Source organism: Euleptes europaea, chromosome 12 (assembly GCF_029931775.1).
Source record: "Euleptes europaea isolate rEulEur1 chromosome 12, rEulEur1.hap1, whole genome shotgun sequence".
NCBI classification, from domain to species: domain Eukaryota; kingdom Metazoa; phylum Chordata; class Lepidosauria; order Squamata; family Sphaerodactylidae; genus Euleptes; species Euleptes europaea.
Genome location: NC_079323.1, coordinates 1,395,037 through 1,465,225, shown reverse-complemented (window position 1 = coordinate 1,465,225; position 70,189 = coordinate 1,395,037). Strand labels below are relative to the sequence as shown.

The window sequence follows — 70,189 nt, the reverse complement described above, 5'->3', positions numbered from 1 at the left end:
CTCTGCACAGCAACCCTGGTATTCCTTGGTGGTCTCCCATCCAAATACTAACCAGGGCTGACCCTGCTCAGCTTCTGAGATCTGACGAGATCAGGCTAGCCTGGGCCATCCAGGTCAGGGCAGGAACATGTCTACCGCCCCATATATTTTGAAACAAGATCTCATATGAATTTGTGCTCTTGTTAAGGGAACCTGCCTCCTGCCTGCTTTTCATCCTGGTTCTGCCACGTGGCTGTATTGGGAAACATGTGGGGAAGTTTATGGGCTAATACAGTTTGTGAAAATTAAAGTAGGTTTGGGCATTTGACTAGTCAAAGTGGATATCATGAAGTCAAAAGAACAGAAAGATATTTCAACAGGTTTGGCGCCTGTGCTAATTACAACAGCAAATTAGTTGAGAAACAATGAAATGGGCCTTAAAAAAATAAAAGTAAAACGTTACTGTGATCTTTAACAATGTTAGGCACGGTTTTTATAGATGTTGAAAAACTGGACAGTTGCTCTCTTGTTTTTTACTTGGAACATCAGAGTCAACATACAGTGAATGCTTTTAATAATGAAATTAGGACTGAAACAAGGGCAAATTAACAGCAACTATTTAAAAAGCCATTTTAAAGGCTAACAATGGACATCAAAATTAAAATGTAAAGAGTAAGCGGTTGTCTGCATGGTGACTTTCCTGGCTTCGTGGAATATTATGTACTCCAGTGAAATAACAAGTGGTGTCATGACGGAGGTGCCAACATGGATTTAGGCTAGGGGTGGGGGGCAGGTTTCTGGTGAAGCCCGGAAGAGGGGAGACTGTTCATTAGAGAGGCTTCTCACGGTCTCTTCTTTGTATATGAGAATTGTATGCTCTTCATTTTGAAGCATTGTTCTCTGCCATGGAGATGTGAAGCCTTCGTTCCCCCTCCCCCAGGCACTTGTTTTCAATTTTTTCCAACAGAAAACCTGGAAAAATTGGGAGAACATGTGGGGAGGAACCCTTCCTAGAAGGCATTTTCTCTTTTTAGAATGAATGCAATGCTTCTTAAGATCAGGTCTTTCACATTTAAAATGCATAGCATGAGAAGGTATATACTAGCAATTGCGCTACAGAGAATTGGGAAATCTGGGGGAGCGCCGAAAATGGTGCCTATAAAACATCCTCTTTTTGAGTGAGAAAAACCTTGTCTTAAAAAGCAATTCACTTGTTTAAAAAGTATTAGTATCAAAAAATCTGAGAGCTTTTCTCAATGTTTCCAGTGGAAAAACTAGGAAAGGTGGAGGAGCCACTGAAAAAACTGCTATTATTCTGGAATATTGATTTAAATGAAATACAAGTTTTTTTACTCAAAATGTTTAGTATGAAAAGTTTATCGTAAGATGATCACCAGCATTTTGTAGTGAGGATTCCTATCTATACTGTAGACATATCCAACATTTTCAAGGTTTTTTTTGCTTAAACGTAAATAGTTTTGGCAGCAATTAATACGTTGTAATGTGTTTAATGATAATACATTATTGAAGAGTTGTGCTTTTTAGAGTTATAAAGTTTAACTTAATATCCACATAAACTAGGAGCCCTACCTGCGGTGATGGTCTGAATGTTTTTGTCCAAACAATACACTTTGGAATACTACAGAATTTGTTTTCTGTCTTCAACTTTTATTTTCCCTACCTCTCAGATGGCAAGAAGTAAAGATAAATGTAGCATAGGGCATAGCAGTTAGGTATCACAAGATGCAGCAGTTTCTCTCAGGTACTGGGCATACTTGCCATTTTTGTTACAGAAAACAGAGACATTTGTACTTTTAAATTCCACAGACGTGCCAAATAGTTCCATTTTCTGTGCTGAGTTATAGATGATTTTTGTGGTTAAAACAGTAAAAGACATTTGATAGTAAATTGTATATATTTCAGTGTCCCTCTGTATTCCGTGTTTTTTTTTCTGTAAAAAAAAAGGCTTTAGAATTTCTGGAAATTTTACATCACTGTTTTGCCTTTGTAAGTGGAAATGGCTGTTTCAAGTTGTTATTCTGCATGAGGTGGTTTGTGGGGCAGGTATGTGCAAGCCCCTCGTGCGGTTGGTCCCTTTCCAGGAACTTTGAGTTCCCTCTTATTATTTTGGAGTCAGTAACTAAGGATGAATTATCTGGTAGTTTTGCCCTTAGTCATTTTCCAGTCTTTTCACCTCCTAGGCTTATGCATGCAGGTGGTGGTTCTTACCTAAGTGCAGTTTCTCCATGCATGCATCCAAACGGAAAGAACTGCTCCTCCTTCTTCTACCTTTCTTTCACTTTGTTTTATTGTATTTACCTAGGGTTGCCAGCTCCTGGTTGGGAAATACCTGGAGGTTTTGTGGGTGGAGCTTGGAGAGGGCAGGGTTTGGGGAGGGGAGGGACCTCAGTTGGGTATAATGCCATAGAGTTCACTTTCCAAAGCGGCCATTTTCTCCAGGTGAAGTGATCACTGTTGCCTGGAGAGCAGTTGTAATAGCGGGAGATCTACAGCCACCACCTGGAGGCTGGCAACCCTATCTTTATCTCTTACTGATATTCTTGGGCTTCCCAGAAATCTCCCACAGGTCAGATCTAGGTTTGCTGAGGGTTATATTTTTTTATTTCTGTCCTTTGTGACTTCTCCCTTGCTGTCCATGACGCCTGGAACTCTCTCCTAGAAGTTTGGTGCGGGGGGTGGGGTCACCTTGTATTTCCTCCTTCGGATCCTCCCTTCTCTATGAAGTATTTGGCTTAATCCCTTGTTTTTGGCTAACAGCATCAAGACAAGGTGAAATATATCGGGAGCAGGGAACAAGAAAGAAATGGAAGGATCGCTTGAGGAAGATGGGGAGATGGCAGAGAAACTGAATGCTTTGATCTGTTTTCAGTGTAGAAAAGGAGGAGCACATACCCATGCCTAACATACAGGGTTGTTGTTGTGAGGATAAAATGAAAGGGGAAAACAATGTTGGAAACTGCTTTGTAATCCCATTGAGAAGAAAAATCCAATGTATGTATGCACGTATACTTTTTTTGTAGTACTAGTAGAATTTATTTGTATGTGGCCGTAGGCCTTCACAAAACATCATCCATATGCACGTATACACACACACACAGGCTTTTTAATATATATATAATATAAAAGCATGCAACAATTCCTTATCCTCTTAGAAGTGATCCTATTAAGGTCATCTTGAGTAATATGTGGTACTACTCCTACACAAATCTGCCTAGTTTGCATACTGGTAGCTAAATTAACTGTTGTGTCCCATTCAATGTGTGATGATAGTGAGTACACATTTTTTTTATTGTGCAGGGTAACAGTTATTCAGGAAGTGACCTGAATGGCTTACCAGGTGGATTGGTGGCTTGACAGCCCAGGGAATGGATGCAACAGCATCCAGTATGATAACAGGGAAATCTAGTTGGGCTGTGTGTGCCATGTGTAAAGGCCTTGGATGTCTGTGGCAAGCTGACCAGTGCTGAGACCTCTGAGTGTTGTCAGACAACTTGCGTAGTGCTTTGGAATTATCTTATACTTTTGTGCGTTCTAGATGTTGAACTAGAACTGTGGCTTAGAGAGTGTGAGGTATGCCTAAGTGGGGATTGGTGTAAGGCTGAAGAAGGATTGCTTAGGAATGCTGGAGAAGAGAAACAATGGTTTGTTTGTGCGTATAGGATAGATGGGGAAGCGAGTGGATGGCAGCCAGGGCTGTCTCTTGGGCCCAGGACAAATCAGCCTGCATTACCCTGCTTTAACATTTTGCATACATCGGTACTGGTGTTAACTCCACCACCACCACCACCACCCTGTTTCTTTGTGTCACCAGAATGAACATCAGAACCTAAGAAGAGCCCTGCTGGATCAGACCAGTGAGGGTCCATTTAGTCCAGCATCCTGTCTCGCACAGTGGCCAACCAGCTCATCTGGCGGGCCAGCAACAGGGCACAGAAGCTGCGTTGAGAGTACGTAGGATGAGGTGGGGCCGAGGGGGGGGGTTGCTCCTACGGTATGGAAAGATTCTTTCTGGTATCTCTGGTCGTGGGGTTTCATGATAAGCTTTGTCAGAGGATGCTGATGAAGCTGATCACGAAACACATTGGGATCTAAAAGGTAAAATAAAAGGCTCTCCCTCGCACCTTGCTCTGTTCTCTCCCATGCTCTTTCCAAAGCAGGGGTGGGTTGAGCCAGAAAACTGAGCCAGCAAATTGCTTCTTTGCCCTCTCTTCTGCTGGGGCTGCCTGACAATAAGGAAGGAGGTTCACAAAAGCCAGAGTGGCCTGTAATCATGAGGCTTCATTTCCTCCTCTGGGGCCTCATTCGAGGCTTAGCCCTGCCCTCCACCACGGAACAGACACGCTTCACTTCTCAGTTAACAATAATTGTCCTTTGGAATATGCTTACAGTCCATCAAAGCATTTCTTTTCTATCCCTTTTTAATTTATTTGTCAAGACTGTTGTGGTATTGGCTAGCTGGCGCCTCATGGCAAGTATTACTTGGTGATAAGGAGCCATTGAGCTCTCCCTATTCTGAGGCTGGACACAGATGAAAACTGTGCAGAGATACCCAGGAGTATGTGGCTCTGGGCTGTTAGTTGGGTCTCTGGTCCTGTCTTGTTCCTCTGCATCACTTGCTTTGATATTCTGCCGAAGGGTCTTTGCTTGTGTAATTAAAAAGTGACCAGTACATTCCAGGTCCTGACCTGGATGGCCCAGGCTAGTCCATTTTCATCAGATCTTGGATGCTATGCAGGGTTGGCCCTGGTTAGTGCTTGGATGGGAGACCATCCAGGAGGTCCAGGGTATCTCTGCAGAGTCCGGCAATGGCAAATCACCTCTGTTGGTCTCTTGTCTTGACCTAGATGGCCCAGGCTGGCCTGACCTCATCAGATCTCGGAAACTAAGCTGGGTCGGCCCTGGTTGGTACTTGGATGAGAGACCACCAAGGAAGTCCAGGATCGCTATGCAGAGGGAGGCAATGGCAAATCACCTCTGTTGGTTTCATGTCTTGAAAACCCTACGAGGGGTTGCCATAAGTCAATGGCAGCTTGACAGCACTTTCCACCACTAGTATGTGCCAAGTCATTTGTTCTCAGAATGTGTCCCCATCTTGGTCAAAGGAAAAATGAGCTTCCTTGAGGTAATGTGAACGATGCTTACTACTTAAGCACTGAAACAAAAAGCACGGTGCTGCACACTATAAAATAATGAAATTAAAAACAACACAGAATATGGTCACTTTGGAATTCTGCCTGTCAGAGACTCCTCAATGAGAAGTTCAATAATGGTGTACCAGGTATGCTGAAAGGAATAATTTTTACCTTTACTGGTATGTCCCTGCAATGAGCGATCGGGTTGGAACGTGTGGAATCTTTGTGAGACTTTGCTGGCATCCTGTTTGCATTGTGAGTTCATCTTAAGTAAGAACATGCTCCAGAACCTTTTCAGTGCAGGTGTCTTATAGCAGATGTTCTGGTGTTGCTTGGTGAAGAGATCAAGAGGGAAATTCTTCCCTAGAGGAAGAGTGATTGAAAGCCAAAGGTACAGTGGACGACATGTATTTTTTCTTTTTATGTTATTTATATATGTATTACTTAGACCTCTGAGGGAGACCTTTGTGCAGATCCCCAGTCAGCCATTGCCCCAGTCAGCCATTGCAGGTAGTTTCTTGGCAAGACAGGTCTTCCCTACCTTGCAGGGATGTTGTGATTTTAGCCTGCCTTATCAGATACCTGCCTGAGACAGCAAACTGGAAAAAAAATACAAACTTAAACAATAAAATTATTACAAATAATGCAGTAAAAAGGAATCTCCCTGGAGTAAAAACCATCTGTGTTAAAACCAGTAGTTAATAAAAACCCAACAGCATAAATCAGCCTTGAACATAAAAGCAGGCCATAAAAACATCAACATGCAGGGAAAACAGGCCAGCATAATTGAGAAAGGCTGAGATAAAATTTTAGACTAGATGGATATAAATGTTTTAGCCTGCTGGCTGAATGTTGATAAGAATAGATGCCAGGTGAGCCTTGAGGAGGAGGGCATTCCACAGATAGGGTGCCACCTCTGAGAAGGCAGGGTGCCACCTCTGAGAAGGCCATGTCTCTGCTACCTGCTTCACATCCACAGTCTTGAGCACAGAGCAGGGCTTGTGATAATGACCTTAACTGGTGAACAGAACAGCACAGGAAAAGGCAGTCCTTCAGGTGCCCTTGTTTAGGGCTTTAAAATGAGTACCATTCTCTTTGAACTGTACCTGGTAACAAACAGATAACCAGTTGGGTACCTAGTCCCCAACAGCAATCTGGCTACCAGAGTCTGGACTTCAGAGGCAACCCCGTGTAAAGTACAGTGCGATACAGAAATCTGTCCTGGATGTGATCCGTGTACATGAATCATCGTAGTGAAATTGTGCCTTTCAAGAAGGGGCCATAGCTGGTTGTCTGCCCAGCATTTTGAGGGCTTAAAGCATCATGTGCCACAGAAGAGACCCAAACCTCATTTTAAACGCATTAGCCGTGTTCTTGGCTGAGAACCAAGAACTTGTAGCGGTGTAGAATTTTTTTAAAGTAAGTGTCTGCTGCCAAGCCTTTTGTTGTCTGAAACATGAACAAATTATGACATATAACAATGCTAGATGCTGGAATTTTATGGCAATGTGACTGGATCCTGAGGGGTGGTGGTGCTGTGGCTCAGTGGTAGAGCATCTTCTTGGCATGCAGAAACATAGAACTGGAAGGGACCTCAAGGGTCGTTTACAAGTATAATTGTAAATATTTAATACTGCTTTCTCCCCACTTTCAAAACCTCCCGATTCAATTGTGGCATTCACTGCCAGCCGACAGAGAATCATAGAGTTGGAAGGGACCACCAAGGTCTTCTAGTCCAACACCCTGCACAATGCAGGATATTCACAACTGCCTCCCCTCCCCCCATACACTCCCAGTGACCCCTACTTCATGCCTAGAAGATGGAGGGAAAACTCTCCAGGATCCCTGGCCAATGTGGCCTGGAGGGAAATTGCTTCCTGACCCCGAAGTGGTGATCAGCACTACCCTGGGCATGTAAGAAAGGGCCACGAGAGCCAAGCACTGACTCTTCCTGCCCTCCTCCTTTTTAAAAAAAATTTTATTAGAAAAAAACCAATGACAATAACAACTAAAAAAAAGCAGAATTACTGACAGTCTTTGTAATTTAAAATACTATATATACACACACACACACACAATAAAATAAGATCAAGTCTCCCATGCTACAGCTGATTTCTGTGTCTTCATAGTCATCATTACGTCCTGACTGAGCGCAACACATTCCTCTTTCCCGCCCTTCTTCCTGCCCTCCTTCTTGTGATCTGCCTAAAATCAGGGAATCAGCCTTGCTATCAGATGGCCATCTAGCCTCTGCTTAAAAACTTCCAAAGAAGGAGAAGGTCCCAGATTCAGTCCCTGGCAACTCCAGTTAAAAGGGACCAGCAGTAGATGATGTGAAAGACCCTGGAGAGCCGCTGTCAGAGTAGACAATACTGACCTCGATGGACCAGGGGTATGATTCAGTATAAGGCAGCTTCATGTGTGCTTCCCCCTCCTTTTTCCTTTTAATGTGATGGAAGTAGATGCAGCGGGAAAGGTGGTCTGTAAACAGAATAAACAGATGAATCCTGAAATCAAGCTGCCGCTCTCTTGCAACTCCTCAGGAGGAGGTATGAGCTCCAACCCGCTGCCCACGGCCCTGAGCAAATATCTAGTTCTTGTGGCGAGTAGATCACAGGACCGGATGGCTGGCAAGCATGCTTTGCATGTCAAATTACTTAACTGCTTTTTACTGAATTGCTGTGGGGATGCCCGAGGGAGATTTGGCTGGCTGTTGAGGTAGTGGCCCTACAGCATGGAAATCTGGACACTTTGGCCATGTGGTATAACTATTGCTGATTTGTTGCCTTTCTCCCCAGTGGGATCCAAAGCGGTTTGCATCCTGCTCTTCTTTTCCCATTTATTCTCACAACAACCCTGTGAGGAAGGTTAGATTGAGAGCCTATGACTAGCCCAAGGTTACCCAGCCAGTTTCCATGGCAGCGTGGCGATTGGAACCTGGGTCTCCCAGAGCCTAAGTCGAAACCCCCACACACACACACTGGCTGTCTGTTAGGAGTATGGCTTTAACCCACAGCAGGCAGGGCTGGAACAGGGTTAGGGTTGCTAAGGGGATTGGCAGGATGTCTGGGGTCCTAATCGCTGATCCTGGTCATCAGGAGTTTCATTCACATTGCACGACATAACTTCAGAGCAGGACTTGCAAAGCCCTGGAAAGGGATCCTTCAGTTCTTCCCTAGCAGAAAAAGGGTTTGCTCTTCCAGTGCGTGTTTGCAGTCATGAGGCTTTGCACTTGAGCGTTTGTAACCCGACTCAGCGGCCCTTGTGGCTACCTCTGCAGGCCGACCCTGCCTCCAGCAGATTTGTTCTGTCTCGGAGGGCAGCAGGGAAATAGCAGCACGAAGCCCGGATTGGCTGCCAGTGTGGAGCAGGCGGTCCAGGCCCCTGGGGCCCGAGGCAGGAATTGGCCTCTGCTTCCAACAGCTGTTTCTAATGAGCTCTTGCAGAGTCTTATTGCCATTCAGCAGGAGGGAGAGGGTTAAAATATGTGCAGGCCCCTTAATGGGGCCGACTCCCACCGTTCATCCGGGTTTTTTTCCTGTAGATTTTTACAGCCAAACAGCAGAAAAGTAGTAAACCATGCTGTGTGCTGTGTATGTGACTCTCACTGGGAAAGATAGTCATGCTAGGAAGAGTTGAAAGGCAGCAGGAAAAGAGGGGGACCTAACCCGAGATGGATGGACTCAGTCAAGGAAGCCACGGCCCTCCATTTCTCCATTTGCAAGACCTGAGCAAGGCTGTTAAGGATAGGAGATAGCACATTTTGGAGGTCATTAATTCATCCAGTAGCCATAAACTGGAAGCGTACTGAAGGCACATAACACACGTGTGACTTGTTTATTCTGCATCTTTTGTGCTGTTTCTAATGGAGAGAAGAGTAAAGGTCCTAAAGCATCCTCTGTACATTTTCACTGCCAACACTGAAAGATGTAAGAAGGCAGTATTTCAGGTAGTGTTAGCATCATTCTCGAGGGTGGGGGGAAACACAGTTTGTGTATTAATGGGGGACAGTGGGCTTCTGTGGAGTCTGGAACTGCAAGTGAGACCAGAGGTTGTATCAAAAAGCATAGGCAGCCCCTAAAAATCCAGAGGCGAGAGAACCCTACTAGTAATAGAACCGTGCTTTTCAGATTGTGTTTTATACTCTTGAAAGGATTGGGATTTGTTCCTCCCTTCTCTTCCTTGATTCTGTATTGGTGCATTCTGCTCTTCCTTGATTCTGTATTGGTGCATTCAAACCTGGGATCTGAAGTGACAAGAATCTGGGTCTCCCTCACCGGCCACAATCCCATTGGCCCACATGCTAATTATTGGTCCTCCAATCTCCTCTCTCTCCCCCCCCCCCAACAATGTTTTGGTGCCTGTTGTTCCTGTTTTTGCAACTTCTTTAGCCTCCGTGGTCTTTAAGAGGGAGTTCCTCTCCCAGAGTGGGAGTCAAAAACCGAAGGTGAGGTCAAGAGTTGTTAGGAGACTCCTGTGTGTTTTTGCTGCAGTGGACTTAACAAGGCTGCTCCTCTGACCTTTCACAGTGGGTAGCCGTGTTAGTCTGTCTTCAGTAGTAGAAAAGAGCAAGAGTCCAGTAGCACCTTAAAGACTAACAAAAATATTTTCTGGTAGGGTATGAGCTTTTGTGAGCCACAGCTCACTTCTTCAGATAGTGAGCTGTGGCTCACGAAAGGTGCTACTGGACTCTTGCTCTTTTCTACCTCTGACGTTGTGCTCCTGGGTATGCCGACTTGCTCCCGGAGCCCTCCCTGGCCAGCCTTTCAGTCGATTCACCACATCCGTGGGCTGAAGCCTCTCCCTGCTTTCAAGAGCGGTGGGGCGAGTGTTCTTCCCCGCCTCCGAGGCTTTGGGCACCAAGCATTCCCAGAACAGGACGAGCCCTGCTTTGAGCACACCCGTTGGTAGGCTTGGGAGAAAGCCCTGGTCTCCTGCCCAGATCGCTGAGCTGGAAGCCACCCCTAACCCTAAAGTCAGTAGCCACAGAAAAGAGCCAGAGTCCAGTAGCGCCTTAAAGACCAACAGAATGTCTGGCAGGGTGTGAGCTTTCTGAAGCTACGGGAAGAAGTGAGCCGTGGCTCACGAAAGCTCCTACCCTGCCAGAGGTTTTGTTAGTCTTTTAAGGCGCTACTGGACTCTGGCTCTTTTCTGTGGCTAGTGACAGACGAACATGGCTACCCACTGTGACCTAAAGGCAGCGTCTCTGTTGCTCCCTGGCAGAAGAGGCAGGCCCGAAAAGGGCACCGAGGCAGGCTCTCTTGCCAGCTGCTGCTCGAAGCCACCAGCCGGTCCTGCAGCCTGGCCAAGCTCCCGGCCGGCCGGCCAGCCGCAGCAGCACCCTTGGGGGTCTTGCAGGGGTGCCTCTGCTGCAAGGGCTTTGCCCCGCCCCGTCCCGGCTGCCGAGGTCCCGGCTGGGGCGGCGGCAGGCCCCGCGCCGCCGGGCTGCTGGGGCGGGAGGCGCGCGCCCAGGGCTGGGCGCCTTTAACGCCGTGGGCCTGCGGGCGGTGACGTCCGCCTGGCTGCCGGCCCAGGGAGGGAGGGAGGGAAGGAAGGGGGGGTGTCTCCTGCCAGCCCGCTCGCGCGTGCGCGTGCACCGAGGAGGCGCGCAGCAACTTCGGGCTGGTGTGGCGCGGGCGGGGAGGGGGCGCGCGCGCGCTCCCGGCTCCCGCTTCCCTCCAAAAGGCCCGCCGCGACGGATTCAAAGGCCGGGCGCCCCGCCGCGGCTGCCCCGAGAGCGGTAAGGGCCGGACCGAGCCCCGGCGCGCCTCTTTTGTCCGCCGCGGTGCCAGGGGGCGGCGGGCCTGGGCCGGCGGGGGCGCGCGGCCTGCCGCGGGGCAGGGGCGCCCCCCTTCTCCCCTTCCTGCGCGCTCTCGGCGCCGGGGGGGGGGGCAGCGGAGGGAGGCCCCGGGCCGGGCGCGCGCATGGCCCGGGGCGGCGGGGCCTGTGGCGCGCGGGGCCGCCGCCGCCGCCATGGCGCTGGCCCGGAGTGGCGTGGTGCGCCGCCTGGTTGTGGCTGCGCGCAGGACGCGGCCTGGGCGGGGGCCGCCGCGGGGTGCTGGCCTGGCCGGGCCCGGACTGCTCCGGCGGCGCCTCCGCCCTGCAGCGAGGGGCCCCGGGCAGCGCCTCCGGGGCGGGAGCCTCCCCCGCCTAGCCCGGGCCAGGGCTGCGCGCCGGGGAGGGCTTCGCCATTGCTGCCTGGCACGATCGCGCGGGAGGGGAGGGGAGGGCGGCCCTGCGCGCTGGGAAGAGCCCCATGGCGCGCCTCCCCCGACTCCAGGCGCTGGGCGGCAGCATGGCCAACGCGCAAACAGGAGACAGGTCGCGATGGGCAGCCGCGTTAGGCTGTCGCGAGCCGGAGTCCAGGAGCCCCTTCAAAGACTTCCTGGCAGGGGGTGGGTGAGCTTTGGTGAGCCACAGCTCACTTCTCCAGCCTGCGATCCCATCATACTCTAGCTGTAGAAAAGAGCCAGAGCCCACCCCCTGCCAGGAATTGTGTTAGTCTTTCAGGTGCTCCTGGACTCTGGCTCTTTCCTCCTGCTGTTTTTTTGGATGTCCAGTTAAGGGATACTCAACCTGTACTTACAACTAAAGACCATAGATGAACTAAACATTAAGGTACGCACGTAGTGGATTGCCAGGAATGTTCTTTCTATGCAGTAAGAGACCCTGCAGTAGAAGAGCTCGAGTTCAGGAGCGCCATAGAGACCAGCAACAATTTGAGGGGTGTGGGTGTGAACTTTCGAGAGTCAGATACCCAGCTTGGCCTGTCGAAAGCTCCTGCCCTGAAAATCTTGTTGGCCTCCAAGGTGCTGCTGGACTTGAACCCAAGAGCTCCCTTGGACTCAGACACCGAGCTTTGACTCCTGAAAGCGTGGATCCCGAAAATCTTGTTGGTCTCCTGAGGTGCTGCCGGACTCAAACTGAGTTCTTCTCCCTCAGACCGACGCGGGCGACCCTCTGAATCGATCTTCATCAGGAACAGGCAGCATGGAAGAGTCTGTGCCACTGACTGCCAAGCAGAAGCTCCCAACCCAGACGGGGTGGTGGTGGCTGGCTAGCTCCCTTCCTAGCTCAGACACTCTAGAGTCGGGGCCGCCTGTCAGCGCCCTCTGATGCTGCCTCCGCGCCTCCTGGAAAGGCCCCTTGTGAGAATCAGGCTCCGGGAGGCGCTCACAGCTGTGCCAGATGTTTGAAAGCTGCCCGCGGCTATTGCATGAGGCTGGTGGGTGATCCAAGTGGTGAGCGCTTGGCTGCCTCCCTGTGGAAACGTCCACAAGCCCCCCCCCCTCCACTTCTCCAGCTCACCTATAAGATCGAAGGGGCTTTTTTAGATGTAGAAGTTTTTTGTGCAGCATTTCGCTGCTGTGATTGCAGGGTAACAAGATGTTGTCCAAAAAGAAAACAATCTGGAAGAGAACTTGGCAATACAACCCTGTTTTTAAAGCTGGAATGGCATGGCGGCACCGATCCTAGATGAAACCTCGTGTTGAAATAAATGTTAGTCTTGACAGCGCCACTGAACTTAAAAAAAAATTTTTTTGCTGGTCTTGTAGCAAGCCAGGTTGAGACTTCCCTGTTCCGGAGATCCTAGTAGTAAACAGATCAACCAGTAGGCAGTTCTCCACAATCTCAGGAAGTCTATGCGTCTGTTGCCTGTTCACAATATCACTAGCCGGCTGGTTGGCTTACCGTGTGTCAGTGCCTTATAAGAACGCCTGGCCCCAACCCTTTTCCAGTTTATTTGATTGTTTCAGTACGGCTGCCTGAAGGCGATTTTTGCCTCTGGCATCTCAGTGAGTGGAGGTTTACATGCAGGGTGGGCTGGAAAGAAAAAAAAAGGATGATTTAAATCAAAAGCTTCTATTATTATTTAGATACTTCCTAAAAAAATTTTAGAAAACTATTTACCTACTTGCTCAGAGGGCACACTAGAATTTTCTTCAATATTTAATATTTTTGGTGTTTAAGAAAGCTTTATTTAAAACTCAACAACATCTAGCATTTGTGTCTTTGTGGCTTGAACACATGAAGCTGCATTATACTGAATCAGATCCTCGGTCTGTCAAAGTCAGTATTGTCTACTCAGACCAGCAGCGGCTCTCCAGGTTCTCAGGTGGAGGTCTGTTCACATCACCTACTCGCCTAGTCCCTTTAACTGGAGATGCTGGGGACTGAACCTGGGACCTTCTGCATGCCAAGTAGATGCTCTAACACTGAGCCACAACCCCCTTTTGTCTCCATGACCAGCTCTTGTAGACAAGCGCTGGTTGGAATCACCCGCAGAAGGCCTTCTTTCCAGCTCCCCTTTCTCCCTGCTCCAATGGGTGCGGTCCCCCTCTCAAGGGGTTAAATAATTTCAACCAGAAGTAAGGACTGATAGTAGTAGTTACTGAGCAGATCAGGAGACGGAGGTCAACCACCTGAAGTGACTTGACCTGACTTGCTAGACCCTGGCCGCAGGATCAAGTCATAATGTGAGCTGGTTAACTTTTTTTTTTCTGTCTGGTGGCTGACAAAGATGTTTCCCTGTAGCTTGTTCTTCATAAAGAAAAGCAGCTTTTCATTAATTTATAATAGTCACGAGTTCTGAATTTAATGAACACACAAAACCTCTTAAAACATATTTTAATCCAGGTTATTCTTGAAGAGAAATATGTCCAAAATGTTTTAAAAAATCAAAATTAAATTAAAAAGTTGGGTAAAATTGATTTGTATCACCCTGTTTACAGTTTGGATTCAGAACACTTTCTTTCAAGAATACTGAAAGCAGACTTGCATCTCATTTATTTATTCATTTCATTGAACTTATAGCCTGCCCTCCCCACAGATGCCGGGCTCAGAGTGACTCACATCATGTATGTGGCAGGCCCTCAGCTGCTGCCATCTTCTGCCTGGCCAGAGGTGACACGATAGGATGCTACTGGATGGACCCTTGATCTGGGACTGTGCAGTCCCTACACAGAGTTACACCTGAAGTCCATTGAAGTCAGGGGTGTAGCTGTGCTTTGAAAGGTGTCGCTCTGTTGAGGATGGCATTGTGAAGAGTAGAATACCAGCCGGTACCCATTTCTTTGCCTTGCATCGTGGGAGGGAACCCAGTTTTCTTGCTTTTCATTGAAGGTGGTTCAAAAAAAATAAACTATACAAGTGGTGCCGTTCCATACATGGAAGAGTTTTAACTGCTGGAACGCCTGTGTGAATGAATCCTGTGTAACCTACATTTACCCCGGGCTACCTGCTTCAGAGACTGGACTTTTCTAGGTCGGCTGCTTTCTGGTGATATCTTGGCTCTTCTGCTTCTGTCTAGGAGGCTGCTTCGCAGCAAACTCTCCTGCCCTGCTTCTTCAGTATGAGCAATGGAGTAAAGTCCACCAGGGCATTGCTGAGTGCTGTGGTAGCGCTTGTTCCATTCATGGGTCAGGGCAACAGTGTTTGTAGGAGGCACATAAAGACAAGCTATGCAGGCCACTTTGTGTGTGTGTGTGTGTGTGTGCGTGCGTTCTGGGGTGGCAACTTTAAAAATGCCAAAAAGAGTTCTGGGGGACTCCGTTCATGCATGGTAGGGTTCCCCCAATCTCTCAACTGCTCGAATAATCGGGTGCTTGAGATTTCATTGAATGGGATGGGTTGTGCCCTTGGGATGGCTTTCAAGGAGACAGATTAGATGTGCAATTGTAAAGCCGTGGGGTGAAGTCTTATCTTTTCCAGGAAATGCGTGCAATATAAATTTGGTATGATAAAGAATTTGACTTCTGTGCTGCCAAGCTATACACGCTGAAAGATGTACCTAATTATGCTATGTACAAAGGTGCTTGTTTTTAGAAGTATATATTCTTCCATGTTTATTCAAACATTTTAAAGTTAAATAGTTCAGAAAGGGAACAACCCTCTGGCTACTGTTCCACATGCCCTGGGAACTTGTTAGCTGAAGTACTGTAACACACAACATGGGGCTTTCCTTGACCACTGTTCAGACATTCCATCTGACCCAAAATGTGTCAGGTAGACAGATTTCTGGCATTAGCTGCAGGAAGTAATCTCACGGTACTGGAGCTTGTCTTTAAAGTTTTGTAGTCTGGGTCTGGGATAATTTATCATTTACTTCATTTATAATCTGCCTTTCTCAGTCAGAGATTACACAGTGTAGGCCAAGATATCTAATAAGCAATATAATAGGACTAGGATCACAACAATCTGTGATACTTGTGAGAGCACAATCTCTGTGCATGTTTCCTTGCTGTTTAAGCTCTCCCTTGGATAACCTTCTGATAGTTGCATCTTCCGTTCTGTTGGTGACTCCTGCAGGAATGGTTTTCTCTCTGGTGGGCCACCAAATTGGCATACCAGATTTGGAGCCTTCGTCCTTCGGAAGTATGGCCTCTGCAAGTGCAGGCCCCAAAGAAGGGGGTCCTGAATTCTTTGGCAGCCAGTGTTTTGAATAGTGGCCAGGTGCAAATGGGCAAACCATGTAGGGCTTGTAGAACTTGTGAAGGAGAATCTTGACATTTAATGCCCGTCCCCATCGTTGCAGCTGCATTTTACGCCAGCTTCTGCATCCAAACGATGTTCAAAGGCAGCCCAACATATTGCAGTAGTCCTGCCTGAAAGGGATCAGAGCGCAAATACCTGTGGGCATATCACAATTAGAAGGTCACGTTCCTGCTTTCATGCAAAAAAATGCTGTTGAGAAATTCCCCCCATCTAGTAACCAGATTTTAATTTGAAATGCAAAGTCACTTGCTAAGCATGCTGGTTGCAGAGGGAGGATTTGGAAGGGCAGGTTTCATGAGGTGTGGCGTGAATTTGCACAGAAGCTGTAATTACAAGCAGCCAGTCACATTGACTGGAATGAGTTTTCTCCTGATACTTGCATGGGTGAACCATACTAGGAGTTATTTGCCTATCGCACCTTCCATTTTAGACTAGAGCTTTGGTATTGTTAGTCTTACGTAATAAGAAAAATCTGTATGAGTAGCTTGAACTTAGAAGAAGACCTCGTGTGTATGGAGTAAGTTCATGGGAAGAGAGGTTTTGGTATGTACCGTGTGGTACCACTGTGCCTAGCCTACAAGCATGCAAGTTTTTTTTACTAATCGAAGCATACTAAGTGACACACCAGTAGTAGTGTGAGAAAAGAGCTCATCCATTTATAGAACTGCCCCTACCTGCTCACCTGGAGTCTTACTCTCCGCATGCCTGGCGTTGACTATTGCGTCGGCCATGTGCCCAGATTGTAAAAATCTATTGAAAAGTGTGAAAGTGTTTGGGCCGTGTGATGAGATTCTCAGCAAGTGACAGAAATAGGAAAGGGAGGCTGGTAGGAAGTTATTTGGGAAGCGGGTTAGTAGGCTGTGCTCTTGCGTTGAGACGGCTGTCCCACCTGGCGTCTGGTTTGTGTCCCTGCCATTTACGCAGCCAGCTTGTTGGAGAGCTTTTGCAAGTGATGCTTCCTGTAAATGCTTGAAAGCACCCTCTTCCCCCTTTACAAGTGGAGGATGAGTGTTATGGAACTTGTCAATGCAGAATGTAGCGTAGGAAGATGTATTCTTGGATCCCTAGATTTGTGGATCTTTTATTGGAATGGTGCGGTGGATGTGTGTCTTCCTGAACACTGCCAGAACTCCAGCATTAAAAAGGAGACATCGTATTTGCATAAAATCTTATTGAATTCTTCAGCAGTAGTGGAGTGCCCAGAGGGATAGAATTCCTTGCTAAAGCAGGCAAATACCATATGTGGAACTGATCTTTTATACGTAATGTATTCTGATCAAAGCCCTGTTAGAAGTTGTAGCTCATGAAGAACTTGTGTGCCATGATAAATTTGTTGAAGGAGCCACCGAACTTTTTGTCATTAGGAGCGGATTAAGGGAAAGCCTGAAGCACAGCGGGCCAATCGGCGTAAAAGCACACAGAGAGCAGTTGCTGTGGAGGGAATTCCAATATGCCATCCCTGGAAGCTTTTGCTTTTTATTTCTGTGCCTTTAGCGGGTACTATCTGCATACTTGCAAGTTGGATCTGCAGGTATGAGGTCTAGAAAGTCCTTCCTTCCTTCTCCCTATATGATGCCCATGGTCACTGTGGTACCCACTGTGGTACTCACCAGTACTTACCCTGGTGCCTGCTAAACTTTTCGGAATGGAGGCACTGGGCACCAGTACTTGTGGGCACCATGTTGGGGAGCCCTGTTCTAGTTGTAGAGTCCAGGGAAAGTTTTTTTAAAAATGTCTACAGTTGTGAGCAGGAGGATTGTTTTGGGATTTGAGTCAAAACAGTTCTTGCTGACACAAGCGTTTGATAATGGTTTTTAAAAAAAACAAATTTAGAGACCCAGGATGGGTTTTTTTATATCTTTCTCCCTCCACTGCTCTTTCAACTAGTTTGACACGCTGCCGCTGCAGGCAGCTGGACTGTTTGCCACTTGGTCTGAAGTGTCTTGTGGGGGGTGGGGCATTTGCACGTCTTGTCACTCAAGAACCTTGAGTTGCAGCAGAACAACCCTTCAGTGGCACCCTGCAGTGTGGAGAATACCTCCCCCCCCCCTTTGTCACTGTGGGCGTAGCAAGAGGCTGCTGTGGGTCGTGATTTCTGAGAGCGGCCTGGGGCCAGTCGCCAGCCGCAGGTGTTGACACTGGCTGAACTCCCCGGCCTGCCCCGGAAGCTCGCTGGGTGACCTTGGACCAGTCATACGCTCTCCGCCCAACCAACTTCACTGGGCTGTTGAGAGGCTTAAATGAGGAAGGGAGAATGAAGGTATGCTTGCCCAAAGCTGATTGAAGGAAGGCGGAATACAAATGTATTAGCTTGATAAGTGGTTTGGCTGTTTGCACCTCGGTGCTCAGCCACAGTGAAGATCCCTTTTCCCAGTGCATGATATGGGACTTCAGTTAAGCCGCCCATTTTCCTCTGTGTTGTGCATGACTCCTGTGTAACTCGCTACAGATATTAAGACCCAGTGCACCATTTCCTTCCTCACGGCTGGAACAGCATCCCTGGCTCCGGGGGCCTTAATCACTTGTTCTGGCATCTGGGATTGTTATTTGGATAGTTGTGGCTGAGCTGTGCTTGGGGCCGGCCTCGTTCTCTCCCCTTATCCTTGCCCCCCAGTTTGGCAGTGCTAGAGGGCTGGAAATGCTTCCCCATCCCTGCGTGTGATGTGTTATCCAGTCACTGATTGGCATTGGTGGCTGTGCAGAATGACTGCAGACTCCTCTGTCATCTGCCACCAATTTGGGTCAAGTTTCTTCTAATTTTTGAGAGCCTGTGTGGTGTAGTGGTTAAAGTGTCAGACTTGGATCTGGGAGACCCAGGTTCGAATCCCCACTCTGCCAGGGAAGCTTGGTGGATACACTTGGGCCAGTCACGCACTCTCAGCCTAACCTGCATTACAGGGTTTTTGTGAGGATAAAAGAAGGACGTAAGCCACTATAGGTCCCCATTGGGGAGAAAGGCAGAGTAGAAATCAAGTAAATAAATACACATATTTTTTTAAAAACTGCATGATTCTCCTTAGTCTAAAGAAGTGGGTGGTGATAAGCAGGTGGTCGTCGGCTGGGGCTTCATCCATCCCCATAGCATCGTCCTTAACACCCTCCTGTGTTTCTCAGTTGCTTTCCCCCAAAAAAACGCTGAGTCTCACAGAGCACTTCATCCTCGGCTCGCTGGTGTTAACAGCTACGACGGCTTTGGCAACTGTTCCCTCCAGTAGGTAGAACAAGAGCAAGGAGCTATTTAGCGCCACACGCAGGGTGCTGCTCATGCAAACGGCAACGCAGATTGTCAGAGTATCAGCTGAGATTCGTAGGAAAGCTTGGTCGAAGCCTCTGATGCTCTGTGCATCGTGCAGAGTTAAAAGAGCTCCACGCTGGTGGGTGGAGCCAGGCCAGGGTGCTGCTCCGCCGGCATCGCTCAGTTCAGATTAGGGCCCAGCTAAAAATAGCTGCTGACCAGGGAAATGCACAGGGTGGGTGGGTGCTTGCGCGCCTCCCTTTCCAAGTGGCAGAGTTGTTTCTTGCACTGAGTTCAGCACTCTGGATTGGGGGGGGGCTTTTGGCATGAAAATGCTTCTCTACTCAAAGCGCGGGGTGTTATGAAGACCAATACCAAACACTTTCGAGAGTTTTGACTCTCGAAAGCTTATACCCTGAAAATCTGGTTGGTCTCCAAGGTGCTCCTGGGCTCCAATCTACTCTTCTACCTGGAGGTTACACCCAACTTCTGAACTGTCTGCACTGTCCCTTTCTAGCCAGGGGCAAGTGGGAGTAAACTATTAGCGGATCTTACATCAGTGTCAGGCGGCTGCGGCTGCTTTCGGGCAGTCCCTGCATGGGTGGGGTGCTGTTAGTGCGGCTTCACCCCTTTGTGTTAGATGCTGATATGGAAGAGCCTGCTGTGGGGTGGCTGGGGGCCTCTTGGTGGGCCCCACTGAGACATGGAGGCTGATGGAGTGTCAGAGGAAACAAATGTCCAGTGGAGCCTTAAAGACTAACAGCACTCGCTAATAGATCACTACGGGTAGCCATGTTAGTCTGTTTGTAGCAGTAGAAAAGAGTGAGAGTCCAGTAGCACCTTAAAGACTAACAAAACCTCTGGTAGGGTATGAGCTTTTGTGAGTCACAGCTCACTTCTTCAGATACAGCTAGCTTTATCTGAAGAAGTGAGCTGTGACTCACAAGAGCTCATACCCTACCAGAAATTTTGTTGGTCTGTAAGGTGCTACTGGACTGTCGTCTCTCTTTTCTAACACTTGCTAAAATATGAACTTCTGTGAGTGACAGCCCCCATTCGTTTTGGAGACTGGCCATTTTGCACACCTGAGGACGTCAGATCCTGCCACGTTCTTGACGGTGCCGTGGGATTAATTGCTGGTCTTGTGGCCAGAGTGTTGTTGAAATCTCTCTGGGCTTCTCTGGGGCTGATTTTAACTGGTGCTCTTGTCATACAAAACAGAAGTCCCGGGGCACTTTACAGACATTTATTCCAGTCCAGGCAATAAAACAGGATTACAGGATTTGAGAACAATGCAGTGGGACAGTATCTTACATACAATAAGCAATGTAATACACCCAGACTACAAAGTCAGAGAACAATGCAATAAGATAGTATGATAACCCCCTATTAAATGCTAGTGTCAGCAAGGGCTGGAATTGAAACTCCCCAGAAGGACAGAGCTCATGTAGTTTTCTCTCTCTCTTGCCAGCAGAGTGTATGGTCTTGAACGTGGACAGTAATCTGTTTATCGCCAGGCTTTTAACTTTCTTTTCTTTTGACCTTCGTAGGTCTGGGAGATAACCTGGTAAAGCGCAAAGATGTCTCTCCACGGCACGCGAGCCTCGACCCTCCTTGCCTGGGTAAAGTATCCCTCCCTTACTCTTGGAAACCACTTGAGCGGTCTTCTTCCTCCCTCTCCTTAATGTGCTCGGCAGTTTATGTCTTCCTTTGGTGGCTTATTTATGCCTCCTCACATCTGGCTTCATAACACCAGAACAGCTTTCCAGCCTTCCTTAGTCTTGGCCACCAAAAGCAGGGGGCTGTGTGCTCATGTACACCCACTGGATGATAGCTGCCACCAGCCTGACCCCCGAGATCACAGACAGAGCCGGCTGGCCGGCCAAAGCTTGGACTCCCTTTTCCCACCTTACATACACACCTGCTCACCCTCCTCTCAGCCTTGAGCAGTCAATTGTGCTGATCAATCAAAGGCATTCATGGCTTTGGGAAAATAAGGCTGGAGATGAGTGAGACCGAGAATGCAAAGGGGAAGGAAGCGTAGAGGATTGAAGAATAAAAGGGAGAGGGCGAGAGAGTGTGCAGACACACAAACAGTTCCAGAATAAACAAATCCTAAAACAGTACTAATTGCATGATCCCGAAACTCATGCTAGTTCAGATGAACTTAGAAATTCACTGGGTCAGATCTTCTCGCACCCATTCCCTGGTGGGCCCTCTTGCACAGCCTCCTGCTGCTGTACATGCTCCATAGAAATATGCACAGGATTTCCTGTTGGATAGGCTTTTAAACAGACTAGAGAAGGAAGGCAGCATGGTGAAGCCCAATCGCAACAGATCTCAGAAGCTAAGCAGGGTCAGTACTTGAAAGGGAGAACACCAAGGAAGGCTCTGCAGAGGAAGGCAATGGCAGACCACCTCTGCGTCTCACTTGCCTTGAAAAGCCCCTTGCTGGGGTTGCCATAAGTCAGCTGCAATGTAGATAAGATGCCACCTCTCACCTTGAGGTCAGAAGACTAGTTTGATTACAGGATCTTAACTCCACTCACCATCCACCTTCCTGTTGGGAAAATGGCCTGTGGGAAGAAATTTGGTTTGTAGAAGAATGTGGGAGTGGTTTCACATCTTCGTGCAAAGAACTCAGTCTCCATTAGCTAGGGCAGCGGTTCCCAACCTGTGGGTCGTGACCGCCAAGGAGGTCGCCAGAAAGTGTTTTCTGGGGGGTCGCCACATTATTTTCGCCTGCCTCTCCCTGCCCCCCCCCCCGTTTTGCGAGTTGTCTACGGGAAACGTCCTTCCCCCCCACCTACCGTGCATCCCCCCCTAGTCAGGCGCTCCGGCTGTCCCCAGCGCTGGAGCAAGCACAAGCCGCTGCTGACGCACCGCCCACCCGTGACCTCACTGCAGAGACAGAGGAGGAGGAGGCGGCGGCAGAGGAGGAGAGAAAAAACCACTGAGACGGCGGCGGCAGCAGCAATCGTGGCGGCGCGTGGGCACGAACTCGCCAGAAGCGCATGCCCGGCCGAGTCCTCCGCTCGACAGTCCCCGCCCACTGTCTGGGTAGGCAGCTGGCTGGCGCTGGCTGGGAATGTGTGTGTGGTGTATTTTTATACATGCAGGAGAAATGTATATACTGAGTGTACACACACGCTCAAGCGATAAATAAAAACTGCTGGAGGTTTTAAAGCAGATAGTAAGAAACAGACTAAATGTTGAGGATGACAAATGTGATGGGGGTCGCAGGTTACTTGGCAATTGTAAAAGGGTCACGACTCGAAAAAGGTTGGGAACCACTGAGCTAGGGGGAGCGATCCTTAGAAGAAGGCTGCTGGCAGAATGAACTCAGCATCTCTGGAGAGCCTCCTTGCAACAAGAAGTCATATCCCTCAGGGGGAGTGTGCAAACGGTGGGAGAAACTGCTGGGACCATGTTGGGACAGTCATGACATGTTCGGCAGAAAACAAATAATGTGACTGGTAATCGTAGCCGTGGTAGTATTTTTGTGCTATCATGGTAGCAAAGGGTTGATTTATCTTGTGGAATTCGGGAGATCTGGGGCAAAGGAGGTGGATATGAGAACTCTGGAACCTCCCCTCTGGTAGAGAAAGGGCGTAGCAGGAAGACTGGGACCTGTACATTTAAAGTTACTGCTTAGCTGTGAGACTTATCTCAGTTTAGAGCAAGAGTGGAGAACATGGGAAAGACTGAGGACATGACGAGTGATTAAAACATGGACTTCCCTGCCAGTGGGTGTATTTATTTATTATTTATTAAAAAAATTACACTCCACCTTTTTATCATCAAAGAACCTTGCAAAAACATCACAGTTGGGGGCTAGGTGATCATCATGAACAGGGTTGGACGTAAGTGTTGTTAAGTCACAAGCCACTTTAAGCAAGGTGGACCAGACTCAGCTGGTGCAATGGCAGCAGAGGAGGCAACTGCCTTTGGAGAGAACTGTGACCCAAGGTCACCCATCGGGCTTCATGTGGAGGAGAGGGGAATCAAACCCAGTTCTCCAAATTACAGTCCACTGCTCCTAACCACTACACCATGCTGGATCAATTAATCCAACAGGATCCATTAATCTCCAAGGGCAGACCGTTCAGATCAGTCCTCTGCCCCTGCAAGGAGGAGGCAGCAAGCTGAGCTGTTCCTTGAGCGGTTAGTGATCTGACCATGACAAGGGGGAGCCTCCAGCCCCCTAATTAGATCAACCGCAGATCACTTTAATGTCTACATGGAGTGTCAAGGTAATCACTAAAACCAGAGGAAGGGTTCTGCAGGATTTCCAGGGTCAGGGCTTCAGTGTCAATCAGAACTTGTTTCCCTTCACTGTAATGAACTAAAAGGGAATCAATTATCGGCGCTTGCTTCATTTATACAAGTCACCAGGTTGTGGCTTTTTTTGCCACAGAATTGTGACTGTATTTTTCAGAAAGACCTCAAGGGCAGCCTTAACTTGGATCCTTGATTGCGCTCTGGTGTTTTGAAAGCCTGCCAAGAAAGGGGATTCTCCAGTGTTCTTGGGTGGCCTTTTCCATTCGCAAATAAATACTGGGAGAGGAGAACAGCTCCGTGATTCTTCCAGCTTCATCCTTTGGAGAGTGTGTCTTGCTGACCTGTACTGTGTGGGGGGCTTTTGTTTTCGGTTGAGCCGTGATATAAAGGCCCGGACCTTTGGCCGGTCGATTATAGTTTGTGGTGTCTTGAAAACACCGTCTTGTGATTGGAGGTGGGACGCATTCACATGGTGCTGGAGGGAAGCGATGAGGCAGCCCCCTGCTTCTGATGGAAAGCAGATGCCTAGCAAGGGGACCCTCCTCTAGAGCGTCTAACTTTCAGGAGCGTTGTCAGGACAAAGGATCTAAATAGTACTGGTTGCCGAAAGAATATTTCTAAGCCGTCATCCTTCATTGTTCTTGTCCTTAGCATCTTTGTAAGCTTGCGGCCGTGAACGCGGTCCCATGCTGCGCCCTTTGATTTGGACTTTGCCAAAGTTTAGATATATTTAGAGTTTCCCTCGTAGTCTTGCATTATTGGAAATCTGGTAGTGTGCCAGTTGTTGAACAAAGCATTTTGGCAACTGAGAGAAGTGTGCAAAAACAAGAAGATCCTCTTTTTAAAACACCGGCCTCTCTCATCGAACCCTTGCATGAGTCTTGACTTGGCCTAGCTGTGCTGATGCTGACACTTGGGACAAAGAAGGGTCCCTTGCGGGCCCAGAGATGCCCACAGTGCCGGCCCCTCTGAACCCTTCACAGGCAACCCCTTTGGTCCTTTCCCAGCAACCAGGGCTGGTCCTTGTGCCCGGGGATTCAACTGGCCAGGAAACACCTGTGGAGACCTGCACCCTATTGGTTCCTCCAGCTGACCTGGAGCTGATGCAGGAGCCCAGACAGGATGCGGCACCCCCAGAGTTTTCCCCAGACTGCTAGCAGTGGAGACGGACCTGGGTGGAGACATGGACCTGGCAGAGGAACACACGATGGGTGGCCTGAGGCTTTAAGAGAGTTGACATGTTCATGGAGGAGAGGGCTATCCATGGCTACTAGTCAAAATGGATACTAGTCATGATGCATCCCTATTCTCTCTAGTCTCAGAGGAGCATGCCTGTTATATTAGGTGCTGTGGAACACAGGCAGGATGGTGCTGCTGCAGTCATCTGATTTGTGGGCTTCCTAGAGGCACCTGGTTGGCCACTGTGTGAACAGACTGCTTGACTCGGTGGAGCTTGGTCTGAGCCAGCAGGGCTTTTCTTTCGTTCTTATGTTCTTAAGGGCATATTTGTCTTTATGGAATGTTTGACCACAGCCCAATAATAGACTGTTGTACGGACCCTAGTTGGTGCTAAGACTTTCCCCCCCAATAGCCTTATGATATGAGGATTCTTCTGTTGTATGAGATTAGGAGTGTTGAAAGTGGTAGATTCCAGTGGGACGGGAGACTTCGTGGTTTTGCAAAGGGTCCCAGCATGCAACTCTGCATGCCTCTTTTGTCTGGACTTGGCTCATGTGTTTAGTCAAAGGGAGGTAATCTTTTTTTGATCTGCTTGACTTGGTTTCTGCCATTTTTTATTTTTTTGCCCAATGGTGCAAGAAGTCCCTTTGCTTTGCAGGCTCCCACACAATCAGTCAAGCTGGTTGTTGTGGTCAATTGCAATTTAGTTCCTCTTCCCGCCCCCCATTGCCCAACCACCCTAAAGTATCACTTTCCAGGGACCTCCAGAGCTCTTGACTGGTTAAAAAACCCCTGCTCTGCTGGCCAGCCAAGTATTTTTGAAGCACTAAAATGATTAGGGTAACCAGAAAGAAGCTTTAATCATCAAAAGATTGAATGCTTATGCTAATTACAAAAACACATGAGTAGTTGTTGGCAAACAATGAAATTAAACTTAAATAAACTCAAATAGGCGATTGAGCTCCTTATTCCATTTGTTCCTGAGACTTTGCATATCGTATTTATTAAACCAACATCAAATATTTATTAACAAATATTGTACGTTTCGTTTTTTGCATTAATTCAATTAGAGTTTCCAGGAGTGAAGGGGACTCAATGCTGCTGAGATGTGAACTTCCGCTAGGGTGCTGAACTGAGTGCCACGTCTCTTGAGGGCTCTCAAGAGAACCAAGATTCGTTCAAATTTGGGGTGTAATCCTGCACCCCTGCCTGATCCTAAATAGTGGATTGGGAAACAGGACTTCTCCTGCTGCCCACGAAGTACGGTTTGACCCCCAGTTTTGCCGAGAGAGCCATCGTGTGACTCTTGGAATCCTGGATGAGATCCCGTCTGGCTTGAGGAGGAACTATTGCCATGAACGATTTCCTTGGAATTTAGGCTCAGTTCTCCCCTATCTACTACCATCTAAGCAACAATATTTAAGCAAGAATACCTGCTCCTCTAAAATCTGAGTAAGTAACAAGAACTCTTTTGTTTTACCTGGAATTGGAAGCTTTGAAGAAAAAAAATATCTACAGAATCCGAATCCTCCCATCTGAGATTTGGTTGACTCTTTGACATTTAAAAATATTCGATAAGCCGACAGGATCTTAATCAAATTGATCGGTGGATAGACACATCAATCGGGACTATTTGAATGACGGTATAGCCACCAATCAGAAATACTGAAGTGCAAGGAGGAGGGACAAATAGATTCCCCCCTATTTCCGGGAGGAGGCTTTTCTGAGTAAACAAATTCCTTTGCCACGTCTTGCCCGGAAGTATCGGCTATTGTCTGCCATCGTGAGAACATTACGGGATTTGAGACCGGATGTGTGGCATTGTGTAACTGGCAAATACCTCCCCAGTTCCTAGGCAAAAGGAAGGAGGCAGACATGCAACTTTTTACTCTACCCCCCCGCAACATCATTTTACAACTCAATATATTCCTGTCTGGATTTTACAAATTAAACTTCAATTAATCATCTGAAGTGGCAACCATGGAAAGTGAGATTAAATATGTCGATTGTCTCTTCTCTCTGACAAACAACACCTATGAATTTGCTATTCAGAAAATGGATGAAATTCTGGGAGATCTTAAGGACATTAAAGTCCGGATTATGACAATGAGATCTGAAATGAGAGAAGGAAGCTCCCCAAATGATAAACCGTTAAATGAAGAATTAAATACTTCAAAGGAGATGGAGAGCTACGAAGGATTTCTGAAGGATATATATCTGCAAGAAGAAACCGAATCAACCCGACTGATAACCACGGAGATGAATGTTAGCGACTTGGATTTTTGGTTGTATGTACTACCTGTTGAACTTTTCAAAGTTAACTGGGAGAACCTAGAAGGGCAAATAGCTGGAAATACCGGGATCTTTCTTTTTGCCTTGGGGATGGAAGAAAATCTGTTGCAGATTCACTATCTTGCATCAATCTTCACAGAGGGAACTACATTAACAACTTCCATGGATGCCCTTCAATGTTCAAAGCTTTTGGGAAAGAGAGGAAGATGTTGGAAATTTAAGATAAAGAGACTGGGTCAAAGGGCTTAGTTTTCTTTGGGATTTAACTAAAAAGGTCTGATCAAACGGTTTTGCTTTGATAAAAATAGAATAATCAATGACATTAATACAATTGTCAGTTATTAGATATGTGGGAGAAACGGAGAAATTAGGATATTCATTTCAAAAGGAGGTTAAAAATGTTACATATTATCTAATCCATTTTTATTTTTATCTATATATATATCTGTTCTTTTTTCTTTTTTGTTTTCTTATTTTGTCTTTTCTTTTTATTTTAAAATAGGTAAATGAAATAGTAAATGTTTATAAATGTTTGTAATAATATCAGGATTAGAATCTTAAACAAAGGAGATAACAAACAAATGATAAGATTGAGGGAGGTGTAGGGGAAGCTCCTTTATTTTATTCTTTATTATCTATATATGGATGTATTTTCAACAATTATTAATTAGAATCTATATTTTGATGTTTACATATATTGACTGTTGAATTCTCTGTTTGATTATTATAGAAAAATAATAAAAAAATTATTTAAAAAAAATGCTGCTGAGATGTATTTAGATACCAACAGATAATTGCAATTGTGAATACTGCCATTCAACAGAAATTGACAAGTCATATCTAGACAACTGAGAAAATAACCCTTATCTCACTGGATCCTTGCTGTTTGTGGGAGTGGAAAAACGGGCAATGGTAAGGTAAAATAGATTGGGAGGGGAGAGAGTTTGCCCCAGTGCTACAGGTTTTTTGGGGGCAACAACATCTGTTGTTTACAAGTAAATAGTTCCACCTAATAAAGGCTTTTAAAAAGCCCTGGAGTCCAGATACAAAATTCTGCTAATTGCAGAAATAACCTATGCCAAGAGAGCCCAGTTTTCACACTGTGCTTGGAGCAGCTGCCAGAGGCTCCAGTTCAGGCTCTTTCTTCAAACTGAACACCCAGAGGTGGTAAAACCACCACAGTTGGGAGACGTGTAAATTGTGAGCTTTGGCATCAGTGTAGAACATTACAGCTGGATTTGAAGATTGTTAGCGGGAAGATCTCAGCCCTGGCAAGCATTTGAATAGAAGACCTCCAAGGAATACCAGGGGTGTGACATGGAGGCAGGCAATGGCAAACCGCCTCTGAACTTCTCTCGCCTTGAAAAAGAAGAAGAGTTGGTTTTTCTATGCTGACTTTCTCTCCCACTTAAGGGAGAATCAAACTGCTTACAATCACCTTCCCCTCCCCACACAGACACCCTGTGAGGCAGGTGGGGCTGAGAGAGCTGTGACTGGCCCAAGGTCACCCAGCTGGCTTCATGTGGAGGAGTGGAGAAACAAACCCGGTTCACTAAATTAGCCTCCGCCACTCCAAACCACTGCTCTTAACCACTACTCCACACTGGCTCTCAACAGGGTTGCCATAAGTCAGCTGTGACCTGACTGCAAAAAAGTGGGAAGATTCCTTATAGGAGGCACTGTGTGGCTAGAGCTGCCAGGTATTCTGTGACTAGCCGCAGAGGCACCTGTAGAGGTCAGGTGCAATCCCACGTCCGGCTCCGCAGCACATGCAGTTGTTCATGCGAGACCTATATTGAGGCTAAGCCCCTTCGCTGACTGTCTGTTTTGAGCAGGCGAAGAGATCTGTCCTGCTCCAGTCAAGAAGCAGCCTGGGCTTTGGCCACCAGAGTGAAGCCCGGGAAGTCCTGTGTGGGTAGGAAGGGCCTGCAGATGCACACTTAAAAGCGTGCTCCTCCGGCAGCCTGGTGCTTCGCCTTCTCATTCTGCCTGCTGCGAGAGAACCTGACACTTGTTATGTACACCCACTTGTGCTAGTGGCTTTTGTGAGCAAAGGTACAGCACCTAATGAAGTCCACATGCCATGTATGTTTATCAGTATCTGCAGATCGAGACCTCTGTGTTAAAAGAGTTGCCAGGGCAGGGGGCGTCACAGCCCAGTGCGCACCTTTCCAAGCCGAAAATGCAGGATTTACTACGTCGGCATCCCATCTCAAGGCCCCAAGATACCTTACAGCATGCCCTTGGTTTCATTTCTCTTTCATGAAAGGAAGCGTGAGTGAGTTTAGTCAGCTTAGCGGCTTAAGTAGACCCTTTTGCCTCTGAACCAGCTTGGAGGCGGAGATCCTGCATTTCTTAAAAGGGGGTTTCCTCCCAAAACCTGGTGAGCAAACTCTGGACTGTCATGTGTTGATCCCTGTTCCTTGAGCTTGTGGGTTGCCCTCTGTGATTTCGTTCTGCCTCTTCCACAGGTAAACAGCTTGAAGCTGGAAGATGCCCTGAATTCTCTGTCTCAGCTCCAGGACTGCAGAGTCTTCATCAAGATCATCAATAAAATGTAAGAGGCTCCGAGTGATTTCCCTTCTCATAATGAGTCCAGCTCTTCATGCTTTGTGTAGAGGCTTAATTTGAGTTTAGGTGACAAGAAATGTTGAATGTTGCAGCCTGTCAGAATAATAGAACTAACTAAATGTGCGTATGATGGTTCGCCATAATTCTGCTAGTCTATGGGGAGAATCAAGGAATTGGGCAGTCAGGTTTCTCCCCTTAGCCACTGGAAGGTCTATTCACACACCACCACCACCACCCCTTAGCTCCTGGAGATCATGCACGTGGTCCTGCCAATGGGCATTCTCCTTACTGGGACCCAAGTTCGTGGAGGGGTTGGACAGTCTGTAGTGGGTGGAAGAAGAAGAGTTGGCTTTTATACTCTGCTTTCTCTACCGAAAGGAGTCTCAAAGCGGCTTACAATCACCTTACCCTCCCCAGGTGGGGCTGAGAGAATTCGGAGGTAGGTGGGGCTGAGAGAATTCGGAGAGAACTGTGATAACCCAAGGTCACCCAGCAGGCTTCATGTGGAGGAGTGGGGAATTGAACTCGGTTCTCCAGATAAGAGTCCACCGCTCTTAACCACTGCACCATGCTGGCTCTACGCTGGAGTGGGCTTAGGTTTAGACAGTGGTGCTTCACAAGACTGACAGCATCTGCAGCCCTTCCTGTTTCTGGTGTCTACAACTGTCCTTTCCCTGTCAGCTTCTGTTGTTTTTAAGACTTTCTCTCCCAACCCACCACATCCCTGCTTAATTGTATGTTCTTAAATGACACACGTCTCCTTCCCTTCCAGTATCAGCCCTGTGTTCCAGTAGCGATATGCTGGCCGTGCCTTTTTTATTTATTTATTTAAGGTTTTTTTACTTTTTAAAAAAAAATTGAAATTGTAACCAATTATCAACAACAAAAGGGTCTTGAAATAAAGAAGCAGGGGAGGGGCCATGACAGATAGTAGAGCATCTGCTTGGCCCTGCAGAAGGCCCCAGGTTCAATCCCTGGCATCTCCAGTTTAAAGGGACTAGGCAAGTAGGTGATGTGAAAGACCTCTGCCTGAGACCCTGGAGAGCCGCTGCCGGTCTGAGCAGACAATACTGACTTCGATGGACCAAGGGGTCTGATTCAATAAAGGCAGCTTCATGTGTTAGGTTCTATTTTACAAAAACCTTTTCTCTTATTATAAAGAGGGAAAGTATGACTTTATGACAAAATTCTTGTCAACAGGGCATTGTATTGTCATACATTACAGTAAATTTTTGAATAAACATATAGTAAAACTATCATTTTGTTTTTCTTTCAGTGTGCATACCTATCTATCTGTCTGCCTATGTATCTGTCTATGCGTAACCTTTAAATTTAGATGGTCTTCTACCATAATCTTCACTGAAGCTGCATATGAAATAAAGGGACCTGCTTGTTTGCAGGATGATGCCTTTTGGGAAGGGGCATTAGAGAGAAGGAAGAGCTTCTTGACTAGATTCAGGATTCTCTATGGAGCAGACCCCATCAGGAAGATCTTTCCTTTGTGGGAAGCGAGTTGTGGCTGTTGCGTCCTGGGAGTGTTGCGTGGACGCTTCGGAGCATCCAACGTCTCCCTTTGTGGTGAGGCTGCAGCGGAGCTTCCAGTTGTGTTGGAGGCGGCGACGAAAAGGAATCTCTGCAGAGGTTGTGTTTACTTTGTCCAGGTCTGCTAAATACCCCTCTGGCTGGTTTGGAGCTCTGATTAACAAGTTAGCCAGACAGGCCCGTCGGGCTGGATTCCCTGCCGAGGAAGGCAGAGGTGGAGGTCTGGCTTGAATCAACCCAGATGTCTGCTCTGTACACTGATTTTTAAAAAATATTTTTTCTATTATAAATATTCAAAGAAAAGTGAAAAACATTCCATAGGGCACAACCTACTTACTAATACAAAGCTCATTTAATTTACTTTACCAGAAATTCAGTTTTATACATAGTCACAGCAAAATATCCTGTTTTCATTACATTTTCTCCTTTCTTTTTCTAAACGTCTTTCCCATTGATACCAATCAAGACATTATATCAAATTCAGAACTTCCTTCTTTAACGAGCCCATCGGAAAATGCATATTCCAGAAATCTATAAACAGACCAACACTGCGCAAAGAGTTCCCGAGCATTCTTCTTATAATCCTGTTTTCTGTAAAGATGAGATAAAAAATATGGCCAAAGTCAATGGTGAAAAATAGGTAAAAATTTTTATTACTCAGAATAGAAGTTCCCTACATGTTTCGCCCAAGGGGCTCCTTCAGGGAATCTGTTGTTATTACAGTAGTCCTTCAAATGAGCATAAATTCTGTAGCTCATATGAAGGATTCCTGCAATAACTACAGATACCACTGAAGAAGCCCCTTGGGCGAAACGCATAGGGAATTTCTATTCTGAGTAATAAAAAATTAAAACCTATTTTGCATCACTGGCCTTGGCCTAATTTTAATCTCCTGTTACTGGTGCGGCTCTTTCATTTCCCTTCTGTAAGGACAAGACGTGTCTGTCAAGTGGCCAAAGGGAACGTCAGCCATTAGCAAAAGACTTAAAAACGGGGTGGTTTTGCAGGCCACAAAGTACCACGAAGCCTGGGAGCTTTATTGATGGCCTCTGGAAGGAAGAAGTGGAGCAGCAATAGGAAATGCGTGACTTGGGGGGAGGTAGTTGTGAATTTCCTGCATTGTGCAGGGGGTTAGACTAGATTACCCTGGTGGTCCCTTCCAACTCTGTGATTCTATAACTCTTGCAGCAGCTGTTGGAGGCAGAGGGCTGGGCTGGGTGGGGGGAACACGGGTTGTACTTGTGGCAATCCTGCACTTCCTTATAGTTGTCCTCTAGCTCGCTCACCTGCTTCATTAATGTTGCCGTTATCAGGAGTGATTCGAACTCTTAACGCTTACCAGTACTTAAAACAACCTTCTCCTCCCCTCTCTCCCTCTGCATAAGGCTGTTCCATGGCATCCAGGATTGTGCCAGAGTTGTTGGGTACCGTTCTGCCCGGCTTTTGAGAGAAGTGTGTATCACAGGAAACAGGTTGAGCTGTAGAAGCGGACTGCGTCGACTCTCTTCTTTTCCACTTGCTTCCAATTTATAACCTCCCTTCGGTCAAACAAACCCATGGGACTGAGTCTCTGTGTGCTGACGTGACCCTTTTGTTCTCTTCCAGCCACGGCACAGAAGAGGGACAGGCTGTTTTGCAGCAGAGTCTGCCTGAGCGGGTTGCCTACGTCAGCAGCTTTCTCGAGAGTAAGTGCTCCTTCCTCAGAGCTTTGTGTCCTGCTTAGTTAGGCTTGCAAACTGAGCCATCTGGAGTCGGTGCCGCCCACCCACTTGCTTTAGACCCCCCATCTGCTGCACTGCTCCACTGTGGGGGCAACAGGAATGCTATTGCCCCTGTTTCTCTCCTGGTCCCGAAAGACAGAGTGGGGAGGGAGAGACCCCTACCTCTGCCTCGTTGCCCACAATGCATTGCTAACAGGGACTGCTTTATTCCTTTCCAAATTTAAAGCTACAGGCTCCTCAGTCTGGGAGGCGGAGAGAGGATGTGAGCTTATGTACAGCACTCTCCATAATGGTGCCATGAAGGCCGGCATTCTCCAGAGCTGGAAGAAAGCATAGTTAAATAAGAGTTAGATGATGCTTTCGTGGAACAGATGTCCAAACATTCAAAAAAGAAAGATGTAGTAGTAATGGGAGATTTCAATTATCCTGACATCTGTTGGAAGGCTAACTCTGCCAAAACAACTAGGTCCAACAAATTCCTCACTTCCCTTGCAGACAACTTTATAGTCCAAAAAGTGGAAGAAGCGACAAGGGGAACAGCCATTTTGGATCTGATCTTAACCAATTATATGACTTGGTTTATGGGGTAGAAGGAGTGGGATCTTTAGGTGGGAGTGACCATGTTCTCCTGGAGTGTGTTATATAGCAGAAAGGAGAAGCAAGAAATAGTCAAACATGTACTCTAGACTTTAAGAAAGCTGATTTCAATAAATTTAGGGAACTACTGGGTGTGATCCTGTGGGTGAGAATACTGAATGAGAAGGGAGTACATGAAGGATGGGAAATTCTTAAAAGGGAGATATTGAAGGCGCAATTTCAATCAGTTCCCACGAGGAGAAAAAAAGGTAGAGGTTTGAAGAAACCAGGGTGGATGACTAAAGAACTTTTGGTTGAGATAGGATTTAAGAAGGGCATGTACAAGAAATGGAAAAAGGGAGAAATCAACAAAGAGGAATTCAAACAAGTAGCCAGCACATGTAGGGAGAAAGTCAGGAAGGCTAAAGCGCAGAATGAGCTCCGGCTAGCCAGGGAAGTTAAAAACAAAAAAAAGGGGTTTTTTGGTTATGTCCGTAACAAATCGGGTCATTGCCTGGACAGGATGGTGAGTTATTAACAGGGGAGGCAGAAAAGGCAGAATTACTTAACTCCTGTTTTGTATCAGTCTTCTTCCAAAAGGGGAATAGTGCTCAACCTGGGAATAGTGGAGCAGAGGATGCAATAGGGGAATTACAGCATAGTATAGACACTGAGATAGTACGGGAATACCTGGCTACTCTTAATGAATTCAAGTCCCCGGGGCCAGACGAACTGCATCTAAGGGTGTTAAAAGAACTGGCTGAAGTGATTTCAGAACCACTGGCAATAATCTTTGAGAATTCATGGAGAACAGGAGAAGTTCCAGCAGACTGGAGGAGGGCAAATGTGGTCCCCATCTTTAAAAAAGGGGGGGGGGAAGAATTCCCAACAATTATCACCCAGTCAGCCTGACATCTATAGCAGGTAAAATACTAGAGCAGATAATTAAACAGACGGTCTGTAAGCACTTAGAAAGAAATGCCGAACACACTGACAGTCAACATGGGTTTCTCAAAAACAGATCATGCCAAACTAATCTCATATCTGTTTTTGAAAGAGTGACAAGTATGGTAGATGAAGGGAATGCTGTAGCTGTAGTGTACCTTGATTTCAGTAAAGCCTTTGATAAAGTCCCCCATGATCTTGAAACAAAGCTAGTAAAATGTGGGCTGGACACTGCTACTGTTAGGTGGATTGGTAATAGGTTGACCAACCGAACCCAAAGGGTGCTCATTAATGACACAACTTCATCCTGGAGAGGAGTTACCAGTGGGGTACCACTGGGGTCTGTCCTGGGACTGGTACTAGTTAATATTTTTATAAATGACTTGGATGATGGAATAGAGAGCATGCTAATCAAATTTGCAGATGACACCAAGTTAGGAGGGGTAGTTAATACCCCGGAGGATAGGGTCAGAGTTCAGAATGACCTCGATAGACTGGAGAGCTGGGCCATAAGCAATAAAATGGATTTCAATAGGGAGAAGTATATAGTACTTCACCTAGGCAGAAACAACATAAGGCACAGGTACAAGATGGGAGGCCCTGACCTGGATGGCCCAGGCAAGCCTGATCTCGTCAGATCTCAGAAGCTAAGCAGGGTCAGCCCTGGTTAGTATTTGGATGGGAGACCTCCAAGGAATACCAGGGTTGCTGTGCAGAGGAAGGCACTGGCAAACCACCTCTGTTAGTCTCTTGCCATGAAAACCCCAAAAAAGGGTCGCCATAAGTCGGCTACGACTTGACGGCACTACACACACACACACAAGATGGGAGAGAGTTGGCTTGACAACAGTACATGTGAAAGAGATCTGGGAGTCTTAGTGGACCACAAACTGAACGTGAGTCAACAATGTGATATGGCGGCTAAGAAGGCCAATGCAATTCTGGGCTGCATCAATAGGAGTGTTGTGTCTAGATCAAGGGAAGTAATACTACCACTGTATTCGGCATTGGTCAGACCTCACTTGGAATACTGTGTCCAGTTTTGGGCTCCACGATTTAAGAAGGATGTTGACAAGTTGGAGCGTGTCCAGAGGAGGGCGACCAGAATGGTCAGAGGTCTGGAATCCATGCCCTATTAGGAGAGACTTAAGGAGTTGGGTTTGTTTAGTTTGGAGGAGAGAAGGTTGAGGGGAGACATGATAGCCATGTTTAAATATTTGAAGGGATGTAATGTTGATGAGGGAACTAGCTTGTTCTCTGTTGCTCCGGAGACTAGGACACGGAGTAATGGATTTAAACTACTAGAAAAGCGATTCCACCTAAACATTAGGAAGAACTTTCTGATGGTGAGGGCTGTTTGACAGTGGAATGTGCTGCCTCGGAGGATGGTGGAATCCCTGTCTTTGGAGGTCTTTAAGCAGAGGCTAGATGGCCATCTGTCGGGAGTGCTTTGATTGTGGGATCCTGCATGGTGGGGGGAGGTAGTTGTTAGTTTCCTGTATTGTGCAGGGGGTTGGACTAGATGACCCTGGTGGTCCCTTCCAACTCTATGATTCTATGAAATTGTGGAACTCCCTGCCCCAGGATGTGGTGATGGCTGCCAACTTGGAAGGCTTTAAGATGTGAGTGGACATGTTCATGGAGGAGAGGGCTATCCATGGCTACTAATCAAAATGGATACTAGTCATGATGCATCCCTATTCTCTCTAGTCTCAGAGGAGCATGCCTGTTATATTAGGTGCTGTGGAACACAGGCAGGATGGTGCTGCTGCAGTCGTCTGATTTGTGGGCTTCCTGGAGGCACCAGGTTGGCCACTGTCAACAGACTGCTGAACTTGATGGGCCTGGGTCTGATCCAGCATGGCTTTTCTTATGTTCTTATGAGAGGCAGGCTTGGCTGTGCTTGCTGGATTCCGATTCTTTTTATACTTTCCGGGGAGGGACTCCATCAGAAGTCACCCAGTCAGTCAGATGGGTGTTGTTATTTTTACTTTTACGTAGATGGGGCAAGTGACCCTTTCCAGATCTGTAGATGGCCGTCATCCAAAGGTAGCTTTGGATGGTGCTTAGAGAGGGGGCTGGCTAGTTACGTGCTAGAAGCAGCCAACCACCTGAGCAAGCTGTTGTGACCCTGGTTCTGCTTCTGATCATGGAATATCTCTGGGGTCCCCAATGCCATGGTGCCCATGGACACCTTATCTGGCGCCCACCAAGTGTTTTTAGGAAGTTTGTGGGGCCAGGTAGGGCTTTTTTCCTCAGTGAGGCTTCTGATTGGCCATTGGAGATTTGATCGGCTATTTAGATTTTTAAAAATGTTGCATTGGCAGCAGCTTCCACCACAGCACAAGGATCTACACTATGTCACTGACATTAAGCTGTGGCCATCCTTTTGTGGCTTGGCTCCACCTCCTGCGGCAGCCACTCTGTGGTATCCATTTTGTTGCTGCGCCCACCGTGCAATGTCAGGAATTCCAAATGTGCCCACAGGCTCAAAAAGATCGGGGGACCCCTGGAATATCTCATTGCTCCATGACGTGTACCTTGTTGTCAGTCCCAGCCCAGAGGTTCAGAAGTGATGAATGTGTAGCTCGTGGTAGATCAGGAAAGGATAGTGTAAAAAGCGGATTACATTATTTCCCCCTCCCCCCAGGCTTTAACACTGGCACCAAAAACCTACTTGACTGTTCTGCCAGATACTCAGATTGCCAAACAGGTGGGGAATACCGACACTTCCTGTCTAAATTGGTGCGTGGGGGTTTGTAAGTAACAGAAATGGGGCGGGAGGCCTTTTTTCATTGGGTTCATGCTGGCCTTCTGATCTCTCCCTGTCTCTTTCCCCCCAGAGTGCTGCAAGCACAAATCCACCTGGCACAGCCTGGTCTCGGAGGAGAAGCTTTTAGCGGGCGACGAGCTGGAAGTGGCCAAGGTATCAGCGTCGCTGGGTGTGCCAAGGGGGGGGGGGGCGGTACCAGGGCACTTAAAGCCTTGTGGGTTGGGGAGAGAGGGAAAAGGCTGATGGGATCGTGTGAGAATAGCTTGTTATGTCGAACATGTGCACTGATAGATGGCCCCATATTTGGCATGGGCAAAGCTGTGGGGACAAAGCTGTGATGGAGGAGAAGCAGCCACCCTGGAACCTGCAGCCACTTGCTTTTGGAAAGGTGATTGGAACGCCTGCAGACGCCTGATCATGGAGTCATGTGCCGACTTTCTGCGTTGCTGCGTCTAAGTCCAAATCTCCTGCCCCATCGACGCATTTTGCCAGCCAATATCCCTTCCTTTGCATGCAGCATGGCGTATGGCCTCTCTCTTTCTCTGCCTCTCTCCAGGTGGTCATGCTGCTGCTTTACCAGGCTTCCATGAGTGACAAGATTCCTCGGGAATGGAGCACAGTTGAGTACGACATTCAGGTAACTCTTTTGCCTCCAGCTTCCAATGTCGGTCTGTTAGGGGCCCATCTTCTCAACCCATGGTCCTTATGTGTCGAGCTCCCGCCCAGGTTTTCCTCTTGTTCCTGGAGCCCATGAGACATTTATTTATGTTATTGATGGTCCGCCTTTCTCGGTTGGACTCAAGGCGTATTACAGAGAGTGGGCCAATGTAATCGACAGTATGGGACATTCAGTAAACAATGAAATAGGATTTGGGTTGTAGATCCAACCAGAAGTCTAAACAAAAGAACTGAAGTAAAGCATAAGTGTTAACATGACATATTTAAATGATGCACGATTACTTAGCAGGATTCTCGTTCCCTCGGCCAACTCATTACGTGTCCCCACTGGGAACTTTCTATGATGTTGGTTGAAGAAGCGAAGCAGCCCCATGAACTAGGCCACTGTTGAAAGCCAAGTTGGGGGGCCTGGTTTCTGTGTAAAGCAGGGGTCCCCAGTGTGGTGTTCGTGGGTGCCGTGGCACGCACCACCACTTTTCATAAGAACATAAGAAAGGCCCTGCTGGATCAGACCCAGGCCCATCAAGTCCAGCAGTCTGTTCCCACAGTGGCCAACCAGGTGCCTCTAGGAAGCCCACAAGCAAGACGACTGCAGTAGCACCATCCTGCCTGTGTTCCACAGGCATACTCCTCTGATCCTGGAGAGAATATGAATGCCTCATGCCTAGTATTCATAAGAACATAAGAAAGGCCCTGCTGGATCAGACCCGGGCCCATCAAGTCCAGCAGTCTGTTCACACGGCCGCCAACCAGGTGCCTCCAGGAAGCCCACAAGCAAGACGGCTGCATCACCTGTCCTGCCTGTGTTCCTTTACAGCACCACCTGGTGCCCACCTAGTGTTTTAAGGAAGCGGGCAGTGGGGCCAGGCGTGTCTTTTGCCCAGCAAGGCTTTCGATTGGAAATTTGACTAGCTGTTCTGTTGTTTTAAAAAGTTGCTTTGGCAGCAACTGCTACCACAGCACAGGGGTTTTCATTGTGTGACCGAATATAAGCTGCAGCAGCCATTTTGTGGTTGCATCCACCACACTGTGGCAGAATCTCAAAGGTGCTCACAGGTTCCCAAAGGTTGGTCTATCCCTGGTCGGTAGCCCCAGTTGCTCATGCTCTCTCTCCCCTCTCCCTCCCTCCCTCCCTCCCTTCCTCAGGCAGAGTTGGCCAAGTTCCTGAACTTCATGCTGTACAATGAAGATTGCCTCGGTGAGAATCTGGAGAGCTTTCTTCAAAAGAAAAGTAAGTGCCGGGTGAGCATGCGTGACTGAAATGCAGGGGGATGCCGCCGAACCTGCCGTCCCGGGTAGTAGCACAAGCAGTTTGCCCTCGCAGCTGCCTCACTGCAGGTTTGTTGGCACACTGAGGGGCGACGTTGCCCACGGCCACCCCAGATGCCTCTTCTGCGGCACCGGCCGATTTCTGCTTCATCCGAGGGCAAAGGAGGTTGTCAACGGTGTTTAGGGGGAGGGGTATCAGCCCTTCTTTGGGGCTGGGGGTGGCAGCTGCTGGTCTTTGGACCCCTCGGACTCACTTTGCCTTCCGGTGTGCTCCCTTCTTCCAGTGCCTCCCTCCTCAAGCTTCTCTGGCTCCAGCACCAGCTCAGAGGAGACGACCCCACAGAAGCCAGAGGTGCACTTCTTGAAGCTACAGAAGATTGCCTCGTCCTCCAGTCTCAATAAGTAAGCGCTTTTGGTCCGTCTGGACTGAGGAGCGTCCTCATGTCCAAGATCAGGGGTCCCCAACCTTTTTGAGCCTGTAGAAGCATCTGGAATTCGGACACAGCGTGGTGGGCATAGCTACAAAATGGCCGCCACAAAATGGCGGAGGCAGAGCCAGGCACAGTATGACTGCCACAACTGACCTGCAGTCACACAGTGAAGACTCTTGTGCTGCTACCAAGGCAAAATTTTAAAAAATCTGCGCAGCCAATCACATCTCCAAGGGCCAATCAGAAGTCTTGCTTGGGAAAAGCCCTACCTGGCCCCGCCCACTGTCTAAAATCACCAGAAAAGGTTTTGGTGGGGGCCCTGGCAGTCAGTTTTGATTTGACGGCACATTACACACGCAAATTAATAATCCTGTCTCAGGGATCACAGATAAGATATGTAAAACCCGGTTCCTTGGACAGAACTATAAGGTCACAAGTCATTGGGTCTGAGGGCCTCACTTTATTTATTTATGAAATTATATTCTTCTATCCTGCTCTCTCCGTCAAAGCTGGGCTCAGAGCGGCTTACAACAAAATTGGAACAAATTAGATTCCACAAATACATTAAAACCATTTATATAAACTAAAAGCTGAAACAGCCCCACAATATCTACAGTCAGTATTAATATTTAATGCATAAAATGGCGCTCTTTGGTGGAGTAATCAGGGCACAGGAGCCAACAAAAAAGCAAGTCAGTGAGCAGGAATCCCCTCGACTAATAATCAAGCTAATAAAGATAAAAAATGTTAAATGAAGCGGGAGGTGGGGGGACGACGAAGGGAACAGGTAGGCCTGCACTAATGGAAAGAACTGTAGCTGTCCTGAACCGTAGGCCTGGTGGAAGAGCTCCATCTTACAGGCCCTGCAGAACTCCTTCAAGTACTTGGGCCGTACTTTGTCTGCAGTTGGGTTTTTTGAACACTTTGCTTTCCAGGTGGCTTAAGGCCAGTTACAACTGCTTTAAGGAAACCTGGACGGGTGGTAATGGAATGTGTGCACCCGAGACAGTTTCTCATTAAGCAGCGCTTGCAGGCCCCAAATCGTTTATAGAGTCAGGCATTGAAAGAGATTGTTGAGGTTTTGTGTGAGGGGACACAGGATCATTCTGGAGTCTTGATCTGAAGGGTGTGGAAGCCCGAAGGATACACAGAGCATGACATTTTTGTGTCCTCCAGGTGGCCTTTGGGTGGCTGTCTACGGCTGTTTCCCTAATCCCCAATGGCATTCTGGTGGAGCCACAGAACTGATCTGTTTCACAGGCTATTTGGCCACTAAGATGGCCATTGGCTTTCGCTCTTCTTGATTGGCTATGAATTTTTTAAAATGGAATTAGTCAAACCTGTTGCTCCAGAGACTAGGACACAGAGTAATGGATTTAAACTAATAGAAAAGCGATTCCACCTAAACATTAGGAAGAACTTTCTGACCGTTCGGCGGTAGAATGTGCTGCCTTGGAGGGTGGTGGAGTCCCTGTCTTCGGAGGTCTTTAAGCAGAGGCTAGATGGCCATCTGTCGGGAGTGCTTTGATTGTGGGATCCTGCATGGCGGGGGGAGGGTTGGGGTCACTGGGGATGTGGGGGGGAGGTAGTTGTTAATTTCCTGCATTGTGCAGGGGGTTGGACTAGATGACCCTGGTGGTCCCTTCCAACTCTATGATTCTATGAACTGTTGCTCTCTGGTAAACATGGTGCAAACTGCTTTGAGCTTAAGAGAGGCTGTCTACCGAATGTCTCTGAGCGAGCGTCTGGCCGACATTCCTTTGCAGGTTTCTCCCCGGCTCCTCTACCTCTCCCATGGGCGACATCATGCAGACGCCACAGTTTCAGATGAGGAGGCTGAAGAAGCAGCTGGAAGCTGAGCGGGAGAACCGGGACGATCTAGAGCGCGAGCTGGCCGAAAATCGCAAGCTCATCGACGAGAAAGGTGAGCGAGCCATTCATCCCCCAAGGGTCTTTGTCTGCGGGACCCTCGTGGGGCGCTCTGTCTCATTGGGCTACTGGCCCTTCCGAGGAGGCAGCCGTGCCTGTGTTCAGGGATCGCTCTTTCAGCCCTGAATTGCTCTCTCAGAATGCTGTGCTCGGAAGAGAACAATTAGTGTTCTTTGAAAAGTCAGCAAATTCCAGCTTAAACAATAGGTTAGGGTATTAGTTTTCTTCTAGATTAAATCACGTTAAGGTCTGGGGGATATATTACGCTTTAGTGAGTTTTAAGAAGTTGTAATGTTTTAGATTAAAGTTAGAAGCTTTTATATTAGTTTTTTTCTTTTCTGTTAAGTTTGGATCAAGTCAGGGCCTGGACGATGAAATATGCTTTACCCCTGTTCCCCATCCCTCCTTTTCTTTTTCTGTACTTTTTTATATAAAAAATAATAATTTTTAAGAAAAGAAAAGTCAGCAAATTCCCAGGCTATGTCTCTGGAGGCCTGTCTCCCTCTGCTTGATTTGAAACTCCATCCGTTTCCCACGTCTCTTCGCCCTCTGCACCCCTGGCCATAACGCTCCCTGTTTGATAGGAATGAGAGAGTTCTATCTTGGTGGCAGGGAGCGTGTGTGCTGGCAGGGGAGTCGTGAGCGAAGCTGCTAACTGCTGTGTTTCTTTGTGACTCTTCCTCTCCAGATACACAGATCCTGGTGATGAAGCAACGGATTGACCGCCTGACTCGACTCCAAGAGAGGCAAGCAGCCGATCAGGCGGAGCCCAAGGAGATGGAAGAGCTCCGAGAGAAGAACGAAAGGTATTTCTCCAGGCTGCCTGCAGTTACACTGTGAAGGGATGGACTCCCAAGCTCCTCCTGCTCCATTGGGTTGGTCCCCAGCAGGTTGGAAAACCCAGTAGGCATCCCAAGTCTCTGACTGGTGATGCCACCCTTCCCTCTCACCCACTCACTCTCTGGGGGTTACCAAAATCAAACAGTGACTCTGAGAGCAACTCTCCTACTGAACAGAATTGCACATCTAGCACCAGGGCCAGCGGGGAGCTTTGCTCTGCTTTCTGCCAGCTACTCGTAAGAGCGGTGGACTCTAATCTGGAGAACCGGTTTTGATTCCCCACTCCTACACATGACCGGCAGACTCTAATCTAGAGAACTGAGTCTGATGCCCCACTCCTCCACATGAAGCCAGCTGGTTGACCTTGGGCTAGTCACAGCTCTCTTAGAGCTCTCTCAGCCCCACCTACCTCACAGGGTGCCTTCTGTGGGGAGTGGAAGAAAAAGTGATTGTAATCCTCTTTCGGTAGAGAAAAGTCAGCATATAAAAATCAGCTCTTCATCTTCTTGAGCTTTGCATAGAAACATCGCAATCTGCATTTCAGTTTTTTAAAACTTTCCCTGTGTTGTGTGTTTCTCATTGACTGAGGTTTCACTTCATGCATCCACTGAAGTGGGCTGTAGCCCTCAAACATCTGAGTTTTTAAGATGCCCCGAGATTCATGTTTTTGTCCTCTGCTGGAAGGGGCCAGCGGGGCTGCCTCCCCCGGGGGTTGGCTCCTGTTGAGAGCAACGCCTTTCTTTCTCCCTCAGTCTCCTCATGCGCCTACATGAGACCTTGAAGCAGTGTCAAGATCTGAAAACCGAAAAGGGCCAGATGGACCGGAAAATAAACCAGCTCTTGGAGGAGAACGGAGATCTCTCTTTCAAGGTAGCAGGCGGCTCTAGCGACTGCAGCCTGTGAATTTGGGGGCGATGGAGGGTAGAGGTGGATATTTTACGGACTAGTTTTCCCTTGGGAGAGGCAGGGCTTTCTGAATTCTGGGCTAGAATAGAAACACAACTTCTTGGATTGCAATTCAAGTAGCCTTTGATTCCTGTGTAGTTTCAGTGAAATTCTGCTGTGTAAGGGTGGCACTTTGGGGTTAGGGGGTTAGAAACAAGAGACACAATAATTTGGGACTCGGGGGCAATGTCTTCACTGTGCAGGTCTGTTGAGAGCCAGGGTCCATAGGAGCGCTCTCCATAGAACCATAGAGTTGGAAGGGGCCATACAGGCCATCTAGCCCAACCCCCTGCTCAATGCAGGGTCAGCCTAGAGCAGTGGTTCCCAAACTTTTCGGGCCACCGCCCCCTTGGTTCCACAAACTCAACCCAAGCGCCCCTACCCTACCCTATAAAAAGCATTATTCAAAATAGGAGTTTGCATGACTCACTAAAGAAGATAATAACAATAAAATTTCAAAACAGTAACAATTTATTGCACGTCTATTCAAAATCAAATTAAAACTTTTTAGTTGAAATTTATTCAACAAAACTGATAAACTTGATCCAATGGTACCAGCTCTTCAAAGTCTGGGAAAAAAATTCTGATAGTTTCCACCAATAGAGCCAGCATGGTGCCATAGCTGGATCTGTTGTAAATTAGTGAGCAACACAGCTGAAGGGGCCCACCTCTAGCACCCCCCTGCTGCCCCCTTGCCTCTTAGTGCCCCCCTAGGTAACCCCTCCGCCCCCTGGGGGTGGTACCGCCCACTTTGGGAACCACTGGCCTAGAGCATCCCTGGCAAGTGTCAGTCCAGCCGCTGCTTGAAGACTGCCAGGGAGGAGGAGGAGCTGCCCACTTCCTGGAGGGTCCGTGGCTGGCCTGGTCTGCTGCCACCTCTGATGAAGAGTACAGCAGTCCAGTTCTACGTTCTGAGGATTTATTCCCGTTCTTAACTGGGCAGCTACACCTTCGGTGCTGGGGTTGGAGGGGTCAGGACTAATATATTAAAGTCTCAAAGTTGTTCTTTACTCCCCCCCCCCACCCCCTCTTTTGAGCCAGCTGCGGGAGTTAACCAGAAACCTCATGGGACTGCAGGAAGCCATGAACGAGCTCTCCACAGAACACAGCACAGCCCTGCAGGACTGGGAGGAGAGGAGGACCCTCCTGGAAAGCGATCTCCATCGCGCCCTTGGCGAGAAGGTTAGCATGCGGGAGAGGCGATAGGACTGGGGGGGCGGGAAATGGCCTGCCAAGGGCAGTTCTGAGTGAGTGCCTTGCCAGTGCGCTGCCCTGGGCAGAAACAGATTCATGGAGGAGAGGTCCTTCGGTGGCCACTAACCATGGTGACTAAACGGAACCCTCCACGTTCAGGGGCAGTCAACCTCTGAATCCCAGTGCCAGGAGGCAACATCAGGGGAAGACCTCAGCCTTTGTGCCCTGTTGTTGGTCCTACAGAGGAACTAGTTGGCCCCTGTGTGAGACGGGATGCTGGACTGGATGAATCCTCACTGGTCTGATCCGGCAGGGCTCTTCTGAGGTTCTTGTCAGGGAAAGGCCCCGCCCCCTATGCCCTGTTGTTGGATTTCCAGAGGAACTGGTTGGCCATTGTGTGGGGCAGGATGCTGGACTAGATAAACCACTGGTCTGATCTAACAGGGCTTTTCTTAGGTTCTTATGGACTTAGGTTCTTAACCTCTACTTTCAGAGGCAGTCAACCTCTGAATCCCAGTGCCAGGAGACAACATCAGGGGAAGGCCTCGGTCTCTGTGCCCTGTTGTTGGCCCTCCAGAGGAACTGGTTGGCCACAGGATGGTGGAGCAGGTAGAACTCTGGTCTGATCCAGCAGGGCTCTGCTACTGAGAGCTGTAGCACCAGAATTGGACTTTCCAAGACCTTTGCTTCTGGCTAGGATGATTATTAGAAGCTCAAATGACTAAACTGAGGCTATCGTACTTTGGTCACATTATGAGAAGACCAGAGTCACTGAAAAAGACAATCATGCTAGGAAAAGTTGAAGGCAGCAGGAAAAGAGGAAGACCCAACCAAGAAATGGATTGACTCTATAAAGGAAGCCACAGCCCTCAGTTTGCAAGACCTGAGGAAGTTTTAGTCCTTCAGTAGGCGTTGTCCATCAGGGTTTCCCATCTGCAGCCTGGGCTGAGCTTCGAGAATGGGGGAGGGAAGGTGGGTCAGTGGCAAGAGCAACCTGTTTGCATGCAGAAGGGCCGAGGTCTCCACCATTGCCACTTTTAAAAGGAACCGGCACAGCTGGTGTCGGGAAGGACCTTTCTCTGGTTGAATCCCTGGAGAGCTGCCGCTGACCCACCATAATTTGTTCCAACATTGTCAGCCTTCAACGAACATAATCGCTCCTCGTCGGAAGAGAAAGCAGTAGGACTAACTGCTCATCTTTGATGTTCTACCTAAGAAGCTGCCGGTGGCCACTTTGGAAAGTGGACTCTATGGCGTTATACCCATTTAAAGTCCCTCCCTTCTCCAAACCCCATCCTCCTCAGCTCCACCCCAAAAGTCTTCAAGTATTTCCCAACCTGGAGCTTGGCAACCCTAGTTATAGGCACAAGGAGTGGAGAAATGTGGGTTCTGGCCTTTGCATTTAGGGGGGGATAGGCCCAAGGAGAATGGGTGCTCCATTTGACCTTTTGCTTGTCTGAATGGCTTGTGTTCTCTTGCCCAGAAATGCTTGGAAGAGAAACTGGAGATCCTGCAGGGGAAGATCTCCTTGCTGGAGGACCAGCTGGCGAAGATGAAGGAGAGCAGAGAGACCGGAGAGGTCATGGGGGATGTCTTGCAGGTAGGAAGGAGAGAGAGAAAGCAGCTGCTCTGTTCACTAATAAGCATAGGTGGCAAAAATCTGCATGCCCCACTCTGTGTGCCCACACACCCTGTGAGGGGCTGACATGCAATCACACAGAAGGCCACGTGGCTGTGGTGGGTGTCGGGACCATAGTGGAGGGGGAGGAACAGCAGCACTAACGGAGGTCCGTTCTGTCCCCCTCTGCCCTAGCAGCTTGAAGACCTGAAGCAAGAGGTGGCCAGCCTCCATGGCCAGCGGGTCGAGCTCCAGGCCACCGTGGCCCGTGTCGAGGAGGAGAAGCGCCTGCTGGAAGTCACCCTCCAGTCCGACCGGGGCAGCTTTGAGGAGGAGAAGCTCCAGCTGACGGGCCTCCTTGCCAGCCTGCAGAATTCCGCCGCTGAGCTCTCACAAGCCAAAGAGAAGCTGGAGCAGGACTCCCGGGCTCAGGAAGAGTGCTTGACGGCCCAGGTGAACACCCTGACCGCAGAGATAGCCAAGCTGACCAGCTTCCTTCACCAGAAGGACCAGGAGCTGCTGGCGTGGCGCCAGCAGGCGGAAGCGGAGAAGAGCCAGAGCTGCCGGCTGGTGGAAGACCTGCAGCAAAAGGAGCAGGCGTCTAGGGCAGCCATCCAAGATCTAAGCCTCCAGGTGGATCAGCTGAGCAGCTCCCTGAAGCAGAGCAAGGAAGCCCTGGCACAGGCGGAGGCAGCAGGCCAGGAGAAGTGTCACAGGGCCGGCCGGGAGGCGGAGCTGGCACGGAGGCAGCTGGAGGAGGCGGAAGCCAAGCGAGCCACCCTTGCCGGGCGGCTGCAAAATCTGGAGGAAGCCCAGGATGCCTCCGCTGCAGAGGCTCAGAGGGAGAAGGCGGAGCTGGGCCAGAAGGTCCAGGAGTTGGAAGCCAGAGTGGCGGCCCTCACGGCCCAGTGCCAGCAGAGCGAGGCCCAGGCTGGAATGGTGCCCGCCCTGAAAGGCCAGCTGCGAGAAGCCCAGCAGAAGCTGGCCGAGCGGGAGAAGCTGGCCAAGGAGAATGCCCGCCTGCAGGAGCGGCTCCTGGTCCTGGAGGAGTCGGTCCGCAACACGGAAGGCATCCTGGAAGACGAGAAGAGGAGGGCGGCGGAGTCCCTGGAAGGCAACCTCCGGCGGATTGCTGAGCTGGAAGAGCAGCTCCAGGAGCTGACCGAGCACCGCGACCAGGCCCGGCAGGAAACCAGCGAGGAGAAGGCCCGGCGGCAGGCCCTGGAGGGGCGGGTGCAGCAGCTAGGGGAGCTCTCCTTGGGGGACAAGGGCCAGCAGGGCCAGCTGGAGGAGAAGGTCCAGGCCCTGCACCAGCAGCTGCAGGCCGAACGGGAGAAAGTGGCTGCGGCGGAGGCCCAGCTGGAGCTCCTGATGACCGAACACCAGCAAGCGCAGGCCGCGCTGCAGGCGCAGGCCTCCCGCGCTCTGGCTCAGGCCCAGGAAAAGGAGGGCTCGGAGCAGAAGCTCCGGGCGGAGGTGGCCTCTCTGCTGGAGAAAATGGTGGCAGCCCGCCAGGAAGCGGCCCAGAGCACAGCTAAGGTGAAGGAGGAGGAGCGCAAAGCAGCGCTGGCCACGGAAGCCCTCGCCAAAGAGCTGGCGGTGGAGAGAGAGGGCAGGGCGGAGCTGGAGGCCCGGGTGCAGCAGCTCAGGGAGCAGAGCCGCAAAGACCTGGCCTCGGCTGAGGCCGACCTCTCCAGTGCCCGGTCCGCTGCCAAGGAAAAGGAGAGAGAGGTGGAGCAGCTGGCTGGCCGGGTGAGGTCCCTGAAGGCGAAGCTGGAGGAAGCCGCGGCACAGCAGAAGCGTGAGCTGGCCGCAAGCGATGAGGAGGCCCAGCGGCTTGCGGGGGAGCAGGAGCAAGCTCAGGCGGAGCTGGCTGCGGAGAAGGCCAGCCGGGCTGCCTTGGAGGCACAGCTGCAGAACCTCACCAATGAGCTGCGGGCAGAGGTCTCGGGTCTCCAGGAGGAGGTGGGCCAGGCCCGGGCGGCTGCTGAGGAGAAAGAGCGGGAGCTGGAGGAGCTGCGTGTGAAGAACGTCTCTCGCGATGAGGAGCTGCGGGACCTGCAGAAGACAGTCCAGAAGCTGAAGGGCGAGCTGGCCTCGGTGGAGGCGCTGAAGGAGCGGGCGGCCAAGATGGAAGGGGAGCTGCAGGGCTTCCTGGAGGTGGCCAGGACAAGGGAGGCGGAGCTGGACACCGTCAAAGCCACCCTGGGCGCCAAGAACCAGCTGCTGCAGAGCCTGGAGGAAGAGAAGCGGTGCCTGGAGCAGGAGGCCACCTCCAGCCGGGAGCTCTGCAAGGAGAAGCAGAAGGAGTGCGAGGCTCTCCGCGGCCAGGTGGAGAAGCTTCAGCGGCAGTGCGAGGAGCAGCGCGGCGCTGTCGCCAAGCTGGAGAAAGCGGCATCCTTATCCGAGCAGCGGCAGGCAGCCGAGGCAGAGGCCTTGAAGCGGGAAGCGGCGCAGCACAGAGAGAGGGTCGCTGAGCTGGAGAAGCTCCTGGCGGTGGCCCGGTCCACGCAGGCGAGCGCCCTTGAGAAGCTGAAGAGGGAGCTCCTGGAGAAAGGGAAAGAGCTGGCCCAGAGCAGGGAGGCCACGGCCGGGGCCGAGAAGGAGCTGGCCGCCCTGCGCACCTCAGCTCAGGAGAAGGCCAAGGCCGAGGAGAGCTGGAAGGAGCAGATGTCCCGCTGCCTGCAGGATGCGGAGAGGAAGAGCAGCCTTGTCGGCAGCCTGGAGAAAGAGCTGACCCTCACTCGCCGGCAGCTGCTGGAGAAGGAGGCGGAGAGCAAGGAGCTGAGGCGGATGGCCGTGACCGAGTCGGAGAAGAGCAAGAAGCTGGAGGAGCGGCTGCGGCTGCTCCAGTCCGAGATGGCCACGGCCGCGTCCCGGGCAGTGGAGAGGTGCTCCGCCATGAAGGCCGAGGCTCAGGACTACCAGAAGCAGGCGGAGGAGCTGCAGGGCTCCTCGGAGGCCCAGAAGAAGGAGCTGAGCGCCCTGGCCAAGCGTGAGGAGGACCTCCGCAAGGAGCTCCGGGCCGCGCAGGAGAAAGCCTTCCAGAAGGAGCAGATCCTGCTGGCTCTGCAGCAGGAGCTGGCCAGCACCCAGGCCGCCGTCGGGGAGCTGATGCCCGTCAAGCGCCTCTACCAGCAGCTGCAGGCCGAGCAGGCAGCCCAGAAGGGCCAGCACCAGGAGGAGCTGGAGCAACTGCGCAGGGACAGTGGCGCCCTGCAGGCGGAGCTGGCCCGCACCAAGCAGGAGCTGGCAGAGCTGTTGACCCTGAAGGAGAAGTTCCCCGAGCAGGAGCGGCGCGTTCAGCAGCTGCAGGTGGAGAACGCCAGCCTCATGGGGAATGTGGCCAATCTGCAGCGAGCCATCGCCCGGCTGACTGACGAGAACCGAGAGCTCGGCGAGCAGGCCAGCCACGGGCGGCAGCGCCTGGACGCGGAGCTGGCCCAGGCCAAGCAGAGGCACACCCAGGAGGCGGAGGACGCCCGGCGGGAGGCAGAGAAGCTCGTGGCCATCAGCAAGAGGGAAGCCGAGGAGGCCCAGAAGAAGCTGGAAGGGATGGCGGCCAAGTACGAGGAGGCCCGGCAGAAGCTGCTGGGGCAGGTAAGTCCCTTCCCAGGCCCTGCCCAGCCGCGTGCAGAGAAAATCATAGAATCAAAGAGTTGGAAGGTCCCCAGGGTCATCTAGTCCAACCCCCTGCACAATGCAGGAAATTTACAACTACCTCCCCCCCCCACACTCCCCCAGTGACCCCATACTCCATGCCCGGAAGATGGCCAAGGTGCCCTCCCTCTCATCATCTGCCTAAGGTCATAGAATCAGCCTTGCTGACAGATGGCCATCTAGCCTCTGCTTAAAAACCTCCAGGGAAGGAGAGCTCACCATCTCCCGAGGAAGCCTGTTCCACTGAGGAACCACTCTAACTGTTAGAAAATTCTTCCTAATGTCTAGACAGAAACTCTTTTGATTTAATTTCAACCCGTTGGTTCTGGTCTGACTTTCTGGGGCAACAGAAAATAACTCGGCACCCTCCTCTCTATGACAGCCCTTCAAGTACTTGAACATGGTTATCATATCACCCCTCAGTCTTTTCCTCTTCAGGCTAAACATCCCCAGCTCCTTCAACTTTTCCTCATAGGCCTTGGTCTCCAGAAGGCGAGGGGAAGGGGGCGACCTAACAGGACCCCCCCCAAGAGCTTTGCCTCATGCCCTTTCCCCCTCCCTGTGCCGGAAAGGGGAGCCAGTGCCCCTTCTCCCTCAACTCTCCCCTGCCTGCTCTGCCCTCCCACCAGGCAGCGTGGGGCCCCGTTAAGACTGCAGAGAGGATGCTGGGCTTGGATCTGGCAGGCCCAGGTTCGAGTCCCCGCACTGCCTCCGATATTTGTGGGTGCTTTTGGGGGCCAGTCGCACCCTCTCGGCATAGCCTCTCTCATAGGGTTGTGGTGAGGCTGAAACAGAGGAAAGGAGAAAGGCATACCGGTGCCCTGAGCTCGTGGAGGAAGGAAGAGATTAAAAAAGGACCCGCCTGAGAAGCAGCTGCTGCCGCTTATTCCCTAGGCTTGGCTCCTTTGCTTCTGTATGAGCAAAGGAAATAATCTCGGCGGCAGCAGTGGTGGGCGGAGGAGGGCAAAAGAGGCAGTTTGCACAAGCGGGTGGGGACATCTCTCCTCAGGCCTGATTTGCCCGTATCTTGAGAAGCAGGCTGTTGCGGACTTCCTTTTCTGTGTCCCCTCCCTCCCGCCTCCACTCCAAATGACCCTTGGGCCTCTTGAGGACAGTGCCAGGGGTAGTTGAGGGTCAGGACAGATAGATGGTGTTTCCCAGAACTCGGGTGAGGGAGTGTCTCGGGATGCTGAATGGCTTCCCCCTCCCCCTGAATGGAACAGCGTGGCTCCCTTTCATGGTATGCATGCTCCAGCCCCACCCTACCTTGTAGGAAACCCCCTACACTGCAGAGCCTGTGAGAGGGAGGGAAGTTTGTTGGCCACAGACCCTCTGCTTGGGCTTACCGTCGCAGGGACACACGTAGCTGCTTTCTGCTAAGTCAGACCCTCGGTCTCGAATTGCCGCCTGCTCAGGCGGGCAGCAGCTCTTTCTCCGGGGCCTCCAGCGGAGGGCTTCCTCATCCCCTCCCGCCTGATCCCTTTAACTGGAGACGCCAGAGGTTGAACCAGGGCCTCTGAGGCACATTCCCCTTCCCACCTCTGCTGCAAAACTTTGTGGAGCTGTGGTGTGTTGACCTCTGACCTTCCTTGGTTTCCCCTTCCCCATCTTGCAGGTGGAGCAGCTAGAGCTGTGCCAGAAAGAGCAATCTAAGCAGGTAACGCATGCCAGATGTCAGCTGCTTAAACGGTGACAGTGCATGGCCTTAGCTGCTGCATCCTCTCCACCGCGGCTGCCGTCGCCTGTTGTGAACTGTTTGCAATGGGGGCTCGCGGAGGACAAAGCCGGGAGCGTGCTGGTTTGCTCCAGATCACGAGGCCGAAGCTAACGGGGGTGTCTGTGTGTTGCGTGTGTGTGGCAAAACAGGGTTCTGCAATTACTAAGCAGCCGTGGCCTGCCTTAAAGCGCTGCACCTTTTGTCCAGATGCCTCCACGTCCAGGTCAGCGTAATTCTTTTTTCTCTTACTATAGTGATAGTTGGAAAGAGCCCAATTCCAGGGAGTGCAGCTCTCTGCCCAGAAGAGAAGACAATTTCCACCCAGGCCAGATGGCAAGCAGTGTGGCAAGCAGAGGGGCGGGTGGCTTGCAGGAGAATCAGCTCCTGAATGACTCGAGCAAACGGGCCACGGCCAGCGCACTTCCTAGCCCTCGCTTTCCTCTCCCAGTCCTGGGTCAGTCATCCATCCTCCCAGTAGCTGGCAAAAGGGGACTGGGAATCCTCGGGAACTCTTGGTCTCTAGGAAACGGTTGCTTACCTTGTAGGGGAAGGCATGTCCTCTGCTGATCGACCTTTCCAGGGCTACTCTCGTTATAAGTTTTGCAGGACTTTGAGTTTCATAGAGTTCTTGTTTGGAAAAAGAAAAGCATGAAGACTAAAAGTCTGTGCAGCTTCCTTCCACTGGGACCCCCATTTAAATGCACTTGTGTTCTCTGAGCTGCCCTCTTCCAGTCGGGTAGCACAGCTTGCTGGGAAAACAGCTTTTTTGGAAGCTGCATGGCTTCCCTTGTTTGAAAGCCCCTTGGGGTAGGGGGTGGGGTGCTGATGATGCCCCCTTGTAGAATGCAGTGCCCCCCTGGGATGCCATCTTCCTGGCAGTGGGGAAGCAGAGCTGCATGCGCTTACAGGTGGTACAGAGTTCAGCAACACCCTTGCCCTTCGCGTACGTTTTGGGGGTTTGCTTGAAATGCTCTTTGAGTTCCCTTTATGGTCAAAGCGTGCTTTAGGGAAGAAAAGGGATCAGCTTGCGAATCAGAAAACAGAATACCAGCCGCTGATGCGCCCTGTTGACATAGTCTTCTCAGGCTCTGGTATTCTGCATGCATCTCCCCTACAAACATGACCTGTGCCTCTTAATGGAAGCATTTTTGTGTGTTGTCTCCCTTGCTCCTGCACTGGTTTTGTTGGGCTGCAAAATGTAGGTGACATTGATGGCAAGGGGCCCAAAGCGAAGATTATTTGGAAACCACAGGCTCCTGCAGTCGAAGGGGATGCAGCAAAGCAGTCAGCCCCCGTTCCCCTGCACCGATAAAAGGAAGTACTTCTTCACACAAGGCTTAGTTCAATTGTGGGACTCCCTGCCCCAGGATGTGGTGATGGCTGCCAACTTGGAAGGCTTGAAGAGGGGAGTGGACATGTTCATGGAAGAGAGGGCCATCCATGGCTACTAGTCAAAATGGATAGTAGTCATGATGCATCCCTATTCTCTCCAGGCTCAGAGGAGTATGCCTGTTATATGAGGTGCTGTGGAACCCAGGCAGGATGGTGCTGCTGCAGTCGTCTTGCTTGTAGGCTTCCTAGAGGCACCTGGTTGGCCACTGTGTGAACAGACTGCTGGACTCAACAGGCCTTGGTCTGATCCAGCATGGCTTTTCTTATGTTCTTATGACACTGGTTTTCTAAGAAATAGAATTTCTTGTGCTTTCCGGTTTGTGAGCCTTGTGTATTTCAGGACATAATCCGGGGTGGTGGTGGTTAGTAAAGGAGGTTATTCTTGCAGGGCTCTCATGAATCCTGCAGGTTGGGGCTTTGAGAGCCGTACTGAAGTCAGATTAGAGATGAGCCTTCAAAAACAAGCCAGCACAAAACCGGGAGCTGTGCGGAGCTTCTGCCTGCTGTTCTGCTACTTTCCGCTGTGCAGGATGCGAGAACTAGAAGGTTGAGCGAAACCGGCGGTCCTGGACCACCTCCGCTGTCATTTCTGGGCGGTCAAAACTGCTCAGTTGCTCCCTGGAATGGATGGCTGTACTTTCAGGAAAGTTTTTTTATGGGTGGAAAAAGGATGGGAAGTGTGTTGCCCCTGGCCTGTGGCGCAGAATTATAGCTGCTGCTCTTCCCTGGCAAATGCCAGCACTGTTCAGAGTTACCTGTTCACTGGAACATTTAACTTTTTGATAACTTATCAAAAGAGACTGGATACTGCTGGTGTGCAAGAAACCAGGGGAAAAGAACCCGGCTTGGTAGATGCTGGTAGCTCTGGACAAAGTGGAAGGACATACAGTGTTTGGCAGAATTGTACCAAATTGCTCCCGTATCTCATACAGCCCAACAGGGATGTGTTTAAACCATCCTTGCCTAAGCATCATGGAATAATGGGAGCCTTCCCTGACTTGTGTAATTGGGGATAAAAGAAGCGTGCACGGTTGCAGTTAACTCTGTGTCCAGTGCAGCTCTGTTGGCTCCAACTTGGACCTCCCTCCAGGACTTGCTACTGTGACATCTTTTTTTAACCTGTATGCCTGAGACCCTAAGTCTTGCTGTCATTCCTGGAGTGTGAGCGCTACCGCTGAGTTATAGTCCCCTCTCCAAGCAGCCGATCTGTGAGAGAGTGGATGTTGGAGGACTGGGTCCCGTGTAGGCATCCCCCTTGCATGGAAAAGGATCGCTCCCTGGGTTCAGCTTCACCTGCTGTGCTTCCTGCCTCCGTGGCAGTTCTGTAGTGAGGTAGGCCGTAGAGCCACGACAGAGGAGGACCAGCCCTCTATCTTCCTTGGTTAATTGGCTGTAAAAGCTTCTCCCAGCTCTCCTGGCTGTGTGTGTTGCAGAGCCATGATCCTGCCTAAACCATCAGCCCCAGCTTTTTAGGTGTTCAGTACTGTTAGGAGCAAGCCAGCTACAATCCGGACAATGAAATCATCCCTTTGGGGAAATCCTTTCGATTATCTTGTTATCGTTGAACACAGAGGCAAACCCTGTGCAGTGGAGGCAAACCCTGCACCTCTTTAGGGTTTTGAGGGAGAAAGGGTGCTAGCTCCTGCCCTGAACTGGCACCTTGCTCTTGGTCAAGCTTAAGGAACATCCGCTGTCTGCATGCAACATATCACAGCTCCCTTGCATGGACAAAGCTGTTGAGAAGATACTAACCGGCTTCCCCTGCTTTGCTTCAGAAAGTGACTAAACCCGCCTCATTGCCGACCTGCAGCATGTGCCTTGCATTTGGTGGGCTGGGGGGAGGCGCTGGATCTTACAAAGACCTTTTGCCAGCTAAGGGGGTAAGAGAAGGGCTCTGGCATGGGGTCACTGCCGCTTCTGCTGGTTGGAGGGTGCCTGTGGCATCACTGTGGTGGGCACAGCACTGGAGCACGTGGCGACCGCTCGCTCTTTCTTAGCCTAGCTTACCTCGCAGGGGTGGCAGAAGGATAAAGATGGGGGCAGGGCAGCCTCTGAGCCTTGCGGAAAGTGGTCCCCGTGTCCCTTCGTTAACTTGGGAAGCGCGGAACTCAGAATCACAGGTTCCTAGTCCTTGTGACTGTAGAGAAGCTTGAAAAGCACCTATCCCCTCCCTCCAGTCAAGAAAGACCCCAGAGTTTTGTGTTAAAGTGTGAGTGATAGGAGAGCGGGGTCTGTGACCACCGTGTTGACTCTGCCCTGTGCTCTGAAAGGCGAGCCATTTCCTGGGCTCCTGCCCATTCCTTTTCCAGACAGAGCTACACCAGCTCAACAGGAATATGCCCCAGCCGGTCCTGTCACTGAGCACTGTGGTGTGGTTTGGCCAGCGTTTGTGGGCTGGGGAGTTGTTTGGGGTGGCAGAGCAACAGGGAGAGGAGGGGCCGGATAACTGCTCTCCACCCACCCTTTTCCAGGCAGAGGAGTTGAAACAGAAGCTGACTCAGCAAGATAAAGCCAGCCGAGCCCAGCAGCAGAAAGCCAAGGTGAGCTACCAGTATGGGGAGAGAACATCCAGGTCTGGGAAGCTGTGGAAAGGGGCTTTGGTTTGGAACCCTAGGCCCAGAAGCCCTGCCCCTAAACCGCAGGTGTAGCATAGCTGGTTGATCTTTGTGGCCTCCTTGCAGTCTTACATGGGAACTGCGCCTGCGCAGGCCAGCCTGCGCAGGCGCAGTTCCCATACGTGCCTGCAAGGAGGACCACTCACTGGACAACAGTTACAGGTAAGCAACATTGTTTTCATCTTCACGGTCTCCTTGCAGTCCCACATTGGAACTGCGCATGCCACCCTTTGCATGCACAGTTCCCATGTGGGACTGCAAGGAGGACCACTCAATGAACAACAGATACAGGTAAGCAACATGGTTTTACTGTTCAGTGGAGTGGGAAATTCACTGCGTAGGAGTCAGGGGGTACAGAATAAAAGGTGCCAGGTAACCCTTGGCATGAGGTTCTTGGGTTTCAGAGGTGAGACCCCCAAGCTCTGATTAAAGGGTGCAGCTGGGGGGTGGGGGTCTGCTGTAACAGGGAAAACCAGCATGACTTGGTGAATGTCCCTGGCAGAAGTTCTACTTGAGAGAAGCACGTAGGGCATACGTGTCCCGTTACCCCTGACGCAGCCGGAAGCATAGAAATGCTGCAAGGCCCCCTCTGTTCTTTCAGCAGTTGTGGCTGTCTGACAATAAGCTGGCCAACAGCCTTAATAAAGCAACACTAATTGAAGCTAAGCTATTAAAAAACCAACTAGACATGTTTGAAGTTCAGGAGATACAGAATAAATTAATATTCTTAAAACAAATATTTTGAGCATTAATAAACGCTCTTAAAGTCTTGAAATTATAACGTTCACTGAATCATCTAGTAGTTTAACAAACAGTACACACAAGATATTAAACAATTATCTTCTATGCAATACGTAGTAACACAGCATAATGTATCAGTAAAATCACATTAGTTCTCAATAGTCCTAACATCCATCTTATAATAAATCAAAAGTTTTCTATATTGTACTTACTATATTGTACTTACATTTTCAAACTGAACATTATTATGCAACCAAATTGTTATTATTAAATCGAATTATTAGGTCAGATATAACATATAAAATATCAGTTACAAAACTTCCTCCCCCCCTATTTAAATTTTTTAATTCTGCAGAATTTGTTGACTCTCAACGCTGCAAGACTGTAGGTGCAGAGGACACATCAGAAGGAAATTTACGTTTCCATTATTTCTGGTGGTTTCACGTAGAAAAATTGGATGTTGGGCGAAAATACTTTCTGTCCTAGCAAAGGTTTGGGGGAAAGACATATCAGGGCAGGCACCAGAAATGAATTAACATCCCAGCTGCCCCAGTGTACCTACAGAGTTGTGTGTCTGTTGAATTTGGCTGTTGTCAGGGCAGTCCTGTGGCTTGAAATCTACTGCGAGTGCCGAGGAGTGTTTCAGGGTCTCCAGACTCCCCTTTTGCTTCCGTACCTCTAGACCTTCCAGAGCCTTTCTCTCTCAAAACCTGACAGGTGCGGGATCAGGAGCTGCAGAAGGAGCTTGATCACCAGAAGGAGAAGATGGCCGACCTCCAGGAACAGCTGACCCAAAAGGAACAAGCTGCTGAGCATTATAAGGCCCAGGTACAAAGACTGAATCTGCCTCTCAGGAAGGTGGGGGGAGAGGATGAAGATCCCAACTCCTGCCATACCTTCCCTCTGCACATTTTTGTCCTATGAACCCTTCCGGTCATCTTCAGAGGCCGTCCTTTGGTTGCCCCCACCTTCTGGAGCTAGATGAGTGACAACCCATGAAAAGGCCTTCTCAGTTGTGGCCCCCAAACCTTAGAACTCCCTCCCCAGGGGGATTCGTCTGTCTCCCTCTACTGGTCAAGTAACAGTTGGTGCAAGGGAAATAGTATTTTAATACATTATGTAACCCCAGTGTTTTTCACGTAAACTTCAGGGGGAATCTAATAAATAAAAATTAACACAGAGTATTAATGTAGAAAGATATAATACAAAGTTAAAAAACAATATTTTAAAACTTGTAAAGAAAATTACACAAGACAATTCATAGAGCATGAACAGAGTGCAATATCTAGATATAGAAAATATTAATACAAACAACACTATATTTGATATAAATTTACAAAGAATCCCTTCTTTAAATTCACATTAATTAATACTGACTTTTTCTGCTTCTCTATCAGTGTCTTTTGCCAGCAGGTCAAGACTTTTTTTTCCGTCTAGCATACCCCAATAACGGTTACTGGCCCTCCTTCTGTTGTTGTTTCTTTATGTGTTGTTAATTGAATCGTTTTTATAATTTCAGCTGCATTTCTATTTGCCCAAACGTTTTAATGTTCCTTACATTCACCGCCTCGTGGACCCTGATTGGGGGGAAAGGCGGCATGAAAATGCTTTAAATGATAAGAATGCTCACCGGGTCTGCCGTTTCCTGGGGCTGACTCCAGGGGTCCCAGGAATGACGGGCCTGCCTTCCTTCCTCCCACTCCAGATGGAGAAGGCCAAAACGCACTACGATGCCAAGAAGCAGCAGAACCAGGAGCTCCTGGAGAAACTGAGAGGGCTGGAGCTGCTGGAGAAGGAGAACACCGAGCTGAAGGCGGAGTCAGAGCGCCTGACCCAGGAGCTCCAGCGCACCGTCTTGCAGGCGAAGGAGTCGGAGCTCAGCTGCAAGAACCTCACCAGCCGGGTCCACACCTTGGAGGCGCAGGTATGGCCGGGAGCCGTGCCGGGTGCCCTGCGTCTCTTCCTTTTCTTGCCAGCTGCATTAGCCTCTGCACAGCTAGGATAGAGGGAGGGGGCCAAAGCGCTGCCCCTGGGGCCACATCCAGCCCAGAGTTGCTTTCCCTCTGGTCCTCAGGCCACGTGGCAAGGCTCTAGGGCTGGTGACCTGGTGCCTGGAAGCGGTCCTTAGAATAAGTGGCGTAGGCAACATGGCGAATGCCCTAATCTCCATGTGCTGGTCTGCGGCTTTGTTTTCAGCTGAGCAGCAGAAAGACACGTGGTCGAGGGAGGCAGTGGCATCTTTGGCTTTTCACGCTCGGCACCAAAAATCCCATATCTGGGCCAAAAGAAGCAACTGGTGTCCACTGGGCCCTGGTTTCCCTTGGCAGTGCGCTGCTCAGAGATTCCTCCTCTGATACTCCACCTGGCACTGCCCACAGCTGTAACGGCAAGGCCAGTTGTGATTAGTAACAGAAAATGTAGGGTACAGAGATGAAACTTCGTTCTGTTTTTGTTTTCTGTCTCTCCGTCTCCACTTGCCGGAAAAGCTCTTGTTAGTTAACCGTCACAGAATTAGCACTGCTTAATCTTTAGGCGCGTCCCTGAATTTGAGCTGAAAATCTCTCTGCCTTTCCACAGTAAGAAACTACTGTGCCAGGCAAAAGACAGACAGTGCCAAGTAAAAGATGCATCGGCTTTGGGGAGTTGGGTATCATAGCCCGCCAAACTAGAAAGCTTGTGTCTTCCTCTCTCGTGGGGCCTTCCAATCACATTTTTGTAAAAAGCGAAAAATGTTGCATCAGGAAGCTTTGACTTGGGCCTGGGGCTATCTAGGCTTCTTCGGCGCCTGCCAGCCCTGCCTCCCAGCACCCTTATCCTTACACTTCCCAAACCGAAACACAGGTGGAATTTGCCGATCGCCAGCTGCGGGAGCAGGGCAAGTTCCAGGTGGCCACGGACACGCTGAAGCACCGCGAGGCCCTCCGGCAGAACCTGGCGGACATCAGCACAGACAGCCTGGACTCAAGCCCCAGCAGCGAAGCTCACCCCCTCGGCTCCACCAGGTACTGCCCTCTTGGCCTGCCCAGTGTGCAGAGCCTCTGCTGATGGCCTCTTCGGGGGCAGGGGCTCGGGACACACTGGGCAGCACCAGGGTGCCATCACACTTTCAATAGCTTTGCCAGGGCTGGGATGAGATCCCTTACCACCCCTAAGCAGGGGGCATGCCTTGCTTCCTCTCCCCTGCTGCCACCAGCTGGGTCCCCGCTTGATCTCCTGCGGCATTGCTGCAGGGGCTCCACGTGGACCTGGCAGGTGGTGTCCGAGGTCCAGGTGGTGAAGCCAGGAACCAGCTGACCCTCTGCAGGGACCGTTGCCTCCCCAAGAATTGCTTTGCAGCAGAACTCTCCCTGAGCCTTGGAGGTGCTCTTGGTGCTTTGCTGGTCTCTCAAAGGCAGGTCCAGAGAAGGGTCTGTGGCTCAGTGGCAGAGCCTCTGCTTGGCGTGCAGAAGGTCCCAGGTTCAATACCCAGCATATCCAGTTGAAAGGATCAGGTGGTAGATGATGTGAAGGACCTCCACCTGAGACCCACTGCCAGTCCAAGTAGACAGTACTTACTTTGATTCAGTATAAGGCAGCTTCAGGTGTGTTTGTTGTCACTCCCCATGTCTCTCTTCACAACAGGAAGACCCGCCGTTCCCTCTCCGAATCTGGGACAGCGGAGCCCTCCAAAGCATCGCAGCAGCTGCCCCGCAAAGTGGAGTCCTTGGAGAGCCTCTACTTCACCCCCATCCCCACCCGAGCCCGGTCCAAGCAAGGGGACAGCATCAGCTCCACGGGGGACGTTTCCTTTGAGTCGGGGCGGAAGACTCTCTCAGCTCGCCGGCGCACCACACAGGTGATCAACATCACTATGATCAAGGTAACACAGGAGGGGCTGAGAGCGGAGTCTCTGCCGACACTCGAGGGTGTCCAGCTGTAGACTCTGTTAAGAGCCTCGGGGTGTGGTTGGATTCTGCGCTAACGTTGGATAAACAAGTGTCCACGGTAGGGTGGCTGTCATTTTGTCACTTGCGCCAGGGCCGCCAGCCGGCTCCTTATTTGTCTGGGTCGGACCTTGCTGCACTGATCCATGCAGTGGTCCCCTCCGGACTGGACTACTGCAATTCCCTCTTATGTGGGACTGCCCTTGAAAATGCTTCGGAGACAACAGGTGGTCCAGAATGCAACTGCCAGCCTGTGGACTGGAACATCCACGGTCAGCTCAAATTGGTCCAATTTTGCGGCAGCTGCACTGGCTACCAGTTTATCTCCAGATCAAATTCAAGGTGTCGGTGTTAACCTTTAAAGCCCTTAATGGTCTGGGACCCTCACTTATAGGACAGCCTCTCCCATTACAACCCCCCCCCCCACACACACACCTCAGTGCTCCTTTGAGTCATCCTCTAGGGCCCCCTTGCAGGTAGCCAGCCCCGGGATGGCTCAGTTAGCTGTCTCCAGGGGAAGGGCCTTCTCTGTTGTGGCCCCTGCCCTGTGGAAAGCACTCTTTGATGAAATCTGTGCCCTGCCAAACTTGTTTAGTTTCCGCAAGGCAAGCAAGGCTGAATTGTTTAGTTTGGCATTTGGAGTGTAATCCTAGAGATTAGAATCATAGAGTTGGAAGGGACCACCAGGGTCATCTAGTCCAACCCCCTGCATATGTTTCGGTTGTCTTGTTAGTGGCATGTTGCTAGCCACGTATTTTTAAGTTTAACATTTTAATGTATATATTTCTTATCTGCTTCTATGTTGTTAAACTCATTTAGGCTGTTTTAATGTTGTAAGGGTCACTGCGAGACCCCTTTTGGGTGAGCTGCGACTAAAGATATATAATAAATAAATAAACAATAAATTAGTGGGAGCATTTGGGAGGGCTTTTAGTGTGTGGCTTTTCCATTCACATGCAACATCTGGCCCTTGCTTTTGGCATCCTGGGACCTGAGTTACACATTACGATTTTTAAAGAGTTTGGTCCCAGCTCCCCACAGGCACACAGCACCTGTGGGGAATGGCTTCTTTAAAGAAAAGGAGACCCCCCAAATGGAGTCAGAACGGCAATGTGGGGAGAAGGGAGTTCTCCTGCCTCTCCCAAGCCATTTCTCCAAGTAAAAATCATCCTGGGAGGGAATTGTTTTGCTGGGTTTTTTGCTCCATGTGGAAGATGCTCCTCACAGCTGCTGAGTGGCTATGGGGAATATGAGTCGCTTCTGGGGAATCTGGACCCAACTCTTTTAAAACCGTAGCATGTCGTTTGGTTCTTGCTGGAATGTGAGGGATCCTGAAAGGAACAATGCCGGGCAGTTGGGCCAGCACAGTTAACCTTGGATGTAGAATAAATCGTGCAGAAATGTTCATAGATCTGAGAATGGGCGTATTTGCATAAGTGCAGAGTTTGTATGTGTGGAGGGATGCTTTCTCGCAGGGGCAGGGTCCAGACTATCCACAGCTCTGCCTGTCGGGAGCTCAACAGCACGGTCATCCTCCTTGTGCTTCTTCACAGAAACATCTTGAGCCGGAGACACCCAACAGCACCAACGCCTCCTTCTTCAGCGTGCAGTCCTCGGGATCCCAGGCCAGCGCCCCCAGTCAGGAGTCGGTCAAGACCCGCCTGCGCTCGGCGGCCACCTCCTCCACCCGCTCGCTGGCCAGCCTCCCCTCTCAGGAGTCCCTGGCCAGGCTCAGCGCCTCCTCCCCCGACGACACGGCGGGCCACGCCACACTGATGAGCCTGCCCGGCTACCGGCCCGCCACCCGCAGCTCCATGAGACGCTCCGAGGCTGGAGGTGCTGGCGGTGAGTGTCAGTGCTTGGGTCGGGGTTTGGGACGTGGACCTGGAGATAGCCTTCACAAGAACGTGAAAGATTCATGGAAGTTAGCTACTAGCCACAGTGCTTGAAGGGAATCTCCACCGTCAGAGGCAGGATACCAGTGCCAGAAGGCAACATTGGGGAAGGCCTCGGCCTCTTAGCCCTGTTGCTGGCTCACCAGAGAAACTGGTTGGCCCCTGTGTGAGGCAGGATGCTGGACTAGATGGACCCTCACTGGCCTGATCCAGCAGGGCTCTTCTTGTGTTCTTATGTGCGGCTGTGGCTGCCTTAAGTGAGAGAAATCCATTCAGCTTAGCGTGGTCCACTCATGGAGTCTGACCAGGTGCCCTGAGGGAGTTTTGAGCCAGGTTTGCAGGCAACATTCCTCCTTACTACAGGCTTCCTTGATAGCTTGTAGTCAGCAACTGAGAGGGGCCATGGCTCAGTGGCAGAGCATCTGCTTTGCATGCAGAAGATCCCAGGTTCAGTCCCCGACATCTCCAGTTAATGAAGGACCAGGCAGGAGGTGATGTGAAAGACCTCTGCCTGAGACCCTGGAGAGCTGCTGCCAGTCTGAATAGACAGTGCTGACTTTGATGGACCAAGGGTCTGATTCAGTATCAGGCAGCTTCATGTGACTGCTGCTGGGTTCAGCTGTGACCATTACATTTTTGGGGGTGGGGGAAGGTCATTGGCCAGTGACCATATGGAGCCTCCACAGCGCTTCCACTGTGGCGCAGGACCGGGCTGTCCTATGAGCATGACCCCTCACGTGGCTTTTTGTGCATAAAATCATAGAGTTGGGTCATCTAGTCCAACCCCTTGCACAATGCAGGAATTTCACAACTACCTCCCCCCCACACCCCCAGTGACCTCTACTCCATGCCCAGAAGATGCCCAAGATGCCCTCCCTCTCATCGTCTGCCTAAGGTCCTAGAATCAGCATTGCTGACAGATAGCCATCTAGCCTCTGCTTAGAAACCTCCAGGGAAGGAGAGCTGACCACCTCCCAAGGAAGCCTGTTCCACTGAGGAACCACTCTGACTGTTAGAAAATTCTTCCTAATGTCTAGACAGAAACTCTTCTCCTCTTCAGGATAAACATACCCAGTTCCTTCAACCTTTCCTGTAGCTCTGTGCTGACCTCATCCTTGGGAATCTTCTGAGGTGGCAACAATGGTTTTGCTCGGAGGCCTTATCCTCTCTAGTTTTAAAGGCAGCATGCCGAGAGTTATCGCCAGGCCTCCTGGCCATTTGTTGAGCATTAGCCACGCTCTCTTCTGCTTTTCCATTCTGAGGGGTCAGGACTGTCTGTCTCATGAGTCTCAATTTGGGTCATCAGCTTTGTTGTTAGTGGTATTCTGAAAGGCAGGTAGCTGCTTGGGGTGATTCTCCCCCCCCCCCCTCCGCATCCTAAAAAGTGAGTGGCGTAAATGTCTCCCTTTGGCTTCTCCCGCTCTCAGGCCGCAGCAGCCTGTACCTGGGCACCTGCCAGGATGAGCCGGATCACCTGGACGAGTGGAACCGCATCGCCGAGCTACAGCAGCGCAACAGGGTGTGCCCGCCTCACCTGAAGACCTGCTACCCCTTGGAGTCCAGAGTAAGTACGCGTGGATCGTGAGATCCGGCTGGGTTGCAGCAAGGGTCCACCGAGTTCGGCGGCCAGTTTACGGCACAGCAGCCAGCTCGGTGCTTATAGGAAGTCCATAGATCATGGGTCCCCAACGTGGTGCCAGTGGGCACCATGGCGCCTACTAGCACCTAGAGCCAGCGTGGTGTAGTGGTTAAGAGAGGTGGTTTGGAGCAGTAGACTCTAATCTGGAGAACCGGGTTCGATTCCCTACTCCTCCACACGAGCAGCGGAGGCTAATTTGGTGAACTGGATTGGTTTCCCCACTTCTCCACATGAAGCCAGCTGGGTGACCTTGAGCTAGTCACAGTTCTCTCAGCCCCACCTACCTCACAGGGTGTCTGTTGAGGGGAAGGGAAGGAGATTTTAAGCTGGTTTGATTCTTCCTTAAGTGGTAGAGAAAGTCGGCATATAAAAACCAACTCTTCGTCTTCTGCCCAGCAGGGCTTTTGATAGGCAATTGGGAATTTGATTGGCAGTGCAGCTTTTTAAAAACATTGCTTTGCCACAGTGGGTCTTCACTTTGTGACTCCATTTTGTGGCTGGCTCCACCTCCTGCAGCCGGCAGCCATTTTGTGGCTGCGCCCACCACACTGTGTCAGAATTCCAAAGGTGCCCACAGGCTAAAAAAAGACGGGGGACCCCTGCCACAGATGAATATATTCTGGGGAGGGAGACCCATAGATGTCTCGTGTCCGACTGCCAGCCTTGGAGATTTCTGCTAAAGGAAAGTGTGGATTCTGCAGGGCGTGTCTTTGGCTGGGTTGCCGTCACTTCCTGAAGTGTGTCTGCGAAATGGGTTGTGTGTGTGTGAGCAAAACAGTACATCTTGGCTTTTTGCTCAGTCCCCTGGTCCGAAATCCATTTCTGAGCATGCATGCGAGGTTGATTGCCTGCACCCCGGTGTGAACGAGCGGTTGTGTGAGGCCTTTATCGAGAGTCAAAAACCAGAAGGCGGGCAGTCTGGCTCGCTCGGTTTGTTTTGAGACCTGCTTCTACGGGTGAATCCTTTGGCTGAGGGCACTCTTCTCTCCACCCCCTCCCCAGCCATCGCAGTCACTGACCACCATCACAGACGAGGAGATGAAGACTGGAGACCCCAAAGAGACCCTCCGGCGTGCCAGCATGCTGCCCTCTCAGATCGCGGAGGGCCCCACAACCCGCCGCAGCACGCTGAGCTCCGCCTGGGTGGCGGGAGGGGTGGCCACTCGGCAGCAGAGGAAGCGCACCTCGAACGAGTCCCAGCTGGGTCACGGGACCCCAGAAGTGAGCAGCCCTGCAGCCCCTCGCCGACCCAAAGGGGGCTGTTTGGGGGGGCGGGGTGGGGGAGCCAGGTGGATGGGAGGAGAAGGGGGACGGTTGGCTTGAATCGGCTGGAGCCCCTTGCTGGTGGTAGGCTACCTGTGTGGCGCTGTGGCCTTTTCCGTGAGACGTAGGGAGTGGGAGGACCTGATGTGCACATGCTGGGGGTGGGTGGGGAGGTGAACGTAGTTGTTGTTTTTTTACTCTGAAGAGTAGTTACAGCTTACTTAGAGATGGGGCTCAGAGGGTAGCCGTTTCGGTCTCCATTAGAAGAGCTTGATTCGAATCCAGCAGCACCTTAAGAGACCCACCAGATTTTCAGAGTAGAAGCTCCCTTTCTTCTTTCTTTGTTTCCCACTGTTCTTAGACTGAGGTTTTGAACAGTAAAACCATAAAACTTAAATAAGGCCCATCTCTAAAAACACCTCCCTTCCTGTCTCATTACCAATGCTGATTTCTCTACACCTACCACCCCTCTGTATATCACACCTAATTCAATCATGCCTGCTAATGTCATTTACTTGCTTTTGATATTTACTTTGCCATTGTGTGTCTCATTCATTCTTCTCAAGGACAGATGGAATCACATTCTAGCTGTACCTGAAGAAGTGAGCTGTGGCTTACGAAAGCTCCTACCCTGCCAGAAACTTTGTTAGTCTGTAAGGTGCTACTGGACTCCAGCTCTTTTCTAACACCTCCCTTTGACTCTTCTCTGCAGCCTCCAAAAAATGGGCAATAAAATAAGTACACTGAGGGTCAGAGTCCTCTCAGAGGAACTGAACCTTCTGCTCCAAAGCTGCTCGAGTAAACACGGACCATTTGTTCAAACATGGTATAATCCATTTTAGCCTAAGTGGGGACACGTAAGGACAATGCAAAAGGATATGTAGCAAGGAGTCCACTGACTGAAGAGGGCAGGGGGGACAGCCAGTCTGAAAAAGGGATCCTTACCATATGGCCCAGCAAAACCATTGAAAAGAGACAATTCGAAAATCACCCAAAGTTGAAGATGCCCTTCTTGCCTCAGAGAGAAGGAACCTTCGCAGTAAGCAATCAAGGTTCCATTTATATGAGCTTTGCCAGCTTACCCTGACCACAGCTTATGCCCACAGTGCCAACCAAGGTAAAATCCTCTTGTCTCCCACCCTGCTGCAGTCCAAGAAATCTGCCAGCTGCTTCCCTCGGCCCCAGACCCCCAAACGGCAGAACGAGGAGTTCAAGCGCAGCTCCCTTGCGGGGGGCAAGAAGGGGGTAGCCCAGGCAGCTGACAAACAGGTGAGCAAACCTTGCAGAAACCGGCGGCTCTTCCGGCAAGCGGGGCGGGAAAAGGGTTCCTGGCTATGAAACGCAGCCCTTGGGGTTCTGCTCTTGCTTGAAGCTCTGGAGCAGAAGGGGGAGGGGCGTTGCGGTTTTGGCCATTTCTCCCCCCCCTTCTTCCTCTACTTCTAATTTCTTGTTGCAGGGGGAGAGCGTTCATACCCCAGGGTGCATGACAGTGTCCAGCAAAGCAAACATCTAGTCCTCATGGATGTGGAGGGGGTGGGGAGGATACCCGTAGATGTACATGATTAGTTTGTGCCACTCCTCGTCTTGCAAGTTTCAGTTCTCACATCCCCTGGCTCCTTCCGCCTCGTAATCTCCACCATTCCCCCCCCCCCACAAGAAATCTTAACGCTGAATTGCCCCAGCCGCACAGTTCATTGTGCCAAATTAGCCTGGGTTCAAATCCCTGCTCAGCCCTGGATTCCATGCCGGATCACCAGGCAAGCATTTCCCTCTCGGCCTCAGTCTTCCCCACCTGTAGAATGGGAAATGGGGCCACAGGAGGGGCTCCGGCAAGAGTTTGGTAGTGAAGCACTGCACATAGTTGAATGTGGTGTACGACACAGCACAGACAGGCACCATCAGTCAACGGCTGGCTTGTGCCGTTCGCAGTGGGTTTCAGTCGGAAGCCCACCTTGTGCTGTGAGATGTTCCCAGGGGTCTCCATTGAGGCAGCTTGTAGTGCAAGCCCTGCTCAGTTCTCTAGGGCTGCATCTGGTGCCTCCAGGCCTCCTCTGCAGCTGGAACTTTCTGCGATTTGTGTGTGTGTTTTGCAACAGAATGCAGGTCTTTGGTGGACTCCCTTGTCCTACAGTGTTTCTGGGTTTGGGGGCTGGGGGGAGACCAGGCACCTGAAGCCCCTGAACAGAGTTGCTCCTTTCTTGCCCACAGGCTGAGCGGCGCCAGTCGCTGGTGTTCAGCATCCTCAACACGCCGAAGAAACTGGGCAACAGCCTTCTGCGCCGCGGGGCCAACCGGAAAGTGACGCCTAAAAATTCCCCCCGGAGCGGCAGCCGGAGGTCCCCCAGGGCAGCCGCCTCCCCCAAGGGCAAGGTAAGAGGAGGGAGCGAAGGGGGGGCCCTGTGGGCAGAAGCTGCCCTGCTTGGAAGACGGCAGCCAGGCGGCAGGGCCCTTTCCCCAGGTGCCTTCTGCCCTCACTGCTGCTGCAGCTTTGGCCACCAGCGGGGGTTGCCAGGCAACTATCCAGCCCGAGGGGCCAGGGGAGGCGGGTGCTCCACAAGCTGGAAGGATTTGCTCCCTGGCTGTGCTTTTACTTTCTTGCTGCGCTGGCTTTGTGCTTGCAGGGAGCTTTTAACAAAGGGACACACTCCTAAATTGAGGCTCTACAACCCTCCACCTGCAGTCTGAAGTCATGCAATCCGTTCCGCCACATTATTCCCTCCTCATCTTCCTGTCCGTGTCTCTCAGGACTTGGGCAAGGTCTTGGAGGCAGTTAGACTCGGGGAGTTTTTCTTTCTTTCTTCAAGACGTTCGTTAGCTGCCTCTCTTCCTTATGGAGCTCAAGGCAGCTTGCCTGTGTTGAATTCCAACAAGTCACTTCTGACCTTTGGCGGCCCCATGCATCAGTGTCCTCCAAAACGTCTTACTGTTAACAGCCTTGCTCAGGTCTTGCAAACGGAGGGTCGTGGCTTCCTTGACTGAGTCAGCCCGTCTCATGGTGGGTCTTCCTCTTTTCCTGCTGCCTTCCACTTTTCCTGGCATGATTGTCTTTTCCAGTTGCTCTTGTCTTCTCGTAATGTGACCAAAGTACGACAGCCTCAGTTTAGTCACTTTAGCATCTAGGGAGAGTTTGGGCCTGATTTGATCTAGAACGCGCTTATTTGTCATTTTGGCCGTGAATGGTATCTGTAAAACTCTCCTCCAACACTACATCTCAGATGAATCAAGGCAGCTTAAAACATAGATAAAACATATAAAATAAATGGCATAACAAACATAAAACCCGAAATTTAAAATCGCAGCTCAGGGCTGCTAGTAAACTTAGCCAGATGCGGTCCTCAATGAAACCGTCTTCAGCTGTCTCCTAAAGATCAACAGTAAGGGGGCCAGGCGCACCTCCCTGGGGAAGTTGTTCCATAACTGTGGGGCTGCCACCGAAAAGGCCCTCTCTCATGTACCCACCAAACGAGCTCCTTTGGTTGATGGGGCAGTCAGGAGGGTCTCTTCCTGTGATCTTGTTTTTGCCTGGAGCAGGGGTACAGATTTCAAATTTTGGCCTTCTTGTTGTTGGCCTCCTTGTTGCAGTTTTGGATGAAGGCAAAAATCTGGCGAAAATACTCAAATTCATACTTGGTAGGCTATTGTGGAAAAGGCTGGAGGAAGACAGATCGAAGAGGAGGCTGAGAAAATCCTAGCTAGCTGGGCAAGAGCTGGGACCTGCCCCCCACCTCTGAAACCAATGACAGATGTGTTTCTGGGGGCCTCAGTTGAGCTGGAGCTGGTGGGTAGGGTGAGCGAGGAGCTGCGCGTGCAGAGGAGGAAGGAGCTGTGTCTGGAGGTGCCTCAGAGAAGCACCAACAAGATTCAGCAGCTGTGTGAGTGTGGGCGGGGGGGGGAGTTCTGCCTCAGCCATTCTCTGCAAGACTCGAAGCAAGAAAAGCCGCTTTCCGTCACAGTTGAATCTTCCGTTTCCAGCTACATCTGTGTCCCGCGGCAGCCAGCTCTTCCCGTCGGTCTGAGGCCCTGTCCTTTTGCTTCAACAGGTCTCTGGGGCTGCCGCAGCAGGCACACACAACCCCGCCCACTCCCAGCAGGCTTGTATGCACCCTCTTCTGATTGGTTGGCACAGGGGCGCACTCTTCAGAGCTCTTTCCCTCTCCTCCGCCGCACGGCTTCTGGGTTCAGGCACTGGGTGTGGGAAGCAGCCCTCGCTCACCACAGCTCCCTGCAGCATGCAACGTAGGGTTGCCAACCTCCCGGTGGTAGCTGAAGATCTGCTATTACAACTGATCTCCAGGCGACAGAGATCAGTTCACCTGGAGGAAAGGGCCTCTATGGCATTGAAGTCCCTCCCCTCTCCAATCCCCAAGCTCCTCAGGCTTCACCCCCAAAATATCCAGGTGTTTCCCAACCCGGAGCTGGCAACCCTAATGCAATGGCTAGACTCTGCTGCAGGGCAGGGCATTGTGGGTGCTTGAAGCGGCCCCTCCCCGCATTCCACCCACTGCAGCGCCTTGCTGGCCGTTGCTGCCCAGCCTCTCCTGGCTGTGAGGCAGAAAGGATGGGCTGTGTCAGGATTGGGTGGGGAGAAGCCACAGGTCTGGCCCTCCTATTTTCCTCCTGTCCACTCTGGATTGAGGGGCTCCAGGGTGCCAGAAACAAAGAAAGCGTGGCGGGGAAGTTAGCCTGAGGCTGAGGCCCCGTGGCTCGTCAGCTGAGGCAGCCATACCATGGGGCTAAACAGGTTGGTTTTCCTAAGAGTTAGGTTTGGGGCACTGATAAGGCTGGGATGATAAGTGGGAGACACATTTGGGCCCCTGGGGAACTTCTCCCTCACGAGCACTGCTGGGCTTGGGCACAGGGCAGCTTCCCGGCTGACTTGTGCCTCGTTCCTGTGTGGGTGTAGTGGTTAAGAGCAGTGGTTAGGAGCGGTGGACTCTAATCTAAAGAACCGGGTTGGTTTCCCCACTCCTCCACATGAAGCCAGCTGGGTGACCTTGGGCTAGTCACAGTTCTCTCAGAGCTCTCTCAGCCCCACCTACCTCACAGGGTGTCTGTTGTGGGGAGGGGAAGGGAAGGTGATTGTAAGCCGGTTTGATTCTCCCTTAAGTGGCAGAGAAAGCATATAAAAACCAACTCTTCTTCTGAGTGGGTGTGCGTGTCGTGTCGTGTGGGTCTTTGGTCTGGGAGTGGCTCCAGCTGTCCCCGGCCTCCCAGAGAGAGCCCTTCCGGCTGCCCAGCACAGTCTTCGCTGACCGAGTTCTTTTGTTCCCGCAGGCGAACTCCAAGCCGCACAGGAACTCAAAATTCTAACTCCGTTTCCCCTGGCTGAAGACGCCCTCCCGCCCCACGTCCTCCCCGAGGGGAGGGAGCAGGGTGCCGCCACCGCCCCCCAGCTGTCCCCAGAAGCCTCCCGCCCTGATGACTCGCCAGCGGGCCGCCTCCTCCCTTCCTGCCCTGGCGAGGCCGAGGGACCTGATCCGCCTCACCAGGATGCCCCCTAGCGCAGTGCCTGCCCTGCCCACGATCCTGCTGTGTTTAAAGCGGGACGGTTTCCAAAATCATTCCAGACTCCGCCTGGCTGTCTGGGAGGGCAGATGCCCCTCCTGGTTACAGTGGAGTAGGGCAGCAAGGTCACCGGGGAGGGGGGTTACAGTGGCCATTAGGGGTGGGGCTTTTTTGGCCCCTGCTCCCTGCAGCCT

General features: G+C 50.4%; 1 protein-coding gene across 1 annotated transcript; it reads left to right on the top strand.

Annotated features, from left to right (window-relative positions):
• The first annotated feature begins 20,401 nt into the window (after positions 1-20,401).
• On the top strand, positions 20,402-69,825 carry NUMA1 (nuclear mitotic apparatus protein 1). The gene is made up of 25 exons (XM_056858644.1): positions 20,402-20,483; positions 29,085-29,170; positions 32,332-32,411; positions 36,812-36,894; positions 37,298-37,378; positions 38,566-38,650; positions 38,973-39,090; positions 40,886-41,043; positions 41,737-41,854; positions 42,641-42,758; positions 43,875-44,015; positions 45,511-45,627; positions 45,841-49,245; positions 50,921-50,962; positions 54,886-54,954; positions 56,488-56,598; positions 57,476-57,694; positions 58,612-58,772; positions 59,392-59,629; positions 61,247-61,538; positions 63,016-63,152; positions 64,230-64,448; positions 65,640-65,759; positions 66,699-66,860; positions 69,765-69,825. The coding sequence occupies exons 1-25, from the start codon at positions 20,442-20,444 to the stop codon at positions 69,798-69,800; spliced, it is 6,438 nt and encodes a 2,145-aa protein (XP_056714622.1). The 5' UTR covers positions 20,402-20,441; the 3' UTR covers positions 69,801-69,825.
• The last annotated feature ends 364 nt before the right edge of the window (positions 69,826-70,189 follow it).

Coding starts and splice junctions, on each gene's coding strand:
- NUMA1 (XM_056858644.1), top strand. CDS start 20,442: ATGTCTCTCCACGGCACGCGAGCCTCGACCCTCCTTGCCTGG. Junction 39,091..40,885: donor TCGTCCTCCAGTCTCAATAA/GTAAGCGCTTTT, acceptor ATTCCTTTGCAG/GTTTCTCCCCGGCTCCTCTA. Junction 61,539..63,015: donor CGAGGCTGGAGGTGCTGGCG/GTGAGTGTCAGT, acceptor TCCCGCTCTCAG/GCCGCAGCAGCCTGTACCTG.